The 61532-nt window shown below is 41.5% G+C and overlaps 4 protein-coding genes across 4 annotated transcripts in view; all 4 read right to left on the minus strand.

Annotated features, from left to right (window-relative positions):
• LOC135625678 (mannose/glucose-specific lectin-like) overlaps nt 1–1121 on the minus strand; it is a 3547-nt gene extending 2426 nt beyond the window's left edge. The window contains exons 1-2 of the mRNA XM_065130767.1: nt 882–1121; nt 524–745 (exon numbers count right to left, since the gene is read on the minus strand). Coding sequence (XP_064986839.1) covers nt 524–745; nt 882–1121 — 462 coding nt within the window. The remainder of the gene's footprint in view (nt 1–523; nt 746–881) is intronic.
• Nucleotides 1122–20468: 19347 nt separating this feature from the next.
• Nucleotides 20469–24020, minus strand: LOC135625679 (mannose/glucose-specific lectin-like). The gene is made up of 4 exons (XM_065130768.1): nt 23781–24020; nt 23423–23644; nt 20928–21116; nt 20469–20720 (listed from the first exon to the last, which is right to left on the minus strand). Exons 1-4 carry the CDS (start codon nt 24018–24020, stop codon nt 20469–20471), a joined length of 903 nt encoding a protein of 300 aa, XP_064986840.1.
• A 7903-nt stretch (nt 24021–31923) lies between these two features.
• Nucleotides 31924–49616, minus strand: LOC135625680 (agglutinin-like). The gene is made up of 5 exons (XM_065130769.1): nt 49377–49616; nt 35240–35428; nt 34882–35103; nt 32383–32571; nt 31924–32175 (listed from the first exon to the last, which is right to left on the minus strand). The coding sequence occupies exons 1-5, from the start codon at nt 49614–49616 to the stop codon at nt 31924–31926; spliced, it is 1092 nt and encodes a 363-aa protein (XP_064986841.1).
• Nucleotides 49617–50754: 1138 nt separating this feature from the next.
• Nucleotides 50755–54315, minus strand: LOC135625681 (agglutinin-like). The gene is made up of 4 exons (XM_065130770.1): nt 54076–54315; nt 53718–53939; nt 51214–51402; nt 50755–51006 (listed from the first exon to the last, which is right to left on the minus strand). The coding sequence occupies exons 1-4, from the start codon at nt 54313–54315 to the stop codon at nt 50755–50757; spliced, it is 903 nt and encodes a 300-aa protein (XP_064986842.1).
• Nucleotides 54316–61532: the final 7217 nt, after the last annotated feature.

Consider the following 61532-nt stretch of genomic DNA (forward strand, 5'->3'; position numbering starts at 1 on the left):
TTTATACATGTACATAAGAAGCAATCCAGGTGGCTATTCGGTTGGCCAATCACTCTGGAGTAATAAAATCTTCCTCATTTTAAAAGAAGGGAGTGACCCATTGAATATTTTGTGCTCGTTGATTGGATATCCGAGAATAAATAAGTATTAGACATTCTGAAAAATTATTATTATTTTTTATTTGGACAAAAAAAAGACTTACATTACCCAAATCAAATCATCAGGCATATCACAAGAACGGCTTCCACGATGATATATTGTTCATATTTACTCGAAGAAATGACATAGGAATGCAACCACCGATTGGATTCAACTATCATCATGTCGTCAATTAGCGTACAATAACCAGTGGACCCGTAACATACTTCTTGTTTTATTCAAAGAAACACAACGACGACGACGACGACAATTTCTGCCACTTATTTATCGCCCCAACCAAGCAGATACATTGCAGCAGACTAAGACACAGACACCAAGACGTGACGTGTGTTTAATTTGGTATAGTGCAGTAAACTCCGATTGCCTCGATGGCATCGATGGTAGAACCTTCACGTCCGAAGAAGCCTAGAATCTTACCCTCATCCTCTAGATTTAGGGAGAAATGACTGCCAATCGAATTGCCGGCGCTCACAGAATTGCCCTTGTTGGTCTCAAGGGTAAGTTGTGTTATGAAAACGTCTGTCGTCCACATCGTCTTGAAATGTCCAGAGATGAAAGTGAAGTATTCGTCCTCCTCTAGAGTAATCTATACAAGCAATCAAAGATGTAGTTAGACATAAACCACCAAAAAATAGTTAGGGAATTCGCTAGTATCCTAGGAATAATTAATTGTAACCTTTGATCAATAAATACTAAACGCATGTTTTCAGCTTTGACAGTACCTCATTGTACTGGGGTGCATCACCTCCGACGTGGATGGTCTTCTTCTTGCCGTCGACGGTGAAGGTGAAGTCAAACGCGAATACGGCATCGTTGTAATGAATTTTGACGTTGCTAATGTGATCCGCCTGTCTCATATTCCAGGTTTTGCCGCCGTTGCCACCCCATGGTCCTTGCTGGAGCACGCCCGCCTGCAACCGCACCGGCCGCCAGCAACGAAACCACAGCCAAATTAATACCATATATAGCAACAAAAGATATATATACAGGCAGGCATGCAAGCATGGCCTGCCCCAAATTAACACACAAGAAAATCTATTAAGATGGTAAGAAATGGAATCAAGCATCGCACCATTATCCGACTTGTATGAACTACTTCTGCGGAAGATATTAGCACGTATTGCAGGTACGGATGCGCTTGAAGAAGAAGAGCAACGAGTGGGGGTACTTATAGCCCTGCAGCCCTGAGTTTGGATAAGTATGAGGAGGCAGTGGCCCGTTTGCTTCGATGCCTGCCAACAGATCTCGCGCGTAGGTAAGCAAACAAACGTGAGTTTGGTGCGCGAGAACTGATGGATACACACATTAATGCGCCTTCCCTCCCGCAGTACATCAAGACATATAATCTAAAATGAGATCCTTCCTTCTCCCATGCATGAAACGTGAAACATGTTGTGTAGCAAAGATTACGTCTTCCCCTATATGAAACGTGAAACATGCGGAAACAAGTTACGAGGACTGCGAAGAGAGCCGGTGCATCGTACAGACAACCTTATCTCTTTCCATTGCCTGAGAGGGCGACCTCGAACCTCCACATGCTGCGCATCTCGAGCCTCAAACCTCGACTTCTCCTTGCCGTTTTGCATATGGACATGGCACTTCCGAAAACAATGGAGACTCCGCGTCCCACAGATCGAGATGAGCAGATTATGTCACGCGAGGTAGGATTCGGTAACATGGTTGGATATACTAATTTTACATTACATGAGATATGCATGCATATCCGACCAACTTACTTTCTCACAGTACAGTTTGGATGGGAATTCAACTTCGAAACTTAATCTTCCAAGCTGACCATGTGGCGTCCTTACAATGCGGCGATTAAATATAGACCGAGCAATTTTCTATTTTCTATTTTTTATGAGACTTGTGATATAATAATCTAATGGTTGATATTGACGGTGTATCCTATAAAAGCATAGATGAACCCCTCAAGATATATATAATTTCTTAAAGAATAGATATTAATGTGTTATGTAACCAATAGCGAGCTGGGAAAAGCCTGTGTACGTACACGGGAGGAGCACAAATTCTTCATCTCATTACCGACTCTTTTTCAACATATTCATTTGAAACATCATCATTTGTGGACACATTATGATCATCCTATTCCTACCCCGAAGAGTTATCATATATGATGGGGGAAGAAGTAAACTAATATATGATAGAAGATCATGATCGAGGCACACATGGAATAATATCCCTGCTTTCTTATATTCCCAATCAATTGATGATTTGAGGATCAATCATTGATTTGGGCAACTGATCTGATTAGTGATTTGAGCATTTGATTGAAGGAAATCTCTTTCTCAAAACCTATATAAATATTCAGCACCTCAGTGAAAAAAAATCATCCCTGTCACAATATATTACTCAATTCTACATGGTATCAGAGTTCCTGTTGTCTCGAGTAAGACTTTTCCTTTCTTACTGTCTGGCGACAGCAAGCCCTCTTCTTTGTTGATCTATCGTTGTCGGTTTCCTCCTCTGCTCGGTGATCCATCTCCCAAGTAAAATCTCTCATAGATCTGTCGATTTCACTCTTCTAATTGGTAATTTTTCTATGACTATGACATCTTGCTTGATGACCTGTTATCTTTGTTGTCATTTCTATGACTTCAGGCATCGAAAGCCATGTTGCTTTTAACGAATCCAACGTCTTCGCTCCCTCTCTTCCTTTCTATTGGGAAATCTTAATATAGCATCACATGCATAGTGAAAAACAAAACCAAAAACCTAGATATTCTAAAAAAAAGAAAATCTAGTCATTATGCGAAGATTGATCCTTGAGAAATTGTAAAATCGAAAAATCTACACGTCATGTGTTAGATATAATACATGGGAAGATCGTATATCCCCGTAAAATTTCAGATTCATAGGATAGGATAAATGAGATCAGTTGTCCTCTTCTCTAGCAATGATCTGCATAGCAGATGGGGCGACGATGCTAGTCATAGGTACCCTGCAAGCGAATCAAATGATGACACGTGTGACATGACATGCACCCTTTTTGCTTATTGTTATTATGGTATTTTTTTACTTTATATTGCTTAATGCATAAATATATTTTGATGTTCATGGATCTATGCAATGGGAGTCGGATCGTGATGATATCATGATAATGAGACCGATTCACCTTTAAACACAAACCCTAAATAATCTTGGTTATAGGTTACTCGAGAAGGACATCGAGATAATTGGACATACTGGTGTGTTGTATACCCATCCATATGAAGGAGGTGGCTAGTCTCATAGTTGTTCGTGTGGGAACACTAGGGCTACAGTGCAAGTGCTTATATTTTTACTACTTGATGCATAAATATATTATGATTTCCATCGATCTATGTAATGGGAATCAGATCATGATTAGATCACAATAATGAGATCGATTCACCTTTAAACACAGATCCTAAATAATCCTGATCATAGGTTACTCAGGAAGGATATCGAGATAACCGAACAGATTAGTATGCTGTATACCCATCTATATGATGGAGGCGGCTAATGTCATAGCCGCTCATGTGGGGACACTAGGGCTACATTGTACGTGCTCATTGGAGAATGAGTTTACTAATTGATCCGTTCACAGATTATTGGATGGTTGATGATACTTTATTGTCAAACAGTGATTATGTCATCCAAATAGTGTACTTGGTCCTTAGACTTGAGAAACCAAAGATGTCTTATATGAGTACTTCACTATTTGATACCAAACTTGTATGTTTTGAAGCTCTAAATCTAGCATAATTGGTCATCTGGAGTGGTAGACAATCTTACCAGGGCTATTGATTATCGATAGAGGATCGTCCACTCTTGATATCATGTGAGGAATATACCATATATTCTTGCTTAGAAAAATCCTTGACCAATGTCATTAGGATTGAGAGAGAAAGAGTTCTCTGGAAGAATATGATTAGAGCGAGACTCAAAAAGAAACCGTATAGGCTTGATATCACCATGCCCGGTATACGGTCTCAAGGATATTAAATAAATAAGAGACTATAGGTACACTATAACTAAAGATAGATTGGTACAAATATTGGATTACCCTATATCATCTAGGGACTATGGCATAGTGGCCTAGTACGTCCGCAGTCGATGAATCGATTGAATTATTATAAAGATTATAATTCACTGAGCCAAAAGGAGTTCTAATAAGTATGACTCACGGCCAACTCGATATTGGGCCTATAGGGTCACACACATATGACAATTGTTGCAATGAGTAGAGATTCGGATATGAGATATCCTCTAGAGCCCATATCTTCTTGGATATCCTTTAAGCCCTAAAATTATTGGATCCTATATATGAGATCCAATTGTCGGGATTGAAATCAGCACTAAAACGAGGGGTGAATTAGTTCTTACGATAAAAACATCGATGATTTAGAAAAACTATTTCGATAAAGCCCATATAAAAAATGATATCGAAAGGGTGCTTCACTTAAAATAAATATATTAAGCAATTAAAATAGAGAATAATAGTAATGAAGATAAGAAAGAGAATGCACACCAAATTTATAGTGGTTCGGTTGTCATGACCTACGTCCACTCTCGATTCCTCTTCCGTCGATGCCATCGGCGTATACTAATGATCTTCCTTCTATGGGTGAAGCATAACTACCCTCTTACAACTCTTTCTCCGTTTCATAAGTTTAGGAGACAACCTTTACAATTCACTTACCCTTCTCTTAAACTAAAACCGAAACTTAGAGCTAGTAGAGAATTCTCAAGTAATTACAATAGAGTTTTCATACTTTTAGGTCTTAGTTTTGTGTGAACTGAGCAGGGATGAGTGGGGTATTTATAGGCCCCAGATGTATTTAAATTTAGAGCCAAAATGGTCTCATCCCGAGTTTCTTGGGTCCTAGTGGTACCACCACATGTGTTGGACGGTACCACCGCCTACAGCACTAACACCGAGTGGTACCATCACTCAGTCGAGTGATACCACTACCTGATAGTCTGGGTGACTTTGTCGGGGCGATACCACTGCCCAGTCTATTGGTACCACTGCCCGACACACTGACACCCTGCTAGCCTAGTGGTACCACTACCTGATAGCTTGGAAAAGTGTGTCTTGACTTTTTCAACTCATATGCGGTTCAACCTATCCATGGGTCACTGAATGAGCCTTCCACTTGGTCCAAAATAGTCAAACTTAGGCCCAATGAGCCCCTAATTGAGTTAGCCTGATTCAACTTGAAACTAAATCAATTAGACATAAACTTCTTAGATCTAGATAAATTATTACAATCATGAATCCTATATTGTCTGGCATGTCATTGGTTCCTTCGGTACTTCGTTCGTTGTTTTGGCGCATTGTCCTCTGCTTTGGTGTATTGTCCAATCGGTTTATTGATCCCCAAAACATCTGATCTCCTTGGCATAATATCCGATCCTTCGGCTCGATGCCCGAACTCATAGCACGAAGTCCTTTTGTCAGTACGTCGATCGATCCTTTGACTCGACGTCCAATCTCCTGACATGTTTCTGCTAGTCATAGGTGCCCAACAAGCCAATCACGTGAGTGATGGCACGTGTGACTTGATACAGAATCTTTTTGCTTATTATATTATGGCGTATATCACTTTATAACTATTGCATAAATGCATATATATTGTGATGTCCTTGGATTTGTGCAATGGGAATCGGATCGTGATGAGATCACGATAATGAGATCGATTCACCTTTAAATACATATCCTAAATAATCCCGGTCATAGGTTACTCGAGAGGGACATCGTGATAACCGGATAGACTGGTGTGCTGTATACCCGTCCATATGATGGATGCAGCTGGTCTCATAGCTGCTCGTGTAGGGACACTAGGGATACAGTATAGGTGCTCATTGGAGAATGAGTTCACTGATTGATCCGCTTACGGAATGCTGGATGGTTGATGATGCCTTATTGTCAGACAGCGATTCCATAGTCCTAGTGGTGTATCTGGTCCTTAGACTTGAGACACCAAGGATGTCCTGTATGAGTGCTCCACTCTTTGATACCAGACTTATAGGTTTGACTGTTCTCAGATCTAGTACAGCTGGTCATTGGGAGTGGTAGTCGACCTTACGAGGGCTATTGAGTGTCGACAGAGGATCATCCACTCTCGGCGTCATGAGAGGAATATCCTATGTGTTCTTGCTCAGACAAATCCCTGGCCAGGGTCATTCGGGTTGAGAGAGAAAGAGTTCTCCGGGAGAATCCGATTAGAGCGAGACTCGAGTAGAAACCGTATGGGTCTGACAGCACCATGCTCGATATACGGTCTCTGGGATATTAGATGGATGAGGGACTATAGGTACATGGTAACTGAGGACAGACAGGTCCAATGGATTGGATTCCCCTGTATCGTCTGGGGACTACGGCGTAGTGGCCTAGTACTTCCGTAGTCGATGAGTCGAGTGAATTATTACAGAGATAATAATTCACTAAGTTAGAAGGAGTTCTGACAGGTATGACTCACGGCCAGCTCGATATTGGGCCTAGAGGGTCACACACATATGGTAGGCATTGCGATGAGTAGAGGTTCGGATATGAGATATCCGACGGAGCCCTTGTCTTATTGGATGCAGATCCAATACCCACTAGGGAAAGGACCCATTAGGGTTTTGACACGGGATCTCTATAAATAGGAGGGATTCACAGCCTCATAGGCTAGAGTCTTTGCTTGCCCTTCCTATTCTCCTCTCCCTCTCCACCTCAGAGTAGGCCTGGAGTTTTGAGGAGCGTCGTCGCAACCCTACTGTGTGGATCACCGCTAGAGAGGAGGACGCTTGACCTCCTTCACCCTCTCCTAAGGATCTGCAAGGAAACAGGGATATACGATCTCCCTAGGTAACACAATCTCTATACGCAGTTTTGTGTTTTTGCGGATTTTTTGCGCACCAATCTTCGCACGACGACGAACATCTTTTTTGGGGATCGGGGATTTTTGTTTTCTTGTTCTTCCGCTGCGCATATGATGTCGCCCCCAATGATTTCCCAACAGTGGTATCAGAGCCAGGTTGTTCGTGCGAATGATTGGTTTTGAACTGCGTGTATTGTGTTTAGGAAGAAAATTGACGTCAAAATCGTTGACGCAAAAGCGAGGAAGGGCAGCAACAGTTGCTACCCTCGATCTGCATGCCTGCAGCCACCTGCAGCGGCAGCCGCAGTCGCAGCCAGGCAGCACAGCGCCGGCGCATGCGCAAGCGCTGTGCCTGCAGCAGCCGGCTGGCGGCCTGCTTGCAGCAGGCTTGCGGCCGGCGGGGCTGGCAGCGCGGGCTGAGGCACCGCAGGGCACAGCCGCGGGCTGAGGCACCGCAGGGCAGCGGCGCCTGTGGCCGCTGCTCCCACGGGCAAAAACCCCGCAGGGGCGGCCGCCAGCGAGGCAGCACCGCCTGCGGGCGCTGCCTCGCCGGCAGAACTGCCCGCGGAGGCGGCGACGCCCGCAGGCGAGGGCCGCGCCCCGCCCCTCGCGGCACAGGCCGCCGCCGGCAGGGTGGCGGCGGCGGCAGCAGCGAAAAGGGGAAAGGGCATTAGGGTTTTCTGGGAAAAAGACAGTTTTGCCCCTCGGAATTTGAGAAATTCCAGTTTCTGTCTTTTATCCAAATTACGAAAATACCCTTAGGAATTGAGAAATTCCCTACATGTCCCTGATTTCAGAAAAATATTAATTAATTAAAAGGTTTAGTTGATTATTATTTTTTATTATTATCTAGTAGTCCTACATGATGATGATTATTTATACATGTGATGTATGATGTGTGGACGGATGATCATGGACCGTGTGATGTGTGTACTTGTGATTATTATTATTGAGGTCTGCGAACCTCCATTATATTTCTCGTTTATTGTCGGGCCTGCGTGCCTATGATTAAGTTGTAATCACATGAGGAGGCGCAGCGGGAGCGTGGATGCGACAGCGGGACCCACGAGACGGACGATCGTGATGCATGGAGATGCATCAAGATGTCGACGAAACCGACGAGGACGAGATGGACGATCACAGGGCATGGAGATGCACCGTTGCACACATAGATCTTGATGTGAGTGATTAGGCCTACTAGCTCGGGCCTAATCATATTAGGTTGTGGTCCATGATCATCTGATGTGATTGATTATACACATACTAGATATGTATATATATTTGCATGCGATGTAGATATATATTAAATATGTATATGTGTGACATGTCATATTAGGAGACCAAATTATAGAAACATCTCTCGATAATATTAAGTCGGTAAACGTGAGGCAATTAGATTGACCCACGTGGCCTTCCATCGTTATGAGTAGGAACCGAATCCCGGTGTAGGTTGAGTTGGTCGAGTCCCTCGAGACTCACCTATATCGCGATTCGCTATCTTGCTTACGACATAGAGATGTCACCGGTGACCTGAGGGCATGATATGCTTGGTCGAGTCCCTCGAGGGTATATCATCAAATCAGACTCATCTTGTAACGAAGGTGTTGACTTAACCGAGCATCATGGTTGGTCGAGTCCCTCGAGGCCATGGTGATTCGGAGGCCGAACAGGACGGGAATCACAAGGAGTTGTGATCGGCAAGAGTTGTCTACCTTTTAGGCTTAGTGTGATTGGTCGAGTCCCTCGAGGTTACACTAAGACGCTGATTGGATCCTGATCCCCACTAGAAGTCTGCCGGAGACTTCCGTTTCACGTGCTGAGGGTGTCGCGTGACTCGTTAGTAAAATAGTGGGAGCATATTAAGATAGAAGTCCATATCTTGATAGTTTATTTCTTGCAAAATCTGCATATTATTCATTTTGCTACATCTTTATTTTAGAAAATGTCGCTTTCAAATCCCTTACGTGGCATACTTGATGTCAACCGCCTCACTGGTCCAAATTATACGGATTGGCTCCGTAACTTGAGAATTGTTCTCACAGCGGAGAAAATCGTGTACGTCCTTGATACAGTGATGCCTACGCCCGAAGAAGGGGCAAGCGAGGATGAGATCGCTCGCTACGTGAAGTACATTGATGACTCCACTCTTGCTCAGTGCTATATGTTGGGCTCTATGACTCCAGAGTTACAAAGACAACATGAAAAGATGGATGCCAGATCCATTCTCCTACATGTCCGTAAATTGTTTGAGGAACAGGGAAGGACTCAACGATATGAGATATCCAAGAGCTTTTTCCGCGCTAGGATGACTGAGGGGACACCGGTTCAGAACCATGTCCTAAAGATGATTGAGTGGATAGAGAAACTCACAGGTCTAGGAATGGTCCTAGAGGATAACTTGTGTGTGGACATTGTGCTTCAGTCCCTACCAGATTCCTTTTCACAGTTCATAATGAATTTTAATATGAACAAGCTTGAGGTGACTCTCCCAGAGCTCCTCAATATGTTGAGGGAGGCAGAGAGTACTATTAAGAAAGAGAAGCCAGTTCTCTACACTGGTGAGACCAGAAAGAAAAGGAAAGCAGAAAGGTCCCTTAAGAAGGGAAAGGGCAAGGGCAAACAAGGTAAAGCAAAGTTTGCTAAGAAAGACCCAACAAAGGACAAAGGCCAGTGCTTCCACTGTGGTAAAGATGGGCACTGGAAGAGAAACTGCAAAGAGTACCTTGCAGAAAGGGCGAAATAGAAGCTTGGAGAAGCTTCAGGTATATTCATGATCAATCTCCAATTGGCAGATTTTTGTGATAATGCATTGGTATTGGATACCAATATTGCTTATCACATCTACAATTTATTGTAAATTCTAGCAAAGCCGAGGGGAGATTGACGAGAGGAATATTGCATAAAGGTTTGTTTATGCAAGACACTACTCCACATATCATGAATGTAAGTGTCTAAGAGGAAACGAGATGAGGTGAACAGTGCATACCTATGGCATTGTAGGCTAGGTCACATCCATGAAAGAAGGATTCAAAAGTTGCTAAATGATGGATATCTAGATCCATTCGACTATATGTCTTATGCAACTTGTGAGCCTTGCATTCGTGGAAAATTGACCAACTCTCTATTTAGCGGAACTAGAGAGAGAGCCACTGAGTTGTTGGAACTCATACATAGTGATGTATGTGGACCCATGTCAACTCATGCCATTGGAGGTTACTCCTACTTCATTACATTTACTGATGATTTCTCAAGGTATGGATATGTGTACTTAATGAAGTACAAGTCCGAGGCCTTTGAGAAATTCAGAGAGTATAAGAATGAGGTGGAGAACCAGACTGGAAAGAGTATCAAAACTCTTCGATCAGATCGAGGAGGTGAGTACTTAAGTACAGAGTTTACTCACTTCCTCAAGGACCATGGGATATTATCCCAATGGACACCTCCTTATACACCTCAGCTCAATGGTGTCTCTGAAAGGAGAAATCGTACATTATTAGATATGGTACGGTCCATGATGAGTTTCGCTGACCTACCCATCTCATTCTGGGGATATGCCCTAGAAACCGCAGCTTACCTTCTGAACAGAGTTCCAACTAAGTCGGTAGTGTCTACACCATATGAGATATGGAAAGGGAAGAAGCCTGATCTTAAGGTTGTTAAGATTTGGGGCTGTTCTGCCCATGTTAAAAGACACAACCCCGATAAGTTAGAATCAAGGACAGAGCGATGCAAATTTGTGGGATACCCCAAGGAAACTTGTGGGTATTATTTCTATCATCTCGAGGACCAAAAGGTCTTTGTAGCTAAGAGAGCAGTGTTCCTTGAGAAGGAACACATTCTTGGCGGAGACAGTGGGAGAATGATAGAGTTGAGCGAAGTTAGGGAACCAAGCTCAAGCACCACTCTACAGCCCGAGTCTGTTCAGGTACCTAATACACAAGTATCAACTTTACGCAGGTCTGATAGAGTATCCCATCCTCCTGAGAGATATGTGGGACATATTAGAGCAGAGGATGTAGAGGATATTGATCCTCAGACCTACGAGGAGGCTATTATGAGTATAGACTCCGGGAAGTGGAAAGAAGCCATGAATTCTGAGATGGATTCTATGTACTCCAATAAGGTTTGGAACCTAGTTGATGCACCCGAAGGTATTGTACCCATCGGTTGCAAGTGGATCTTTAAGAAAAAGATCGGAGTAGATGGAAAGGTAGAGACCTATAAAGCAAGGCTAGTGGCTAAGGGGTATCGTCAAAGGCAAGGTGTTGACTACGACGAAACTTTCTCACCCGTAGCAATGCTAAAATCCATCAGAATTCTATTGGCTATTGCAGCACACTATGATTATGAGATCTGGCAGATGGATGTGAAAACCGCATTCCTCAACGGGAACCTGGAGGAGGAGGTGTATATGATGCAACCTGAGGGATTCGTGTCCAAGAACTGCCCAGATAAGGTGTGTAGGTTGCTTAGATCCATTTATGGACTAAAGCAAGCTTCCCGAAGTTGGAACATAAGATTTGATGAGGCAATCAGATCTTATGACTTCGTTAAGAACGAAGATGAGCCTTGTGGATACAGAAAGGTAAGAGGGAGCGTTATTAGCTTTTTGGTGTTATATGTGGATGACATCCTCATCATTGGGAATGACATAGGAATGCTATCCACAGTAAAGGCTTGGTTATCTAGACACTTCTCCATGAAGGACTTAGGAGAAGCATCTTATATCTTGGGGATTAGAATCTATAGAGATAGATCCAAAAGGATGCTTGGCTTGTCCCAGTCCAGGTACATAGAAACTATTGTCAAAAGGTTTGGCATGGAAAATTCCAAGAGAGGTCTCATACCGATGAGACATGGGATATCGCTTTCTACGAGTATGTCCCCAAAGACTCTAGAAGAAAGGGCGAACATGGATATGATACCTTATGCCTCAGCAATAGGGTCTATCATGTATGCCATGCTATGTACTAGGCCTGATATAGCGCATGCTCTGAGTGTCACGAGCAGGTATCAGGCGGATCCAGGCTTGGAGCACTGGAAAGCAGTAAAGTGTATCCTTAAGTACTTGAGAAGGACTAAGGATCTTTTACTAGTATATGGAGGTAATAGCCTTAAGGTTGAAGGCTACACTAACTCAAGTTTTCAGTCTGATGTCGATGATAGCAAGTCGAATTCAGGGTATGTGTACACCTTGAATGGAGGAGCAGTGTGCTGGAAGAGTTCCAAGCAAGATACCACTGCTGACTCGACCACAGAGGCGGAGTACATTGCTGCATCAGATGCAGCAAAGGAGGGAGTCTGGTTGAAGAAGTTCATCACAGATTTGGGAGTCGTGCCGGATAGTGAGGAGCCGATCTCCCTATATTGCGACAACAACGGGGCAATTGCTCAAGCGAAGGAACCTAGGTCTCATCAGAAATCTAAGCATGTTCTGAGGAGGTTCCACCTTATCAGAGAGATCGTGACCCGAGGAGATGTAGCAGTGGAAAGAGTTCCATCCGAAGATAACATTGCAGATCCACTGACAAAGCCGTTGTCTCAGATTGTCTTTGAGCGTCACAGGGGTCTGATGGGGATCAGACACATAGGTGATTGGCTTTAGGTCAAGTGGGAGATTGCTAGTCATAGGTGCCCAGCAAGCCAATCACGTGAGTGATGGCACGTGTGACTTGATACAGAATCTTTTTGCTTATTATATTATGGCGTATATCACTTTATAACTATTGCATAAATGCATATATATTGTGATGTCCTTGGATTTGTGCAATGGGAATCGGATCGTGATGAGATCACGATAATGAGATCGATTCACCTTTAAATACATATCCTAAATAATCCCGGTCATAGGTTACTCGAGAGGGACATCGTGATAACCGGATAGACTGGTGTGCTGTATACCCGTCCATATGATGGATGCAGCTGGTCTCATAGCTGCTCGTGTAGGGACACTAGGGATACAGTACAGGTGCTCATTGGAGAATGAGTTCACTGATTGATCCGCTTACGGAATGCTGGATGGTTGATGATGCCTTATTGTCAGACAGCGATTCCATAGTCCTAGTGGTGTATCTGGTCCTTAGACTTGAGACACCAAGGATGTCCTGTATGAGTGCTCCACTCTTTGATACCAGACTTATAGGTTTGACTGTTCTCAGATCTAGTACAGCTGGTCATTGGGAGTGGTAGTCGACCTTACGAGGGCTATTGAGTGTCGACAGAGGATCATCCACTCTCGGCGTCATGAGAGGAATATCCTATGTGTTCTTGCTCAGACAAATCCCTGGCCAGGGTCATTCGGGTTGAGAGAGAAAGAGTTCTCCGGGAGAATCCGATTAGAGCGAGACTCGAGTAGAAACCGTATGGGTCTGACAGCACCATGCTCGATATACGGTCTCTGGGATATTAGATGGATGAGGGACTATAGGTACATGGTAACTGAGGACAGATAGGTCCAATGGATTGGATTCCCCTGTATCGTGTGGGGACTACGGCGTAGTGGCCTAGTACTTCCGTAGTCGATGAGTCGAGTGAATTATTACAGAGATAATAATTCACTAAGTTAGAAGGAGTTCTGACAGGTATGACTCACGGCCAGCTCGATATTGGGCCTAGTGGGTCACACACATATGGTAGGCATTGCGATGAGTAGAGGTTCGGATATGAGATATCCGACGGAGCCCTTGTCTTATTGGATGCAGATCCAATACCCACTAGGGAAAGGACCCATTAGGGTTTTGACACGGGATCTCTATAAATAGGAGGGATTCACAGCCTCATAGGCTAGAGTCTTTGCTTGCCCTTCCTATTCTCCTCTCCCTCTCCACCTCAGAGTAGGCCTGGAGTTTTGAGGAGCGTCGTCGCAACCCTGCTGTGTGGATCACCGCTAGAGAGGAGGACGCTTGACCTCCTTCACCCTCTCCTAAGGATCTGCAAGGAAACAGGGATATACGATCTCCCTAGGTAACACAATCTCTATACGCAGTTTTGTGTTTTTGCGGATTTTTTGCGCACCAATCTTCGCACGACGACGAACATCTTTTTGGGGAATCGGGGATTTTTGTTTTCTTGTTCTTCCGCTGCGCATATGATGTCGCCCCCAATGATTTCCCAACAGTTTCACTCTGTCCTAACGTTTGATTCCTCCTGCTTTAATCGATTTTCCTTTTCTGATCGAAGTTAGTCCTGCATCACTCAAAATGCAGATTAGATTATAAACTTATCAATTGATTCCATTATCGAAATATGAGATTTAACAAAATTTGAGATATCCACTAGAGCTCATATTTTAATGGATATCCATTATGCCCTTGAATGATTAGATCCTATAGATGAGATCCAATAAGATATTATTTGGTAGAGACTCACTAATCTAAGAGACTTGAGTAATTGGATAGAGATCCAATACCTAATAAAGTCAAAGACCTCTATAAATAGGAGGGAATCAAAGGGCCATAGTGTCACGAACGGTCGTCGCACACCCGCAACAACTCGGTTCAACGAACCATTCGTCGCTCACACCCGCATGTACAGCTGCTTGACAGCATGTTTTCTCATGGTTTTGTGTCATTTTGCTGTAAATATGTAAGTTCGAACCAGCTGCAGCGTTGCAAAAGCGATCGCTCACCGAACCAAGCAAAACAACCCCAAAACAGCCCAAAACGGCTCCGTTTTCGCGTGCCGCGGGAGGTGAGCGGAGTGCTACCTCCGCTCACCAAAATGTCAGCCATCTCAGCACCCAGGAACCCCCCGGGTGGCACATGGCTGGATGGGGCTTCGGTTATATACCGGGCGTTGAACACTCATTCGCAAGTTCGCACGTGACCTTTACGGGAACTTGGTGTTGCGCCTGGGACCAGGTGAGCGGCTGTTTGTGGGCTTGCAGCTGTTCGTTCATCCTTGAAAGCCTTGTTTTCCTCCCTCTCCCTCTTTTCTCTTGTGCACACAAGGTGTTCGACGATTTGCTTGTAAAGCTTCCCTTTTCGCGAGACTTCGGGACTTGTCCGTTGCTCGTTCTTTCGATCTAACTTTCTTTCTCTTTTACAGGTCCTTCGGGACCTGCGAGAGGTTACAAAGTGGCTGATCCTTGCGGAGCAAGATCGCAAGGGCGAAGCGCGACTTAGGCAACGCAAGCTAAGTTCGCGTCTTTGCCGCACGGGTGACCCGCGACTTTGGCAACGCATGCTAGCTTCGAGTCTTTGGCCGCAAGGGTGCCTCACGCCTTAGGCAATTCCAGCTAAGGTCGTGACATTGTGGTATCAGAGCGGGCAAGCTCTTCGATCGAACAGCGAACGAACTTCGCAACTTCGCCATGGCAAAGCATCGTGGCGAATCAAGCAAGACGGGGCAAGCCGGAACCTTGCCCCAAGCAGCCGCAAGTGGACTGCATGTGCACACTCGCTCTCATGCTGTTGAAGCCGCTCACGAGGATCGCGGCAGCGAACAGGATGAGCGAGAAGTTGGCAACTCTCCGCGAGCGGAGGAAGCGCAATCTGGTGCGCTAACGGGGAAAAAGAGTCATAAGGAGAGACTCACGACGGCGGAAACCCGCCTGGATGTTCTGGAAGCGAGCATGGAGGAACTCTACCATGGCCAACAAAGTCTTGTTGGGGTAGAGAGCTCGCAAGAGGAAGCGGAGTCCAGGATCGACAAGGTCGAGGCCCTAGTCGACCGACTGTCTGATGACACCAAGGACTCCGTGCTACACTTACAGGATGTTGTGGCGGAACTCACGGCAAAGGTGGCTATGCTCACAAGAACGCTAAATGCGGGAGGAGGCAACACCCGCGTTGCACCGCCACAAAACTTGAGGGCACCTGAGCCCCATGGATACGGAGGGGCTAGAGATGCCAAAGAGCTCGAGAACTTTTTGTTCGACATGGAGCAATACTTCCGAGCTACGAGGCCCGATTCTGAAGATACCAAAGTTTCTATAGCAACAATGTATCTGAACGGAGATGCGAAACTTTGGTGGCGAACTCGTTGGGAGGAGATCCAACAAGGTCGGTGTCGAGTCGACACATGGGAAGACTTGAAGCGGGAGTTGAGAACTCAGTTCCTACCGGAGAACACAGAGTTCGTCGCAAGAAGGAAGTTGAGACAACTCCGCCAAAGTACCACCATCCGAGACTACGTGAAGCAATTTTCTGCACTAATGCTGGACATACAGGACATGTCCGAGAAGGACAAGTTGTTCAGCTTCCTTGATGGTTTGAAACCATGGGCCCAACAAGAGCTGAATCGAACGAATGTTACCGATGTGGTCGGGGCAATTGCAGCTGCAGAAAGACTCACCGACTTTGTTTCCTCTGAAGACCCGGCGAGAAGGAAACAATCTTCAAGCAATCGCCCTCCAAAACATTCTCGAGGGAAGGAGCTCGGGGGCGAACAAAAGAAGAAGAGCTCACACAAAGGGCCGAACCCTAAAGGCAAGGCCTCAAAACCTGGAGGATGCTTCTTGTGCGGAGGACCGCACATGGTAAGGGAGTGCCCACAGAAACAGGCACTCAATGCTTTGACGGCTTCCATCCACCCTCCCCGATCGGACAAGGGCAAAGCTGTTGCTCTTAGCTCGAGCAGTTCAGAATCCAGCAGCGATGACGAAGAGTCGCAAGGACCCCGAATGGGAGCAATGCGTTTGTTGAACGCTATGCGGGGTCAAGTGGGGGAGAACAACAAGACAAAGCAACAGAAAGCAGGAAGTGGTGAGTTGATGTACGTAGACATCAAGTTGAATGGCCAAATGACCCGTGCAATGGTGGACACGGGCGCTACCCACAACTTCATAGCCGATCGTGAAGCACAACGACTTGGGTTGATCTTGGAGAAGAGCCCAAGCCGAATGAAAGCGGTGAACTCGGAGGCCAGGCGAATCTCCGGGTTGGCGAAGGGTGTTCCTATCAAAATCGGGACTTGGAGCGGAAACACCAACATGATGGCCGTGCCACTGGACGACTTCCAAGTGATTCTTGGAATGGAATTTATGCACGCGGCGAAGTTGGTGCCGATGCCGTTCTTGAACTCCTTATGTATGATGGGAGGCGATGACCCCTGCGTGGTTCCCGTCTCTCGGAGAGGAACCAAGGAGCACCAACATATTTCGGCGTTACAATTGAAGAAAGGGGTGCGAAAGGGCGAACTGACATTCGTGGCTGCTATGAAGCTAGAGCCACTCAACGAAGAGGCCATTCAAGAACCTACTGTGGTGGCGAACGTCCTGAAGGAGTTCAAAGACGTTATGCCACCCGAGTTGCCGAAGACTCTTCCACCACGCAGAGGCGTGGATCACAGTATCGAGCTGGAGCCAGGAGTGAAGCCTCCAGCGAGACCACCCTACCGCATGCCCCCGCCAGAGTTGGCAGAACTCAGAAAGCAGTTAGGTGAACTGTTAAGCGGTGGTCTCATCCGCAGCTCAAAAGCACCTTTCGGAGCTCCAGTTCTCTTCCAGAAGAAACAAGATGGGAGCCTCCGATTATGCGTCGACTACCGAGCCCTCAACAAAGTAACAGTGAAGAACAAGTATCCCATCCCGCTCATTGCGGACTTGTTCGATCAATTGGGCAAGGCGAAGTATTTCTCAAAACTCGACCTTCGGTCGGGATATTGGCAGGTGCGCATTGCTGAAGGCGACGAAGCAAAGACTACTTGTGTGACCAGATACGAAGCAAAGACTACTTGTGTGGTTTTTAGTTAATGAGTTTTTGTGCATCAATACAATGAACACCTTTTGAGATATCTACGATTTTTATTTTCTATTCTTCTGCTATGTATGTGATGTCACCCATAGATTTTCCTACAAACGATGCTCCTTAAATCATAACATGATCTTTCTCTCCACGCTCACCATAAGGCTACACCGTGATCAAGAAGGGGTCGGCCCTTCTTGTTGTCCACATGCCCCAAACAGAGGTTGTCGACTAAGGGGGAGAGGAGAGGGAGGAAGAAGTAAACTTATTTGTGACAGATAGAGGCACACATGAAATAACATCTTTTACCTTATATCCTCAATCAATCTATTATTTGAGAATTAATCACGGTTTTGGGTAACTGATCTGATTGCATGATTTGAGCATTTGATCGAAGGAAATCTCTTCCTCAAAACTTGTATAAATACTCATTACCTCATTGAATAAATTTCACCCCTTTCACAACATATTACTTTATTCTACTTGTATCAGAGTTCTTGTTGTCTCTAGCAAGACTTTTCCTTTCCTGCTGTCTAGCGACAACAATCCATCTTCTCTGTTGATCTGCCGTTGTCGGTTTCCTTCTATGCTCGGCGATCCATCTCATAAGCCAGATCTCTCGTAATATGTCAATTTCACTCTTCTGCTTGGTAATTTTTCCTAGACCACGACATCTTGCTCGGTGACCTGTTGTCTTCATTGTCATTGCTGTGACTTCAGTCGCCGAAGGCTGCACTCCCCTTGATTAATCCAATGTCTCCCCTTCCTCTCTTCCTTTCTACCTGTCGCCAATGCCCCTGTACTCTGCCTTATTCCAATCATCTTCCTCCCTTCCTCGTTGCACCGACAGCCTCCTTCTCTTTCCTACGTTGATGTCTTTCCTTCTCCTCCCTGTGCCGATAGCTTTATCTATAGCATCCATTAACCCTCGCGGCTAGTGTCGTCTCCCCCTTCAATTCGATGTGATCGCCCGCCAACTTCTAGATAGCCTCCTCCACCCTCTTCCCCACCAGTTTGTCTAAACCCCAACTTCTTCCTCTATATATAAAAGCCCGTCTTCCCCATCACATCTCTCCATCTCTTCTTTATCGAGCTCTGCTTTGGATGAACCGATTGTCGTTGTTGCAGATAGCCACCCCAACTATCAGCAACTTCTCTAAGTTGCTACTTCTCTGCGGGTTTGTTCATCGCCTCCTCAGATCTACTGCTACTCCATATCGCAACTCCTCACTACTGTTGCTCCTCCTTCAGTGGCTACAATCCTCTAGTCATGAGTAGACCTCCATTGAGTTCTACAATAGCATCGAGAAGAAGAAAGTTGCATGGTAGGAGGTCGAGCGCTCCAAATTCCTTATTGCTCATGCAATTGGGAGAGACACATCACCATCGCCCACCTCTCCTATGACGTCAAGTTCTCTAATGCTGTCGAGAAGAAGCAGGTTGCCCAGTAGGAGGTCGAGCTCTCCAAATCCCCTATCGCCTCAATCCATCCTTGGAGCAAATTTGAGTGTTTCTCTCATTGCCATATGCTTGGCTTGTCTCGTCAGCGGTGACGAATCCTCAACCATATGCTCTTGTGCCCTCAACCTCTTCGCTCGATATTCGCCAGATTCGTTCATATTTTAAGCACATCTTTATCATCAACGTTCGACGCTCTAATTATTATTTTCTCAGGAAATAATAGTTCTTCTCAGCATACAAGACTTGTATTCATCAATGGTGTGACTCTAATCCCCTTCAAACTATTCAAGGGTGGCAATTATACATCTTAGAGAGCACAATTCTTCAATATCTTTTTGGATATGATATATTAGGCTACATCGATGACTTTCTCAGTTGTTCACCAAAAAAAATCTAAATGCCTAGAGAACCTAGCCCAATAATAAATTATGATCATAAGTTATGGTTACGATAGGATCGTCTTATTCTATAAGCAATTCAAGCCTCAATCACTAGCTTCGTAGCACCACTAATATCTTTGTATAATACTATAGTAGAAGCATTGTCAAAGTTACAAATCACCCTCGTCAATCGCTCTCGCACGCGCATGCTAACTCTCATATCGATTATGATAAAAACAACACAAAAGAGAAGTATTATTATTTATTATATACAAAATATAAAAATTATTATAGATGACTTAGATTTTATAAGTCATCCTCTAAATGATGAAGTTACTATTTATATTCTCAATGGCCTAGGAGACGAATATACGAAACTGACATCAATAATTCATGTATGAGACTCACCGATGTCATTTAAAAAACTGTATAACAAATTGATTGATCATTAATAATATTTAAATGGAGGAAAGAGGATGACATGACCAACTATCATAGCTCAACTCAATCAAAAATCTAAAAAAAAGTACAATAAAAGCAATAATGACATTAACAAAGAATCGAACAAGATGTCTTCTGGATACATGGTAATACGTAGAGCCATCATCTTCTATTACACTATCAATCCTTCAATCATGATGATAACTTTAATCCAAATAGCTAAGTAAATAACTTGTACTAAAACTATTAGCGGCTTTGGCACCTTAACAATCACAATATCGTCAAATAAGAGCCGAGGATTCCATCACGAAAGGCACACCAAGTAATGATAAGATATCAAAGTGGATTCGAAAACATTTCATTATTTATTGAAAGCAACACCGAACACAAGGATAACAACAAGGATAACAACGATGGCAAGAACCATAATAGTAATCGTTGCTTATTTATTACATCATTCCATAGATAGGAACACGAGCCAGTGAATACACTTAGTTGGGCAATGAGCAGTGAATCCCAATAGCGTCAATGGCTGTACCAGCTCGCCCAAAGAAGCCCAGAATCCTACTCCCCTCCTCTAAAGTAAGGGCGAAGGAAGAGCCAGTCTTGTTACCGACACTTATGGATGCACCCTTGTTGGTATCAAGAGTAAGCAACATCACAATTGCATGTCGCTGATAATTGGATAATGCATGAAAGTATCCGGAGATAGAAGTGCAGTACTCGTCCTCCTCAAGGATGATCTGCAAAAAAGGATCAAGGATTTAACGAGAAACAAACAATGGGAAAAAGAAAACTAATATTGCAATGTATTTTCAAGAGAAATTGGTTTGACTACCAAACGTGTTGCTAGAAAACATTCATCTGGTCGAACCAGTTTATATGGTTGGACAAAGACACGAAGTTGATAAGTGTGTATTTATATACACATAGATGTATAGATGATATACCTCCTTGGAAGCGCCGGTGGTGGTTCCACGTTTGTAGGTGTGGGAATTACCGTTAAGAATGTAGGTAATCTCCAACCCCACAATGTTATCTCCGTAATAGATTCGAAGTTTGGTAATGTGGTCGGCTTGTCCCATATCCCACACATTCCCTCCGTTGCCACCCCATGGCCCCACCTTCACCATTCTCCCCTGCGTGCATCAGAATAAACACCACATGTCATCCATCCATCTATGTTGTAGTATACGAGCAAGTGTAGTTGAAGAAGTCAGAAAAGGGATGGAATTTTGAAGACTAACAACGCCACTCACCATATTAGCAGCAACCGAGAATAATGAATGGACGCGCACACTCCCTTGGCGGCAGAAGATGCTATTGCAGGACTTGGTGCTGGGAAGGGCATCGGATGAGGGTATTTATAGCCCACCATTCTAGTTTGGATAAGTTTGAGCTGATGTATACATCAAGGAAGAATTGCACCCCCCACCACCACCGTCCTAAAATCTCACGGAAACGTGAAACATGCATATTCCGTGCTCTTCCTTTTTTTTATTGCTTGCATGCAGTGTAATTAATTGTTTGCTAGGAACGAGATGCGAGGACTTCCGACGGAGTCGGTGAGTAAATATGATAATCTTGAACACGGTGGCCGGATGGTTGAGCCCAACAGCACCACTATCTCCTTCCATTGCCTCAGACGACGAGCTCCATCTACATCTTGTCCTTGTGGATAACCTCCAATTAAAAGGAAACATGGATTTGGTGGTCGGCCGCCTCGTCTCCTTCCTTCAGATGAGAAAGGACGGGTTCCATTGTCCACGGCCTGCCTGCTTAGTGCTTAGAGCCTCTAACTTCTTCGTCTCGTCTCGTACTTGTCATGACAGAAGCATGCCCATTATTGTCACCAAGGTGAGGTGTGGTTAGGAAAATTATCTATCAAGAATAATCAAATAAATTTGATTATTTCTTATTGACACCTCTAATATTGTTTTGAACATACAAATGCTAATCGATAAAGAATTGTTTTTAAATATAATTTTCAGTTATCTAAGGAATATGAATCCTATTATTAAATGGCGAGGAGCCTGATCTCCTGACTTGATAATATTTTGGTTCACTCTAATGTGAACTATATCATTTATTTCTATCATCATCACTAAAGTTTAAGATTTTTTCGAAGAAAAATAATATATAGACTCTAAAATAAAAATCAATCCTAGCATAAACAAGTATTGAAATAAAGTGTTAGATGTCATATCGAGAGTTACGCGCTCATGCGTATAAAATCTAGTATATTTTGAAGATGTTAGTTAGATGACGAACCGAGTAAATATTTTGACTCTTTATAGCAAGTATACCAAATCAAATCTCATCCTCGCCACTTACATTTGCAAAGAAAAAGAAAAAACATTGTGACAATGGCTGTTTGAATGAGAAAGTATTGGTACAAGAGTTATGGGTTTGTATTTGAATACAAGTTACATTAGGCCCTAGAGAACTCAAAATGAGATCCTTTATGCTCACACTACTCGTTCCCCAACTCTTCTTTTCCATAAAATCATGACATGCATTTTGGCTAATGACAGGGTTCATAAACTTGAGAGATCTATTCAACATATAAGTTATATATAAATTGAATGGACAAAATCTTGTCAAGGATGGTTCAAACTAAATTGTGAATTGTGATGGTTCCTTTAATGGAATAGATGGCGATATGTTTTGCATGATTTGCTCGCCATATTATCTTTATTGGTGGTAGGTAAATATAATAAAAAGGCATTACGTCATATGAAGCGTCGTGGTGATCTAGGAGGGTTTGAATGCGATTTCACGAAATGATGATTTTTGGCGTATCATCATAAAATCAAATTTTGAATTCATCGGACAAATTCATTGCAACTTTATTGTACCATGGACACTTCATGGTCACTGACATTAAATATTTGTTACATAATTTCGAAGACTACGAGTTTATACATGTACATAAGAAGCAATCCAGGTGGTTATTCGGTTGGCCAATCACTCTGGAGTAATAAAATCTTCCTCATTTTAAAAGAAGGGAGTGACCCATGGAATATTTTATGCTCGTTGATTGGATATCCGAGAATAAATAAGTATTATTCATTCTGAAAATTTATTATTATTTTTTATTTGGACAAAAAAAAAAAGACTTACATTACCCAAATCAAATCATCAGGCATATCACAAGAACGGCTTCCACAATGATATATTGTTGTTCATATGTACGCGAAATGACATCAGGAATGCAACCACCGATTGGATTCAGCTATCATCATGTCGTCAATTAGCGTACAATAACCAGTGGACCCGTAAAATATTTCTTGTTTTATTCAAAGAAACACAACGACGACGACGACGACAATTTCTGCCACTTATTTATCGCCCCAACCAAGCAGATACATTGCAGCAGACTAAGACACAGACACCAAGACGTGACGTGTGTTTAATTTGGTATAGTGCAGTAAACTCCGATTGCCTCGATGGCATCGATGGTAGAACCTTCACGTCCGAAGAAGCCTAGAATCTTACCCTCATCCTCTAGATTTAGGGAGAAATGACTGCCAATCGAATTGCCGGCGCTCACAGAATTGCCCTTGTTGGTCTCAAGGGTAAGTTGTGTTATGAAAACGTCTGTCGTCCACATCGTCTTGAAATGTCCAGAGATGAAAGTGAAGTATTCGTCCTCCTCTAGAGTAATCTATACAAGCAATCAAAGATGTAGTTAGACATAAACCACCAAAAAATAGTTAGGGAATTCGCTAGTATCCTAGGAATAATTAATTGTAACCTTTGATCAATAAATACTAAACGCATGTTTTCAGCTTTGACAGTACCTCATTGTACTGGGGTGCATCACCTCCGACGTGGATGGTCTTCTTCTTGCCGTCGACGGTGAAGGTGAAGTCAAACGCGAATACGGCATCGTTGTAATGAATTTTGACGTTGCTAATGTGATCCGCCTGTCTCATATTCCAGGTTTTGCCGCCGTTGCCACCCCATGGTCCTTGCTGGAGCACGCCCGCCTGCAACCGCACCGGCCGCCAGCAACGAAACCACCACCAAATTAGTACCATATATAGCAACAAAAGATATATATACAGGCAGGCATGCAAGCATGGCCTGCCCCAAATTAACACACAAGAAAATCTATGAAGATTGCAAGAAATGGAATCAAGCATCGCACCATTATCCGACTTGTATGAACTACTTCTGCGGAAGATATTAGTATGTAATGCAGGTATGAATGCGCTTGAAGAAGAAGAGCAACGAGTGGTGGTACTTATAGCCCTGCAGCCCTGAGTTTGGATAAGTACGAGGAGGCAGTGGCCCTTTTGCTTCGATGCCTGCCAACAGATCTCGCGCGTAGGTAAGCAAACAAACGTGAGTTTGGTGCGCGAGAACTGATGGATACACACGTTAATGCGTCATCCCTCCCGCAGTACATCAAGACGTATAATCCAAAATGAGATCCTTCCTTCTCCCATGCATGAAACGTGAAACATGTTGTGTAGCAAAGATTACGTCTTCTCCTATATGAAACGTGAAACATGCGGAAACAAGTTACGAGGACTGCGAAGAGAGCCGGTGCATCGTACAGACAACCTTATCTCTTTCCATTTCCTGAGAGGGCGACCTCGAACCTCCACATGCTGCGCATCTCGAGCCTCAAACCTCGACTTCTCCTTGCCGTTTGGCATATGGACATGGCACTTCCGAAAACAATTGAGACTCCGCGTCCCACAGATCGAGATGAGCAGATTATGTCATGCGAGGTAGGATTCGGTAACATGGTTGGATATACTAATTTTACATTACATGAGATATGCATGCATATCCGACCAACTTACTTTCTCACAGTACAGTTTGGATGGGAATTCAACTTCGAAACTTAATCTTCCATGCTGATCATGTGGCGTCCTTACAATGCGGCGATTAAATATAGACCGAGCAATTTTCCATTTTCTATTTTTTCTGAGACTTATGATATAATATTTTAATGGTTGATATTGAAGGTGTATCCTATCAAAACATAGATGAACCCTACACATATGTATAATTTATCAAAAAATAGATATTAATGTGTTATGTAACCAATAGCGAGCCGGGAAAAGCTTGTGTACGTACACGGGAGGAGCACAAATTCTTCATCTCATTACCGACTCTTTTTCAACATATTCATTTGAAACATCATCATTTGTGGACACATTATGATCATCCTATTCCTACCCCGAAGAGTTATCATATATGATGGGGGAAGAAGTAAACTAATATATGATAGAAGATCATGATCGAGGCACACATGGAATAATATCCCTGCTTTCTTATATTCCCAATCAATTGATGATTTGAGGATCAATCATTGATTTGGGCAACTGATCTGATTAGTGATTTGAGCATTTGATTGAAGGAAATCTCTTTCTCAAAACCTATATAAATACTCAGCACCTCAGTGAAAAAAAATCATCCCTGTCATAATATATTACTCAATTCTACATGGTATCAAAGTTCCTGTTGTCTCGAGTAAGACTTTTTTGCTTTCTTACTGTCTAGCGACAGCAAGCCCTCTTCTTTGTTGATCTATCGGTGTCGGTTTCCTCCTCTGCTTGGTGATCCATCTCCCAAGTAAAATCTCCAATAGATCTGTCGATTTCACTATTCTAATTGGTAATTTTTCTATGACTATGACATCTTGCTTGGTAACCTGTTATCTTTGTTGTCATTTCTACGACTTCAGGCATCGAAAACCATGTTGCTTTTAACGAATCCGACGTCTTCGCTCCCTCTCTTCCTTTCTATTGGGAAATCTTAATATAGCATCACATGCATAGTGAAAAACAAAACCAAAAACCTAGATATTCTAAAAAAAAGAAAATCTAGTCATTATGCGAAGATTGATGCTTGAGAAATTGCAAAACCGAAAAATCTACACGTCATGTGTTAGATATAATACATGGGGAGATCGTATATCCCTGTAAAATTTCAGATTCATAGGATAGGATAAATGAGATCAGTTGTCCTCTTCTCTAGCAATGATTTGCATAGCAGAAGGGGCGACGATGCTAGTCACAGTTATCCTGCAAGCCAATCAAATGATGACACGTGTGACATGACATGCACCCTTTTTGCTTATTGTTATTATGGTATTTTTTCACTTTATATTGCTTAATGCATAAATATATTTTGATGTTCATGGATCTATGCAATGAGAGTCGGATCGTGATGAGATCATAATAATTAGACCGATTTACCTTTAAACACAAACTCTAAATAATCTTGGTTATATGTTACTCGAGAAGGACATCATGATAATTGGACATACTGGTGTGCTGTATACCCATCCATATGAAGGAGGTGACTAGTCTCATAGCTGCTCGTGTGAGAACACTAGGGCTACAGAGCAAGTGCTTATATTTTTACTACTTGATCCATTAATATATTATGATTTCCATCGATCTATGTAATGGGAATCAGATCATGATTAGATCACGATAATGAGATCGATTCACCTTTAAACACAGATCCTAAATAATCATGATCATAGGTTACTCAGGATAGATATCGAGATAACCGAACAGATTCGTATGCTATATACCCATCTATATGATGGAGGCGACTAATGTCATAGCCGCTCATGTGGGGACACTAGGGCTACATTGTACGTGCTCATTAGAGAATGAGTTTACTGATTGATCCGTTCACAGAATGTTGGATGGTTGATGATACCTTATTGTCAAACAGTGATTCTGTCATCCAAATAGTGTACTTGGTCCTTAGACTTGAGAAATCTAATATGTCCTATATGAGTACTCCACTCTTTGATACCAGACTTGTATGTTTTGAAGCTCTAAATTTAGCATAATTGGTCATCTGGAGTGGTAGACAATCTTACCAGGGCTATTGATTGTCGATAGAGGATCGTCCACTCTTGGTATCATGAGAGGAATATACCATATGTTCTTGCTTAGAAAAATCCTTGGCCAATGTCATTAGGATTGAGAGAGAAAGAGTTCTCCGGAAGAATATGATTAGAGCGAGACTCGAAAAGAAATCGTATGGGCCTGATAGCACCATGCCCGGTATACGGTCTCAAGGATATTAGATAAATAAGAGACTATAGGTACACTATAACTAAGGATAGATTGGTCCAAATATTGGATTACCTTATATCATCTATGGACTATGACATAGTGGCCTAGTACGTCCGCAGTCGATGAGTCGATTGAATTATTATAGAGATAATAATTCACTGAGCCAAAAGGAGTTCTAATAGGTATGACTCACGGCCAACTCGATATTGGGCCTATAGGGTCATACACATATGACAATTGTTGCAATGAGTAGAGATTCGGATATGAGATATCCGCTAGAGCCCCTATCTTATTGGATATCCTTTAAGCCCTAAAATTATTGGATCCTATATATGAGATCCAATTGTTGGGATTGAAATCAGCACTAAGACGAGGGGTGAATTAGTGCTTACGATAAAAACATCGATGATTTAGAAAAACTATTTCGATAAAGCCCATATAAAAAATGATATCGAAAGTGTGCTTCACTTAAAATAAATATATTAAGCAATTAAAATAGAGAACAATAGTAATGAAGAGAAGAAAGAGAGTGCACACCAAATTTATAGTGGTTCGGTTGTCATGACCTACATCCACTCTCGATTCCTCTTCCGTCGATGCCATTGGCATATACTAATGATCTTCCTTCAATGGGTGAAGCATAACTACCCTCTTACAACTCTTTCTCCGTTTCACAAGTTTAGGAGACAACCTTTACAATTCACTTACCCTTCTCTTAAACTAAAATCGAAACTTAGAGCTAGTAGAGAATTCTCAAGTAATTACAATAGAGTTTTCATACCTTTTGGTCTTAGTTTTGTGTGAACTGAGCATGGATGAGTGGAGTATTTATAGGCCCCAAATGTATTTAAATTTAGAGCCAAAATGGTCTCATCCCGAGTTTCTTGGGTCCTGGTGGTACCACCACATGTGTTGGACAGTACCACCGCCTACAGCACTAACACCGGGTGGTACCATCGCTCCGTCTAGCGATACCACCATCTGATAGTCTGGGTGACTTTGTCGGGGCGATACCACTGCCCAATCTAGTGGTAACACTGCCTGACACACTAACACTAGGTGGTACCCTACTAGTCTAGTGGTACCACTACCTGATAGCTTGGAAAAGTGTGTCTTGACTTTTTCAACTCATATGCGGTTCAACCTATCCTTGGGTCACTGAATGAGCCTTCCACTTGGTCCAAAATAGTCAAACTCAGGCCCAATGAGCCCCTAATTGAGTTAGCATGATTCAACTTGAAACTAAATCAATTAGACATAAACTTCTTAGATCTAGATAAATTATTACAATCATGAATCCTATGTTGTCTGGCATGTCATTGGTTCCTTCGGTGCTTCGTTCGTTGTTTTGGCGCATCGTCCTCTGCTTTGGTGTATTGTCCAATCGGTTTATTGATCCCCAAAACATCCGATCTCCTTGGCGTAATATCCGATCCTTCGGCTCGATGCTCGAACTCATAGCACGAAGTCCTTTTGTCAGTACGTCGATCGATCCTTTGACTCGACGTCCAATCTCCTGACTTGTTTCACTCTGGCCCAACGTCTGATTCCTCATGCTTTAATCGATTTGCCTTTTCTGATCGAAGTTAGTCCTGCATCACTCAAAATGCAGATTAGATTATAAACTTATCAATTGATTTCATTATCAAAATTTGAGATTTAAAAAAATTTGAGATATCCACTGGAGCCCATATCTTAATGGATATCCATTATGCCCTTGAATGATTAGATCCTATAGATAAGATCCAATAAGATATTATTGGGTAGAGACCCACTAATCTAAGAGACTTGGGTAATTGGATGGAGATCCAATACCTAATAAAGTAGGATCCATTAGGGTTAAGTTGACAAAAGGCCTCTATAAATAGGAAGGGAATCAAAGGGCCATAGGCTGAGCCTTCTTGGCTATCACCTCCTATTCTCCTCTCCCCTTTTCTCAGCCAACAAGTGTTAAGATTTGGGTAGTGATTCGAGGATTGTCTTAATAGCCCCTACCATGTGGATCACCACTATGGAGGAGGGCGCTTGAACTCCTTCATCCTCTCCTCGAGATATGCAAGATTTTAGGGATATACGATCTCCTTAGGTAACACAACTATCTAATATGTGGTTTTCGGTTAATGAGTTTTTGTGCATCAATACAATGAACACATTTTGAGAAATCTGTGATTTTTGTTTTCTATTCTTCTGCTATGTATGTGATGTCACATATAGATTTTCCTACAAACGATGCTCCTTAAATCATAACATGATCTTTCTCTCCACGCTCACCATAAGGCTACACCGTGATCAAGAAGGGGTTGGCCCTTCTTGTTGTCCACATGCCCCAAACAGAGGTTGTCGACTAAGGGGGAGAGGAGAGGGAGGAAGAAGTAAACTTATTTATGACAGATAGAGGCACACATGAAATAACATCTTTTACCTTATATCCTCAATCAATCTATTATTTGAGAATTAATCACGGTTTTGGGTAACTGATCTGATTGCATGATTTGAGCATTTGATCGAAGGAAATCTCTTCCTCAAAACTTGTATAAATACTCATTACCTCATTGAATAAATTTCACCCCTTTCACAACATATTACTTGATTCTACTTGTATCAGAGTTCTTGTTGTCTCTAGCAAGACTTTTCCTTTCCTGCTGTCTAGCGACAACAATCCATCTTCTCTGTTGATCTGCCGTTGTCGGTTTCCTTCTATGCTCGGCGATCCATCTCATAAGCCAGATCTCTCGTAATATGTCAATTTCACTCTTCTGCTTGGTAATTTTTCCTAGACCACGACATCTTGCTCGGTGACCTGTTGTCTTCATTGTCATTGCTGTGACTTCAGTCGCCGAAGGCTGCACTCCCCTTGATTAATCCAATGTCTCCCCTTCCTCTCTTCCTTTCTACCTGTCGCCAATGCCCCTGTACTCTGCCTTATTCCAATCATCTTCCTCCCTTCCTCGTTGCACCGACAGCCTCCTTCTCTTTCCTACGTTGATGTCTTTCCTTCTCCTCCCTGTGCCGATAGTTTTATCTATAGCATCCATTAACCCTCGCGGCTAGTGTCGTCTCCCCCTTCAATTCGATGTGATCGCCCGCCAACTTCTAGATAGCCTCCTCCACCCTCTTCCCCACCAGTTTGTCTAAACCCCAACTTCTTCCTCTATATATAAAAGCCCGTCTTCCCCATCACATCTCTCCATCTCTTCTTTATCGAGCTCTGCTTTGGATGAACCGATTGTCGTTGTTGCAGATAGCCACCCCAACTATCAGCAACTTCTCTAAGTTGCTACTTCTCTGCGGGTTTGTTCATCGCCTCCTCAGATCTACTGCTACTCCATATCGCAACTCCTCACTACTGTTGCTCCTCCTTCAGTGGCTACAATCCTCTAGTCATGAGTAGACCTCCATTGAGTTCTACAATAACATCGAGAAGAAGCAAGTTGCATGGTAGGAGGTCGAGCGCTCCAAATTCCTTATTGCTCATGCAATTGGGAGAGACACATCACCATCGCCCACCTCTCCTATGACGTCAAGTTCTCTAATGCTGTCGAGAAGAAGCAGGTTGACCAGTAGGAGGTCGAGCTCTCCAAATCCCCTATCGCCTCAATCCATCCTTAGAGCAAATTTGAGTGTTTCTCTCATTGCCATATGCTTGGCTTGTCTCGTCAGCGGTGACGAATCCTCAACCATATGCTCTTGTACCCTCTACCTCTTCGCTCGATATTCACCAGATTGGTTCATATTCTAAGCACATCTTTATCATCTATATTTGACGCTCTAATTATTATTTTCTCAGGAAATAATAGTTCTTCTCAACATAGAAGACTTGTATTCATCAATTGTGCGACTCTAATCTCCTTCAAACTATTCAAGGGTGGCAATTGTACATCTTAGAGAGCACGATTCTCCTATCATCTTTTTGGATATGATATATTAGGTTACATCGATGACTTTCTCAGTTGTTCACCAGAAAAAATCTAAATGCCTAGAGAAACTAGCCCAATAATAAATTATGATCATAAGTTATGGTTACGATAGGATCGTCTTATTCTATAAGCAATTCAAGCCTCAATCACTAGCTTCATAGCACCACTAATATCTTTGTACAATACTATAGTAGAAGCATTATCAAAGTTACAAATCACCCTCTTCAATCGCTCTTGCACGCGCATGCTAACTCTCGTATCGATTGTGAGAAAAACAACACAAGAGAGAAGTATTATTATTGCTTATATACAAAATATAAAAATTATTATAGATGACTTAGCTTTTATAAGTCATCCTCTAAATGATGAAGTTACTATTTATATTCTCAATGGCCTAAGAGACGAATATAAGAAACTGACATCAATAATTCATGTATGAGACTCACCTATGTCATTTAAAGAACTGTATAACAAATTGATTGATCATTAATAATATTTAAAAAGAGGAAAGAGGATGACATGACCAACTATCATAGCTCAATTCAATCAAAAATCTAAAAAAAAAAACAATCAAAGCAATAATGACATTAACAAAGAATCGAACAAGATGTCTTCTGGATACATGATAATACGTAGAGCCATCATCTTCTATTACACTATCAATTCTTCAATCATGGTGATAACTTTAACCCAAATAGCTAAGTAAATAACTTGTACTAAAACTATTAGCGGCTTTGGCACCTTAACAATCACAATATCGTCAAATAAGAGCCGTGGATTCCATCACGAAAGGCACACCAAGTAATGATAAGATATCAAAGTGGATTCGAGAACATTTCATTATTTATTGAAAGCAACACCGAACAACAAGGATAACAACGATGATGACAATCATGGCAAGAACCATAATAGTAATCGTTGCTTATTTATTACATCATTCCATAGATAGGAACACGAGCCAGTGCATACACTTAGTTAGGCAATGAGCAGTGAATCCCAATAGCGTCAATGGCTGTACCAGCTCGCCCAAAGAAGCCCAGAATCCTACTCCCCTCCTCTAAAGTAAGGGCGAAAGAAGAGCCAGTCTTGTTACCGACACTTATGGATGCACCCTTGTTAGTATCAAGAGTAAGCAACATCACAATTGCATGTCGCTGATAATTGGATAATGCATGAAAGTATCCGGAGATAGAAGTGAAGTACTCGTCCTCCTCAAGGATGATCTGCAAAAAAGGATCAAGGATTTAACGAGAAACAAACAATGGGAAAAAGAAAACTAATATTGCAATGTATTTTCAAGAGAAATTGGTTTGACTACCAAACGTGTTGCTAGAAAACATTCATCTGGTCGAACCAGTTTATATGGTTGGACAAAGACACGAAGTTGATAAGTGTGTATTTATATACACATAGATGTATAGATGATATACCTCCTTGGAAGCGCCGGTGGTGGTTCCACGTTTGTAGGTGTGGGAATTACCGTTAAGAATGTAGGTAATCTCCAACCCCACAATGTTATCTCCGTAATAGATTCGAAGTTTGGTAATGTGGTCGGCTTGTCCCATATCCCACACATTCCCTCCGTTGCCACCCCATGGCCCCACCTTCACCATTCTCCCCTGCGTGCATCAGAATAAACACCACATGTCATCCATCCATCTATGTTGTAGTATACGAGCAAGAGTAGTTGAAGAAGTCAGAAAAGGGATGGAATTTTGAAGACTAACAACGCCACTCACCATATTAGCAGCAACTGAGAATAATGAATGGACGCGCACACTCCCTTGGCGGCAGAAGATGCTATTGCAGGACTTGGTGCTGGGAAGGGCATCGGATGAGGGTATTTATAGCCCACCATTCTAGTTTGGATAAGTATGAGCTGATGTATACATCAAGGAAGAATTGCACCCCCCACCACCACCGTCCTAAAATCTCACGGAAACGTGAAACATGCATATTCCGTGCTCTTCCTTTTTTTTATTGCTTGCATGCAGTGTAATTAATTGTTTGCTAGGAACGAGATGCGAGGACTTCCGACGGAGTCGGTGAGTAAATATGATAATCTTGAACACGGTGGCCGGATGGTTGAGCCCAACAGCACCACTATCTCCTTCCATTGCCTCAGACGACGAGCTCCATCTGCATCTTGTCCTTGTGGATAACCTCCAATTATAAGGAAACATGGGTTTGGTGGTCGGCCGCCTCGTCTCCTTCCTTCAGATGAGAAAGGACGGGCTCCATTGTCCACGGCCTGCCTGCTTAGTGCTTAGAGCCTCTAACTTCTTCGTCTCGTCTCGTACTTGTCATGACAGACGCATGCCCATTATTGTCACCAAGGTGAGGTGTGGTTAGGAAAATTATCTATCAAGAATAATCAAATAAATTTGATTATTTCTTATTGACACCTCTAATATTGTTTTGAACATACAAATGCTAATCGATAAAGAATTGTTTTTAAATATAATTTTCAGTTACCTAAGGAATATGAATCATATTATTAAATGGCGAGGAGCCTGATCTCCTGACTTGATAATATGTTGGTTCACTCTAATGTGAACTTTATCATTTATTTCTATCATCATCACTAAAGTTTAAGATTTTTTCGAAGAAAAATAATTATAGACTCTAAAATAAAAATCAATCCTAGCAGAAGCAAGTATTGAAATAAAGAATTAGATATCATATCCAGGTAAAGAGAGTTACGCGCTCATGCATATAAAATCTAGTATATTTTGAAGATGTTAGATGACGAATCGAGTAAATATTTTGACTCTTTATAGCAAATATACCAAATCAAATCTCATCCTCGCCACTTACATTTGCAAAGAAAAAGAAAAAACATTGTGACAATGGCTGTATGAATGAGAAAGTATTGTTACAAGAGTTATGGGTTTTGTATTTGAATACAAGTTACATTAGCTTGTAGTGGCCCTAGAGAACTCAAAATGAGATCCTTTATGCTCACACGATTCGTTCCCCAACTTTTCTTTTCCATAAAATCATGACATGCATTTTGGCTAAGGACAGGGTTCGTAAACTTGAGAGATCTATTCAACATATAAGTTATATATAAATTGAATGGACAAAATCTTGTCAAGGATGGTTCAAACTAAATTGTGATGGTTCGTTTAATGGAATAGATGGCGGTTTAGGATATGTTTTGCATGATTTGCTCGCCATATTATCTTTATTGGTGGTAGGTAAATATAATAAAAAGGCATTACGTCATATGAAGCGTAGTGGTGATCCAGGAGGGTAGGGTTTGAAAGCGGCTTCACGAAATGATGATATTTGGCGTATCGTCATAAAATCGAATTTTGAATTCATCGTACAAATTCAATGCAACTTCATCGTACCATGGATACTTCACAGTCCGGTCACTGACATTAAATATTTGTTACATAATTTCGAGGACTACAAGTTTATACATGTAATCAGGTGGCTATTCGGTTGGCCAATCACTCTGGAGTAATAAAATCTTCCTCATTTTAAAAGAAGGGAGTGACCCATGGAATATTTTGTGCTCGTTGATTGGATATCCGAGAATAAATAAGTATTAGACATTCTGAAAAATTATTATTATTTTTTATTTGGACAAAAAAAAGACTTACATTACCCAAATCAAATCATCAGGCATATCACAAGAACGGCTTCCACGATGATATATTGTTCATATTTACGCGAAATGACATAGGAATGCAACCACCGATTGGATTCAACTATCATCATGTCGTCAATTAGCGTACAATAACCTGTGGACCCGTAACATATTTCTTGTTTTATTCAAAGAAACACAACGACGACGACGACGACAATTTCTGCCACTTATTTATCGCCCCAACCAAGCAGATACATTGCAGCAGCCTAAGACACAGACACCATGGCGTGACGTGTGTTTAATTTGGTATAGTGCAGTAAACTCCGATTGCCTCGATGGCATCGATGGTAGAACCTTCACGTCCGAAGAAGCCTAGAATCTTACCCTCATCCTCTAGATTTAGGGAGAAATGACTGCCAATCGAATTGCCGGCGCTCACAGAATTGCCCTTGTTGGTCTCAAGGGTAAGTTGTGTTATGAAAACGTCTGTCGTCCACATCGTCTTGAAATGTCCAGAGATGAAAGTGAAGTATTCGTCCTCCTCTAGAGTAATCTATACAAGCAATCAAAGATGTAGTTAGACATAAACCACCAAAAAATAGTTAGGGAATTCGCTAGTATCCTAGGAATAATTAATTGTAACCTTTGATCAATAAATACTAAATGCATGTTTTCAGCTTTGACAGTACCTCTTTGTACTGGGGTGCATCACCTCCGACGTGGATGGTCTTCTTCTTGCCGTCGACGGTGAAGGTGAAGTCAAACGCGAATACGGCATCGTTGTAATGAATTTTGACGTTGCTAATGTGATCCGCCTGTCTCATATTCCAGGTTTTGCCGCCGTTGCCACCCCATGGTCCTTGCTGGAGCACGCCCGCCTGCAACCGCACCGGCCGCCAGCAACGAAACCACCACCAAATTAGTACCATATATAGCAACAAAAGATATATATACAGGCAGGCATGCAAGCATGGCCTGCCCCAAATTAACACACAAGAAAATCTATGAAGATTGCAAGAAATGGAATCAAGCATCGCACCATTATCCGACTTGTATGAACTACTTCTGCGGAAGATATTAGTATGTAATGCAGGTATGAATGCGCTTGAAGAAGAAGAGCAACGAGTGGGGGTACTTATAGCCCTGCAGCCCTGAGTTTGGATAAGTATGAGGAGGCAGTGGCCCTTTTGCTTCGATGCCTGCCAACAGATCTCGCGCGTAGGTAAGCAAACAAACGTGAGTTTGGTGCGCGAGAACTGATGGATACACACGTTAATGCGTCATCCCTCCCGCAGTACATCAAGACGTATAATCCAAAATGAGATCCTTCCTTCTCCCATGCATGAAACGTGAAACATGTTGTGTAGCAAAGATTACGTCTTCTCCTATATGAAACGTGAAACATGCGGAAACAAGTTACGAGGACTGCGAAGAGAGCCGGTGCATCGTACAGACAACCTTATCTCTTTCCATTGCCTGAGAGGGCGACCTCGAACCTCCACATGCTGCGCATCTCGAGCCTCAAACCTCGACTTCTCCTTGCCGTTTTGCATATGGACATGGCACTTCCGAAAACAATTGAGACTCCGCGTCCCACAGATCGAGATGAGCAGATTATGTCATGCGAGGTAGGATTCGGTAACATGGTTGGATATACTAATTTTACATTAGATGAGATATGCATGCATATCCGACCAACTTACTTTCTCACAGTACAGTTTGGATGGGAATTCAACTGCGAAACTTAATCTTCCAAGCTGACCATGTGGCGTCCTTACAAAGCGGCGATTAAATATAGACCGAGCAATTTTCTATTTTTTCTGAGACTCGTGATATAATAATTTAATGGTTGATATTGAAGGTGTATCCTATCAAAACATAGATGAACCACTAAAGATATGTATAATTTATTAAAAAATAGATATTAATGTGTTATGTAACCAATAGCGAGCTGGGAAAAGCTTGTGAACGCTACATGGGAGGAGCACAAATTCTTCATCTCATTAACGACTCTTTTCCAACATATTCATTTGAAACATCACATTATCATCATCCTATTCCTATCCCGAAGAATTATCATATATGATGGGGAAGAAGTAAACTTATATCTGATAGAAGATATGAGAGAGGTACACGTGGAATAACATCCTTGCTTCCTTATATCCTCAATCGATCTATGATTTGAGGATAAATCATGAATTTGCGTAACTGATCTGATTACGTGATTTGAGCATTTGATCGACGGAAATCTCTTCCTCAATCACCTCAATGAATAAAATTCATCCCTTTCACAATATATTACTCTATTCTACGTGGTATCAAAGTACCTGTTGTCTCGAGCAAAACATTGACCTTCCTCATCGTCCGACGACTGTAATCCCTCTTCTCTACTGTTTTGCCACTACCAATTTTTTCTTCTGCTCGGCGATCCATCTCCTAAGCCTGATCTCTCACAATCTGTCGATTTCACTATTCTGTTTGACAATTCTTCTCAGACCGCAAAACTTGCTCGGTGACTTATTATATTTACTGTCATTGCTGCGACTTCAGTCGCCGAAGGCCACGCTCCCCTTGAACGATCCAACGTCTCCCCTCTATCACTTCCATTCGACCCGTCGCCAGCGACCCTATACTCTTCCTCAGATCTATTGCTGCTCCTCATCATAACTCCTCACTACCGCTGTGTTGGAGATGGAGGAGCAAGGAGAAACAGAATACTACGATACGAGTAAAAAGAATCCTTTCGACTCAAGAAAACTGATGTAGTATTAAAAACAGGAGAATTGATAAGACACTTACATTTCTCTGCTTGCTATCTCAATCTCTCAATCTATATCTAAATGCCTTGTTACATGAACTACGGTCCTATTTATAGGACCTAATGACAACCACCCTAACTACTAGATCACGAGGTGGTTAATGAAACCACCATATAACTACTAGATCATGATTCAAGTGGTTATTGAAATCATCATGTAACCACTAGATCATGATAATAATCTAGATAGATAACTAGAATCAAATCTCAACACTCCCCCTTGATTCATAGATGCATGGAAGTGATTTGGTGAGGATATCCGCAACTTGTTCATCCGTTCCACAATACTTCATTGTGATGGCTCCACTTGCTTGAAGTACTCTTTAAAGCTCCTGCACAATCACTATCAGTGAAACCAAATAATTTGCATTTAAATTTTGTTTTGAACATCCATTTTAACCCAATCACTTTCTTTCTCCCAAGTTTCATTCTTCTCAGTTGACTTGATTTCCTCCTTCATTGCTTTTCTCCATTCCTCTTTTTTAACTGCTTCCTCAAAAGTTGTCGGACCTGAAATAAACAAAGCAAATATTGAGTTATAAATTTCTGTCAGTGATTTGAAATTTCTTGGAGGGGTTTCATCTGAGGAATCTGAATTTGAACTGCTATTGGGTGGCTGACGATGAATTTGTTGGAGCAGGATCTGTCACTTGATTCTGCGAAGTGTCTAGTTCTGCTGGAATCTGCATTTGTGTTTCACCTTTATTGGTCTCCCAATTCCAACTTGCCCTTTCATCAAACATAATATTTCTGTTAATAATAACTTTGCCACTAACAGGGTTATATAATCGATATGCTTTAGATTGTAAAGAATAACCAATTAAAATGTATTTCTCTGATTTTTCATCAAGCTTGTGATGATTTTGTGAATTCACCAAAGCATAAGCAATACAACCAAGAATAACACTTGGTTTCATACCATACCAAGCCTCAAAAGGAGTTCGATTCATAACAGCCTTTGTTGGTGAAATATTCAACAAATAAACTGCTGTTGCAACTGCTTCTACCCAAAACTGATTTGGAAGATGTTTTCCTTTAAGCAAACTTCTTGCCATTTCAACGACAGTCCGATTCTTTCGCTCAGCTACACCATTTTGCTCCGGTGTATATGGTGCTGTCAATTCTCTGTGGATACCATTTTCTTCACAAAAAGAACTAAACTCATTAGATAAAAATTCACCACCTCTATCTGTCTGAAGTGTCTTTATATATCTACCACTTTGTCTTTCTACAAGTGCCTTATGTTAGGATCGAGAGCACTAAGAGGGGGGGGTGAATTAGTGCAGCAGAAATCTTACAGCAATTTAAAACCGAAAGGTGCGTTCGTTCGATAAAATCTATTATGATGCAAAAGCCGATTCACAGTTTGTATTTAATCGCAGTTTGCGACTAAGCGCAGATTGCGTCCAAGTTCAGTTTACGTCTAAACTCAGTTTTACGTCTAAACACAGTTTTACGTCTAAACGCAGTTTTACGTCTAAACGCAGTTTTGCGTCTGAACGCAGTTTTACGTCTGAACTCAGTTTTACGTCTAAACGTAGTTTTACGTCTAAACACAGTTTTACGTCTAAACGCAGTTTTGCGTCTGAACGCAGTATTACGTCTAAACGCAGTTTTACGTCTAAACGCAGTTTTTCGTCTAAACGCAGTTTTACGTCTGAACGCAGTTTTACGTCTAAACACAGTTTTGCGTCTGAACGCAGTTTTACGTCTGAACGCAGTTTTACGTCTGAACGCAGTTTTACGTCTAAACGCAGTTTTGCGTCTAAACGTAGTTTTACGTCTAAATGCAGATACTGAACTTTGAAAAGCGTTTTATGAATGCGCAGAAAGCAGTTTGCAGTTATAAATGGAATCAATACGTTAACGTAAACTGCAATGTAAAGATCGTACGAAAACATCGATTTACGTCTTAGTGCAGATTCGGAAAGATCTGAACTTAGAGAATCGTTCGTAAAAGCGCAGAGGGCAATAGCTATGTAGGAGGTTTGCAGTAATGGTAAAGTGCTCAAAATAAACGCAAACCAGAGATTTAGAGTGGTTCGGTCAGCCTTGACCTACTCCACTTTTGGCTTCCTCCACTGATAAGGTTGCCGACGTCAACTGGAGGCCTTCCTTCAATAGGCGAAGGCCAACTGCCCTTTTATAGTTTCTCTCCTTTTGACAGGCTCAGGAGACAACCCTTACAGATCTTTTCTCTCCTCTCTTTACAACTCAAGACTTGAAGAACAGAAGAGAAGAGAACTTTTGGACTTTACACAAGTTTGAGCTCTTATAATCACTGAAATGATCAAGAATTCGGTGTGGATCTGTATCTTTTCTGTGCTGAATGGGTGGGGTATTTATAGGCCCCAACCCAGTTCAATTTTGGAGCTTAAAACGATCAAATCCCGGAATTCCGGGATCAGGCGGTTGCACCTCTTGACTGGAGAGGTGGCACCGCCTGGTAGAGCTCGAAGACTGAGCTCAGGCGATTGCACCTCTCTGCCAGAGCTCGAAGATTGAGCTCGGTGGTTGCACCGCCTGGCAGAGCTCGAAGTCTGAGCTCGGTGGTTGCACCACCTGGCAAAGCTCGAAACTGAGCTCAGGCTGATGCACCTCTTTGCCAGAGCTCGAAGACTGAGCTCGGTGGTTGCACCGCCTGGCAGAGCTCGGTGGTTGCACCGCTTGGCAGAGCTCGAAGTCTGAGCTCGGTGGTTGTTCCGCCTGGCAGAGCTCGAAACTTGAGCTCTGGCGGTGCTACCTCTTGACAGAGGAGGTTGCACCGCCCAATCTCGCTTGGAGACTGAGCCCTGGGCGGTTGCACCTCTTGGCTGGGGCGGTTACACCGCCCAGTCTCGCTGGGAGACTTAGCCTGGGCGGTGCTACCTCCAACCCTGGCGGTGGCACCTCTTTCACTATTCCAGCTCACTTGGTTTGGCTCCAAACTTGGTCCAAACCAGTCCGAACTTGGGCCTAATTGGCCCCTACTTGGGTTATAGGATTAACACCTAATCCTAACCCTAATTAACGTGCTAACTATGAATTTAAAGACATTTTCTAAGCTATTACAAAGTCCGCAAGTCAAGACTTCTTCTGGCGAGCTTCCGGCGGTCTTCCGATGAACTCTCGGAAACCATTCTGCGGACTCCCGGCAAGCTCCTAGACTTCACGATTTGATCTTAGCAAGTTCCAACGAGCTTCGTCGGCAAGCTCCGATCTTTCTCGGCGAGCTCCGTGAACTTCCAACGAACCTTCCGGTGAGCTTCCGAAAAACCCTTCGGCAAGCTCCCAACTCATTCTCGGCTATTTCCAGTAGCATTCCCGACGAACCTTCGGACTTCCGTCGAACTCTCGAACTCGCAACAAATCCTTCGCGCTTGACTCCGACACTTTGTTTCGCTTTATGTCTTCATTGTTATCATAGTTAATCCTGCACAACAAAACAAAACTTCGATCGAGACAATTAATCCTAAGCAATTAACCAAGTTGTCCGACATGTCATTGGTCCCTCGACGCTTCGTCCGATTCTTCGACGCATCGTCCTCTTCTGCAGCCTATTGCCCAATCGGCCAGTCGACTCCGCAACTCCGATATCCTTGGCACAATACCCGCTCTTCTTGGCCCGATGCCCGAGTCCACGGCCCGAAGCCTTCTGTCGATACGTTGACCGATCCACCGGCCCGACGTCCAATCTTCTGACATGTTCCTTCGGCACAACATGATTTTCCTGCTTTAATTGTCTCATCCTGCGTCACTCAAAACGCAGATTAAATCATAAATATATATCAAGTAGTTTCATCATCAAAATACGAGATTCAACAATGTCCCCCTTTTTGATGATGACAACCACTTGATGACGGAGTTAAACTTAACTCCCGGAGTTTAAACAAACTCCCCCTATCAATATGCCATATTGATAGAACCTTGAATTCAAACTGAATTCAAGTCTTTGCAATATTCATCATGAATGCTTGCAACACGTCAACATGAACATATGCATAAACTTATGCATCACATGTCATGTCATCAACATACTTCTCCCCCTTTGTCATCAACAAAAAGGAGAAGTATCACAATTAATCGTTTGTGTGTGATATTGGTTCAACTCATTGCATGAAAATCATAATATCAAGTTTTATTATCATGCAATCTTGGAGCTAGAAGATTTAGCAAGTGTTACATCATGCTTAGAACATTCATGCTATTAAGTTTTAGATATGCAAGTTTTATAGCATATAAGATAGCACTTTTTGGTAATGTTCAAGATAGCAAGTTCTACATCATGCAAGCTAGCAAATTAGAGATGTTCAAGAAGGCAACTCTTGCTTCTTGAAAATTTTGTTCACTTTGCTAGATGCGCAAGTTAGCATTTTTGCCTCTTGAGATAGGCAAGATAGCACATTTGCTTCTTTTAAGATAGCAACTTTTTGCTTCTCTTTAGACCAACAAGCTAGCAATTTTTACGATATACAAGTTTCACAATATATAAGCTAGCAAAAATTTCGAAAGCAAATGCAAGATAGCTTTCTTGTGTAAGCTCATGATTCTTGCTTCCTATTGCAATGTGTAAATTGCAAGTTTTGCTTCTTGAGATATTCAAGATAGTGATGTTCAAGAAGACAATTTTTCTTCTTGAAATAAGCAAGTTAGCAATCTTTGCTACTTAAGATAGGCAAGCTAGCAATCAAGTTTTTGCATCTTCTTGACTTGTACAAGCTAGCTATCTCCCCCTTTGTCATTGTAAAAAAGAAAGAGAGAATACAGTTTTGTAGTTCTCTTTTCCTTTTAGAACGATTTCAAAATCATGACAAATGATGAATAATCAAGTTATGAATGTCAAGACAATTTTTCATCATGAATATTTTATCATTGCATGCATCATTATCATAAGTTGACGTATTACATGCATGATATCATATCACCATTCATAATTACATTAATGTTTCATATCATGATGGTATCAATTTTGTCAAATTATATCCTACCATGCATGATCAAAACTTCTCCCCATTTTATCATTGAAAACAAGAAGAAAGTAGGGGGAAGAGCATAAAAGTGTTAAATATTTCAATCATTTCAAGGCATTTACATCATAGATCAAGTCATGATTCGTGATTCATCATAAAGCAAGTTAGTTTTCAATCATCACATAAGGCATTCAAGGAATTTTTGAAACATAGTAGAATGATTAATTTAAGCATACAATGTTTCAATCCAATTGCAAGATCAAGATTATGATTTAGATAAAACTTATTCAAATTAAATCATTAACTTGAAGTTCATAATCAAGTCATTAAAATTAATTTCGAGATTCATAAAATATCATGAAATCATTAATCTCGATCAAATGGGAAAAGCATTTTTTAAGAGATTCTTTTTCATCTAAGCATGCCTTAGTCTTTATATGCCAAATTAAGATAAGCATAAGGCAAAGAAATCTTGTATTATGAGATATATGGTATCAAGGCTCATGATTCATTTGAAAAGATATAGTACAAAGAGCAACTTGAAACATTCTTATCAAAGATCACATTTTAAAATATTCCAAGTTTCAAGATATCAATATGACACTTCATTGAAATGCATTTCATTTGAAGAAACCCTTTTTGATAAATGTAGGGAGCATAATGAACGATCTTGATTTATAAAGAGCTTCATGTTATAATTATCAAGATCATTATTATGATTATTCTCTTTAGCAAAGAATCACAAAAGCACTTTATTTTTGCATAAGAAATCTCATTGTATTATGATTTATAAATTCTTTTTCTGCACATGAATCATAGGAGATATGAATGTGAAACAAATCTTTGCAAGCAAAAACACTATCATTCATATTTCAAGATGGAATTTATAAGCAGGAATCATTTCATCAAATCTATTTTAGAAAAATATTTTTTATAAGTGTATGAGAAAATCTGATTGTTAGGATATCAATTGTTAAGTGAATCCGAAAATGAAATTAACATTTTCATATATTCAGACATGATTTTTGCTATAGATCTTGAAATTAAATCAAGAAGATCAAACAAGCTCATGATCATGGATAACTTAAAATCTCATGCATAAAATTGTTAATAACCATTTAATATTACATCTTTATGCATTACTTTAAATCAAACGTGATTTCATTCAACAATGTTAATCAAACATGATACACATTATTACTTCTTAACCATGATCAAAATCATTTTATTTGTTTATCATGCAATATTATCATTTTTTAAATTATCAGCATGATCATAATTTTTGTATTTTTATTTTTAAACATGTAATTTTCAAGAAAATTAATTCTAAACTAAAAAAGAAAATATATCATGAAAGCATCAAGTAATTTCAAAATAAATTAGGGGGATTTCGATTACCTCATCATTGTAGGCTGTTAAGGCGTAGTTTGCCGCCTTGCTTTTGTTGACTTTCTCTTCTTCGGAGGAGCTCGATTCATCCCAATTTTTGTTCTTCTTCTTGCGTTTAAAGCAAGTAGTTCGATTCTTTTTGCTTTTTAATTTTCGTTTCATTTGTAGTTTAAGTTCACCATCACTTGAGCTTATGCTCGAGTGGTCTTCAAATGTTCTATGTCCCAAATCCTTCCTGTTCTTTGGAAGGTTATTGTGTTCAACATGTTCATCATGTGCATTGTGCACCATTTCATATGTCATCAATGAACCAATTAGTTCTTCAAGTGGTAAGTTGTTTAGATTTTTAACTTCTTGTATTGCAGTTACTTTTGAATCCCACTTTTTAGAAAGAGAACGCAAAATTTTGTTTACGAGTTCAAAATCCGAAAAACATTTTCCAAGAGCTCTTAAACTATTGACGACATCCGTGAAACGGGTGTACATGTCGCCTATAGTCTCGCTTGGTTGCATTTGAAAAAGCTCGAAATCATGCAATAAAAAGTTAACTTTCGAGTCTTTGACTCTACTAGTTCCCTCGTGCGTGATTTCAAGTGTTCGCCAAATGTCAAAAGCCGTTTCGCACGTGGAAATCCGATTGAACTCATTTTTGTCCAAAGCGCAAAATAAGGCATTCATAGCCTTTGCGTTTAAAGAAAAATACTTCTTTTCCAAATCCGACCATTCGTTCATCGGTTTAGAGGGAAGTTGAAAACCGTTTTCAACGATATTCCATAAATCCAGATTTGGAGAAATCAAGAAAACTCTCATTCGAGTTTTCCAATAAGTGTAGTCCAATCCGTTAAAGAACGGTGGACGAAAGACCGACAAGCCCTCTTGAAGAGCCATTTCTCTCGGGTGTAAATCCGAAATGAGAAATAACCCGCTCTGATACCAATTGTTAGGATCGAGAGCACTAAGAGGGGGGGGTGAATTAGTGCAGCAGAAATCTTACAGCAATTTAAAACCGAAAGGTGCGTTCGTTCGATAAAATCTATTATGATGCAAAAGCCGATTCACAGTTTGTATTTAATCGCAGTTTGTGACTAAGCGCAGATTGCGTCCAAGTTCAGTTTACGTCTAAACTCAGTTTTACGTCTAAACACAGTTTTACGTCTAAACGCAGTTTTACGTCTAAACGCAGTTTTACGTCTAAACACAGTTTTGCGTCTGAACGCAGTTTTACGTCTAAACTCAGTTTTACGTCTAAACGCAGTTTTACGTCTAAACGCAGTTTTACGTCTAAACGCAGTTTTGCGTCTGAATGCAGTATTACGTCTAAACGCAGTTCTACGTCTAAACGCAGTTTTACGTCTAAACGCAGTTTTGCGTCTGAACGCAGTTTTACGTCTAAACGCAGTTTTACGTCTAAACGTAGTTTTGCGTCTAAACGTAGTTTTACGTCTAAACGCAGATACTGAACTTTGAAAAGCGTTTTATGAATGCGCAGAAAGCAGTTTGCAGTTATAAATGGAATCAATACGTTAACGTAAACTACAATGTAAAGATCGTACGAAAACACCGATTTACGTCTTAATGCAGATTCTGAAAGATCTGAACTTAGAGAATCGTTCGTAAAAGCGCAGAGGGCAGTAGCTATGTAGGAGGTTTGCAGTAATGGTAAAGTGCTCAAAATAAACGCAAACCAGAGATTTAGAGTGGTTCGGTCAGCCTTGACCTACTCCACTTTTGGCTTCCTCCACTGATGAGGTTGCCGACGTCAACTAGAGGCCTTCCTTCAATAGGCGAAGGCCAACTGCCCTTTTACAGTTTCTCTCCTTTTGACAGGCTCAGGAGACAACCCTTACAGATCCTTTCTCTCCTCTCTTTACAACTCAAGACTTGAAGAACAGAAGAGAAGAGAACTTTTGGACTTTACACAAGTTTGAGCTCTTAGAATCACTGAAAAGATCAAGAATTCGGTGTGGATCTGTATCTTTTCTGTGCTGAATGGGTGGGGTATTTATAGGCCCCAACCCAGTTCAATTTTGGAGCTCAAAACGATCAAATCCCGGAATTCCGGGATCAGGCAGTTGCACCTCTTGACTGGAGAGGTGGCACCGCTTGGCAGAGCTCGAAGACTAAGCTCAGGCGATTGCACCTCTCTGCCAGAGCTCGAAGACTGAGCTCGGTGGTTGCACCGCTTGGCAGAGCTCGAAGACTGAGCTCGGTGGTTGCACCGCCTGGCAGAGCTCGAAGTCTGAGCTCGGTGGTTGCATCACCTGGCAGAGCTCGAAACTGAGCTCAGGCTGATGCACCTCTCTGCCAGAACTCGAAGATTGAGCTCGGTGGTTGCACCGCCTGGCAGAGCTCGAAGACTGAGCTCGGTGGTTGCACCGCCTGGCAGAGCTCGAAGTCTGAGCTCGGTGGTTGCTCCGCCTGGCAGAGCTCGAAACTTGAGCTCTGGCGGTGCTACCTCTTGACAGAGGAGGTTGCACCGCCCAGTCTCGCTTGGAGACTGAGCCCTGGGCGGTTGCACCTCTTGGCTGGGGCGGTTGCACCGCCCAGTCTCGCTGGGAGACTTAGCCTGGGCGGTGCTACCTCCAACCCTGGCGTTGGCACCTCTTTCACTATTCCAGCTCACTTGGTTTGGCTCCAAACTTGGTCCAAACCAGTCCGAACTTGGGCCTAATTGGCCCCTACTTGGGTTATAGGATTAACACCTAATCCTAACCCTAATTAACGTGCTACCTATGAATTTAAAGACATTTTCTAAGCTATTACAAAGTCCGCAAGTCAAGACTTCTTCTGGCGAGCTTCCGGCAAACTTCCGGCGGTCTTCTGATGAACTCTCGGAAACCATTCTGCGGACTCCCGGCAAGCTCCTAGACTTCACGATTTGATCTTAGCGAGTTCCAACGAGCTTCGTCGGCAAGCTCCGATCTTTTTCGGCGAGCTCCGTGAACTTCCAACGAACCTTCCGGTGAGCTTCCGAAAAACCCTTCGGCAAGCTCCCAACTCATTCTCGGCTAGTTCCGGTAGCATTCCCGACGAACCTTCGGACTTCCGTCGAACTCTCGAACTCGCAACAAATCCTTCGCGCTTGACTCCGACACTTTATTTCGCTTTATGTCTTCATTGTTATCATAGTTAATCCTGCACAACAAAACAAAACTTCGATCGAGACAATTAATCCTAAGCAATTAACCAAGTTGTCCGACATGTCATTGGTCCCTCGACGCTTCGTCCGATTCTTTGGCGCATCGTCCTCTTCTGCAGCCTATTGCCCAATCGGCCAGTCGACTCCGCAACTCCGATATCCTTGGCACAATACCCGCTCTTCTTGGCCCGATGCCCGAGTCCACGGCCCGAAGCCTTCTGTCGATACGTTGACCGATCCACCGGCCCGACGTCCAATCTTCTGACATGTTCCTTCGGCACAACATGATTTTCCTGCTTTGATTGTCTCATCCTGATCGAAGCATCCTGCGTCACTCAAAACGCAGATTAAATCATAAACATATATCAAGTAGTTTCATCATCAAAATACGAGATTCAACACCTTGAATTTTCGAAAATTATCAAATGTTTCAGATTTCAATTTCAAAAAATATACCCAACTCATGCGACTATAATCATCCGTCAACAATAAAAAATATTGACTTCCACCAAATGATTTTGTATTCATAGGTCCACATAAGTCAGCATGAACTAATTCAAGACAATTAGATGCTCTCCATGCTTTTCCAATAGGAAATGATTTTCTACTTTGTTTGCCATAAATACAACCTTCACATACATCAAGTGTATTAATCTTAGGCAATCCAAAAACCATTCCTTTTTGACTTAACAACCTTAAACCTTTAATGTTAAGGTGTCCATATCTTAAATGCCATAAACTAGACTCATTCTTTTGAGTTGTGATAAGCACATGTCTTTCAATATTTGACACATCAAGTGGAAACATCTTGTTTTGTGTCATGCAAACATTTACTATAATCAAACCAGATTTCTTATCTCTAATAGTGCATGAACCATCATCAAATATTACTGAATACCCATCATTTACTAATTGTCCAACACTCAACAAATTATGTGATAAAGTAGGAACAAAGAAAACATTATCAAGGTATTTTACCTTCCTTTGATTTGTCTTCACCTCAATTGTTCCTTTCCCTTCCACTTGGATTTGCTTATTATCTCCAAGTCTAACATTCAACTTGTGAGTCTCATCAATATCTCTAAATATTGATTTTATGCCTGACATATGATTAGAACATCCACTATCCAAAAACCAAATATCATTTGAGATGTTATGAATTTGTGAATGAGTCATAAACAACTTACTATTTTCTTCATTTTTCTCCACATAGCTTGCTTGCTTTTCTCTTTTCCAGCAATCTGCCTTCATGTGACCAAACTTTTTACAATAGTGACATTGAATTCCACTTTTGTAATTTTGATCATAATTTGATTGCCCTTGTTCATCAAAGTGTCCTCTTCCTCTTCCATTTCCTCTACCACGAAATCCTCCTCTGCCACGTCCTCTTCCTGTTGATTTTTTGTCTTCTTTTGAGGTAGAAGACTCCCCCTTAACCAGAAATGCTTTTTCTTCACTTTTTTCAAGTGACCTGTTCAACCTTACTTCATGTGCTTCCAAGGAACCCATTAGTTCATCAAATGAATAAGTAGATAAATCTTTTGATTCCTCAATTGCGGCAACAACATGATCAAATTTCGGAGTTAAACTTCTCAAAACTTTTGCAACAATTATATGATCAGGAAGATGTTCACCATAAGATTTCATTTGACTAACAATTTCAGTCACTCGAGAAAGAAAATCTTGCACCGATTCATTGCTTTTCATGAACAAAATTTCAAACTCACGACGGAAGGTTTGAAGTTTTACTGTAATCACCCTTGATGAGCCTTGAAATTCATTTTGAAGTATCAACCAGGCTTGCTTTGAGGTTGTCGCTGTTGCAATTCTTGAGAAGATCGTCTCATGTACAGCTTGTTGAATGAAGAACAATGCCTTTGAGTCCTTCTTTCTATTCTCCCTCAGCCTGATTTCGTCATCTGGATATGCATATCCATTCTCTATTAAGTCCCAAAGGTCTTGAGACTTGAATAGAGTCTTCATCTTGATACTCCAAAATTCATAACTTTTGCCCGAGAAGATTGGGATAAGGGGTTGAGACACGGAATTGCCGTTAAAAGCCATAATGCCCAGTTCAGATTGAAACTAGGCTCTGATACTACAAATGTTGGAGATGGAGGAGCAAGGAGAAACAGAATACTACGATACGAGTAAGAAGAATCATTTCGACTCAAGAAAACTGATGTAGTATTAAAAACAGGAGAATTGATAAGACACTTACAAGATACCAAATACACACAGATTCTCTATCTTTCTCTGCTTGCTATCTCAATCTCTCAATCTATATCTCGATGCCTTGCTACATGAACTACGGTCCTATTTATAGGACCTAATGACAACCACCCTAACTACTAGATCACGAGGTGGTTAATGAAACCACCTTATAACTACTAGATTATGATTCAAGTGGTTATTGAAATCATCATGTAACCACTAGATCATGATAATAATCTAGATAGATAACTAGAATCAAATCTCAACACGCTGCTCCTCCTCCTTCGGCAGCTACAATCCTCTGGTCATTACTAGACCTCCATTGAGTTCTTCAATAACGTCGAGAAGAAGCAGGTTGCACGGTAGGAGGCTGAGCGCTCCAAATTCCTTATTGCTCGTGCCAGTAGGAGAGACACGTCGCCATCATCCAACTCTCCTAGGACGTCATGTTCGCCAACGTTGTCGAGAAGAAGCAGGTTGCACAGTAGGAGGTCGAGCGCTCCAAATCCCCCGTCGCCTCGATTCATCCTTAGGGCAGATTTGAGTGTTTCCATCATCGTCATATGCTTGGCTTGTCACATCAGCAGCGACGAATCCGCAACCATATGCTCCTGTGCCCGCGACCTCCTCGCTCGATATTCGCTAAATTAGTTCATATTCTAAGCATGTCTTTTTCATCTACATATGACGCTCCAATTATTCTTTCCTCGAGAAACAATAGTTCTCCTCAACATACAATACTTATATTCATCAATGCTGCAACTCTAATCCACTTCAAACTATTCAAAAGCGGCAATTATACATCTCGGCAAGCACAATTCTCTGATCTTCTTTTTTGATATGAACTATTAGGTTACATCGACGGCTCTCTCAAATATTCATCAGAAAAAATCTAAATACCTAGAGAACCCATCCCAATAACAGATCCTGATTAGTGGCTACGAAAAGAACGTCTTATTCTATAAGCAATTCAAGCCTCAATCACTAGCTTCAAAGTACCATTAATATCTTTGTATAATACTACGTTAGAAGCATTGTCAAAGTTACACATTCTCAATGGCATAGGAGACGAATATAAGAAACCGACATCAATAATTCATGTATGAGACTCACCGATGTCATTTAAAGAACTGTATGATAAGTCGATTGATCATTAATAATATTTGAAAAGAGAAAAGAGGATGACATGACCAACTATCATAGCTCAATTCAATCAAAAATCTAAAAGAAAAAGCAATCAAAGCAATAATGACATCAACAAAGGATCGAACAAGATGTCTTCTGGATACATGGTAATACGTAGAGCCATCATCTTCTATTACACTATCAATCCTTCAATCATGGTGATAACTTTAATCCCAATAGCTTTGTAAATAACTTGTACTAAAACTCTTAGCAGCTTTGGCACCTTAACGATCACAATCAATAGAAGGTCACCTGCTAGCTCTTTGACAAAATTGGGCATACATAGGAAGTGATTATCGTCAAATAAGAGCCGTGGATTCCATCACGAAAGGCACACCAAGTAATGATAAGATATCAAAGTGGATTCGAGAACATTTCATTATTTATTGAAAGCAACACCGAATGACAAGGATAACAACGATGATGACAATCATGGCAAGAACCATAATAGTAATCGTTGCTTATTTATTACATCATTCCATAGATAGGAACACGAGCCAGTGAATACACTTAGTTAGGCAATGAGCAGTGAATCCCAATAGCGTCAATGGCTGTACCAGCTCGCCCAAAGAAGCCCAGAATCCTACTCCCCTCCTCTAAAGTAAGGGCGAAGGAAGAGCCAGTCTTGTTACCAACACTTATGGATGCACCCTTGTTGGTATCAAGAGTAAGCAACATCACAATTGCATGTCGCTGATAATTGGATAATGCATGAAAGTATCCGGAGATAGAAGTGAAGTACTCGTCCTCCTCAAGGATGATCTGCAAAAAAGGATCAAGGATTTAACGAGAAACAAACAATGGGAAAAAGAAAACTAATATTGCAATGTATTTTCAAGAGAAATTGGTTTGACTACCAAACGTGTTGCTAGAAAACATTCATCTGGTCGAACCAGTTTATATGGTTGGACAAAGACACGAAGTTGATAAGTGTGTATTTATATACACATAGATGTATAGATGATATACCTCCTTGGAAGCGCCGGTGGTGGTTCCACGTTTGTAGGTGTGGGAATTACCGTTAAGAATGTAGGTAATCTCCAACCCCACAATGTTATCTCCGTAATAGATTCGAAGTTTGGTAATGTGGTCGGCTTGTCCCATATCCCACACATTCCCTCCGTTGCCACCCCATGGCCCCACCTTCACCATTCTCCCCTGCGTGCATCAGAATAAACACCACATGTCATCCATCCATCTATGTTGTAGTATACGAGCAAGTGTAGTTGAAGAAGTCAGAAAAGGGATGGAATTTTGAAGACTAACAACGCCACTCACCATATTAGCAGCAACCGAGAATAATGAATGGACGCGCACACTCCCTTGGCGGCAGAAGATGCTATTGCAGGACTTGGTGCTGGGAAGGGCATCGGATGAGGGTATTTATAGCCCACCATTCTAGTTTGGATAAGTATGAGCTGATGTATACATCAAGGAAGAATTGCACCCCTCACCACCACCGTCCAAAAATCTCACGGAAACGTGAAACATGCATATTCCGTGCTCTTCCTTTTTTTTATTGCTTGCATGCAGTGTAATTAATTGTTTGCTAGGAACGAGATGCGAGGACTTCCGACGGAGTCGGTGAGTAAATATGATAATCTTGAACACGGTGGCCGGATGGTTGAGCCCAACAGCACCACTATCTCCTTCCATTGCCTCAGACGACGAGCTCCATCTGCATCTTGTCCTTGTGGATAACCTCCAATTATAAGGAAACATGGATTTGGTGGTCGGCCGCCTCGTCTCCTTCCTTCAGATGAGAAAGGACGGGCTCCATTGTCCACGGCCTGCCTGCTTAGTGCTTAGAGCCTCTAACTTCTTCGTCTCGACTCGTACTTGTCATGACAGAAGCATGCCCATTATTGTCACCAAGGTGAGGTGTGGTTAGGAAAATTATCTATCAAGAATAATCAAATAAATTTGATTATTTCTTATTGACACCTCTAATATTGTTTTGAACATACAAATGCTAATCGATAAAGAATTGTTTTTAAATATAATTTTCAGTTACCTAAGGAATATGAATCCTATTATTAAATGGCGAGGAGCCTGATCTCCTGACTTGATAATATGTTGGTTCACTCTAATGTGAACTTTATCATTTATTTCTATCATCATCACTAAAGTTTAAGATTTTTTCGAAGAAAAATAATTATAGACTCTAAAATAAAAATCAATCCTAGCAGAAGCAAGTATTGAAATAAAGTATTAGATGTCATATCCAGGTAAAGAGAGTTACGCGCTCATGCGTATAAAATCTAGTATATTTTGAAGATGTTAGATGACGAACCGAGTAAATATTTTGACTCTTTATAGCAAATATACCAAATCAAATCTCATCCTCACCACTTACATTTGCAAAGAAAAAGAAAAAACATTGTGACAATGGCTGTATGGATGAGAAAGTATTGTTACAAGAGTTATGGGTTTTGTATTTGAATACAGGTTACATTAGCTTGTAGTGGCCCTAGAGAACTCAAAATGAGATCCTTTATGCTCACACCACTCGTTCCCCAACTTTTCTTTTCCATAAAATCATGACATGCATTTTGGCTAATGACAGGGTTCATAAACTTGAGAGATCTATTCAACATATAAGTTACATATAAATTGAATGGACAAAATCTTGTCGAGGATGGTTCAAACTAAATTGTGAATTGTGATGGTTCGTTTAATGAAATAGATGGCGATATGTTTTGCATGATTTGCTCGCCATATTATCTTTATTGGTGGTAGGTAAATATAATAAAAAGGCATTACGTCATATGAAGCGTCGTGGTGATCTAGGAGGGTTTGAATGCGATTTCACGAAATCATGATTTTTGGCGTATCATCATAAAATCAAATTTTGAATTCATCGGACAAATTCAATGCAACTTTATTGTACCATGGACACTTCACGGTCACTGACATTAAATATTTGTTACATAATTTCGAAGACTACGAGTTTATACATGTACATAAGAAGCAATCCAGGTGGCTATTCGGTTGGCCAATCACTCTGGAGTAATAAAATCTTCCTCATTTTAAAAGAAGGGAGTGACCCATGGAATATTTTGTGCTCGTTGATTGGATATCCGAGAATAAATAAGTATTAGACATTCTGAAAAATTATTATTATTTTTTATTTGGACAAAAAAAAGACTTACATTACCCAAATCAAATCATCAGGCATATCACAAGAACGGCTTCCACGATGATATATTGTTCATATTTACTCGAAGAAATGACATAGGAATGCAACCACCGATTGGATTCAACTATCATCATGTCGTCAATTAGCGTACAATAACCAGTGGACCCGTAACATATTTCTTGTTTTATTCAAAGAAACACAACGACGACGACGACGACAATTTCTGCCACTTATTTATCGCCCCAACCAAGCATATACATTGCAGCAGCCTAAGACACAGACACCATTGCGTGACGTGTGTTTAATTTGGTATAGTGCAGTAAACTCCGATTGCCTCGATGGCATCGATGGTAGAACCTTCACGTCCGAAGAAGCCTAGAATCTTACCCTCATCCTCTAGATTTAGGGAGAAATGACTGCCAATCGAATTGCCGGCGCTCACAGAATTGCCCTTGTTGGTCTCAAGGGTAAGTTGTGTTATGAAAACGTCTGTCGTCCACATCGTCTTGAAATATCCAGAGATGAAAGTGAAGTATTCGTCCTCCTCTAGAGTAATCTATACAAGCAATCAAAGATGTAGTTAGACATAAACCACCAAAAAATAGTTAGGGAATTCGCTAGTATCCTAGGAATAATTAATTGTAACCTTTGATCAATAAATACTAAATGCATGTTTTCAGCTTTGACAGTACCTCTTTGTACTGGGGTGCATCACCTCCGACGTGGATGGTCTTCTTCTTGCCGTCGACGGTGAAGGTGAAGTCAAACGCGAATACGGCATCGTTGTAATGAATTTTGACGTTGCTAATGTGATCCGCCTGTCTCATATTCCAGGTTTTGCCGCCGTTGCCACCCCATGGTCCTTGCTGGAGCACGCCCGCCTGCAACCGCACCGGCCGCCAGCAACGAAACCACCACCAAATTAGTACCATATATAGCAACAAAAGATATATATACAGGCAGGCATGCAAGCATGGCCTACCCCAAATTAACACACAAGAAAATCTATGAAGATTGCAAGAAATGGAATCAAGCATCGCACCATTATCCGACTTGTATGAACTACTTCTGCGGAAGATATTAGTATGTAATGCAGGTATGAATGCGCTTGAAGAAGAAGAGCAACGAGTGGGGGTACTTATAGCCCTGCAGCCCTGAGTTTGGATAAGTATGAGGAGGCAGTGGCCCATTTGCTTCGATGCCTGCCAACAGATCTCGCGCGTAGGTAAGCAAACAAACGTGAGTTTGGTGCGCGAGAACTGATGGATACACACGTTAATGCGTCATCCCTCCCGCAGTACATCAAGACATATAATCCAAAATGAGATCCTTCCTTCTCCCATGCATGAAACGTGAAACATGTTGTGTAGCAAAGATTACGTCTTCTCCTATATGAAACGTGAAACATGCGGAAACAAGTTACGAGGACTGCGAAGAGAGCCGGTGCATCGTACAGACAACCTTATCTCTTTCCATTGCCTGAGAGGGCGACCTCGAACCTCCACATGCTGCGCATCTCGAGCCTCAAACCTCGACTTCTCCTTGCCGTTTTGCATATGGACATGGCACTTCCGAAAACAATTGAGACTCCGCGTCCCACAGATCGAGATGAGCAGATTATGTCATGCGAGGTAGGATTCGGTAACATGGTTGGATATACTAATTTTACATTACATGAGATATGCATGCATATCCGACCAACTTACTTTCTCACAGTACAGTTTGGATGGGAATTCAACTTCGAAACTTAATCTTCCAAGCTGATCATGTGGCGTCCTTACAATGCGGCGATTAAATATAGACCGAGCAATTTTCTATTTTCTATTTTTTCTGAGACTTATGATATAATATTTTAATGGTTGATATTGAAGGTGTATCCTATCAAAACATAGATGAACCCCTACACATATGTATAATTTATTAAAAAATAGATATTAATGTGTTATGTAACCAATAGCGAGCCGGGAAAAGCTTGTGTACGTACACGGGAGGAGCACAAATTCTTCATCTCATTAACGACTCTTTTCCAACATATTCATTTGAAACATCACATTATCATCATCCTATTCCTATCCCGAAGAATTATCATATATGATGGGGAAGAAGTAAACTTATATCTGATAGAAGATATGAGAGAGGTACACGTGGAATAACATCCTTGCTTCCTTATATCCTCAATCGATCTATGATTTGAGGATAAATCATGAATTTGCGTAACTGATCTGATTACGTGATTTGAGCATTTGATCGACGGAAATCTCTTCCTCAATCACCTCAATGAATAAAATTCATCCCTTTCACAATATATTACTCTATTCTACGTGGTATCAGAGTACCTATTGTCTCGAGCAAAACATTGACCTTCCTCATCGTCTGGCGACTGGAATCCCTCTTCTCTACTGTTTTGCCACTACCGATTTTCTCTTCTGCTCGGCGATCCATCTCCTAAGCCCGATCTCTCACAATCTGTCGATTTCACTATTCTATTTTGATGGGGATATAAACAGGAATAACCTTTGTATAGGAACAAATACTAGAAGACCAAAATACGCAGCAAAATAAAATGGAAACACAATCAAACAGAACACCAAGATATTTGTGGAAAACCCCTTCAATGTGAAGGGTAAAAACCACGGGGCAAACTAGAGATAATCCACTATGAGAATAATGAATATACAAATCTCAATCTCTTGCCTAAAACCCTAGCAACAACCACAAGAGAATAACTGGGATACAAGGATCACGTCACTGCCCACAATATCTAAAACCTCCCCAAGTAATCACAGCAAGAGTCTACTGTAGATTTGATCTAACCTGAGATGAGAACACTGCTAGATGATTGTGAACAATCTCTCTGCATTGTCCTTGTCTTCTTCCCTTTCTTTCTCTTCCTTTTCTGCCTTGTTCTCCTTCTTCTCTTTGGAATCTCATGGCTATAAAGATCTACCTCGTTGCTGTCTTTTTTATAGCTTTAATCTGTCTCTAAAACGCAGCCACCACACCCCCCTAATCTTAATTAGGGTTAGGTTAAGAGGGGGTGTGGGCTGTAGGCTGATAAAGCCCACATGGGCTGAATATGGGCCATCAGCCCAACAACCTCCCCCTTCAGCCCATAAGAGAGGCTGTCCCATGACTCCTCAATGTGAAGCCATTCCGACCAACTGTCGGCATATCTCCTGTCTTTCTTTTGGTAAGGTCTTCGTCAACATGTCTGCTCCGTTGTCATCCGTATGAATTTTCTGAAGCTGCAACTGCTTCTCTTCAAATACATTTCGAATCCAGTGGTATCTGACATCTATATGCTTTGACTTGGAATGAAACATTGGGTTCTTACACAAATGGATGGCACTCTAGCTGTCACAATGCACCACATAATTTTCCTGTTTCAGCCCCAATTCTTGTAAGAATTCTTTCATCCATAACATTTCTTTGCATGCCTCTGTAGCAGCAATATATTCTGCTTCTGTGGTGGAGAGAGCAATACACCTTTGTAACCTGGATTGCCATGACACAGCTCCCCCTGCAAAAGTAAGTACATAACCTGAAGTAGACTTCCTCGTATCTATATCTCTTGCCATATCTGTATTTGTGTAACCTGTTAACACAGGTGGTCCACCTCCAAAGCTTAAACAAACCTTAGAGCTCCCTCTGAGATATCTAAAAATCCACTTCACTGTTGCCAAGTGCTCTTTGCCTGGATTTGCAAGAAATCTGCTAGTAACACCCACTGCATATGCGATGTCCGGCCTCGTATATACCATTGCATACATTAAACTTCCAACTGCTGAAGCATAAGGAACCTTTTGCATTTTCTCCTTCTCCTCATCACTTGACGGACTCTGTTCTGAGCACAATTTGAAGTGACCTGCAAGAGGAGAACCAACTGGCTTAGCATTGCTCATACTGAATCTTTCCAATACCTTCTCGATGTATTTCTCCTGTGACAACCAAATCTTCTTGTTTTTCCTGTCACGAGAAATCTGCATCCCTAGTATTTGCTTTGCTGGCCCCATGTCCTTCATTGCAAAAGACTCACTCAGTTCCTTCTTCAACCTATCAATTTTAGACATATCTTTCCCAAGAATAAGCATGTCATCAACATAAAGTAAGAGAATAATAAAATCCTCACCAAACCATTTGATGTACACACAATGATCTGAAGCCGTTCTTTTGTATCCATTTTCTGTCATAAATAAATCAAACTTTCTGTACCATTGTCTTGGAGCTTGCTTTAGCCCATACAAGCTCTTCTTCAACTTGCAGACAAAATTATCTTTACCTTTGACTTTGAAGCCTTCTGGTTGCTCCATATAAATTTCCTCCTCCAAATCACCATGAAGGAAAGCTGTCTTCACATCTAACTGCTCAACCTCCAAGTCTTGGCTAGCAGCAATACCAAGAGCAACACGAATAGAAGACATTTTAACAACAGGAGAAAATATCTCTTCAAAGTCAATACCTTTCTTTTGACCAAAGCCTTTCACAACCAATCTAGCTTTGTACTTTGGTTGAGAACAATATTCTTGAGTCTTCAACCTAAAAACCCACTTGTTCTTCAAGGTCTTCATTCCATTTGGTAGCAGCACCAAATCATAAGTGTGGTTCTTTTGAAGAGCATCCATCTCTTCCTGCATAGCAATTAACCACTTCTCTTTCTGCTCACTCTCAACTGCTTCCTAGTAACTCTCTGGTTCACCTGCATCAGTAAGCATCACATACTCATCTGTAGAGTATCTTCTGGAAGGTTGACGTTGTCTAGAAGATCTTCTCAATTGAGGTTCTGCGGGAACTTGCTCTCCTACTTCTTCTTGCTCAACATGTCCTGCAGGTAAATCAACATCAGGCTCTACACTATTTTCCTGCACATCTCCCCCATCACCCTGATATACTGGAGGAATAACTGGGTCACAATATGCTAATCCTTCTGCAGAAGTCTTGGCTGGTGCCTTCTTCTTCAAGTCCTCAAAGGTTTGATCCTCAAAGAAGACCACATCTCTGCTCCTGAAAACCTTCTGCTTTTCTGGATCCCAAAGCCTGTAACCAAACTGATCATGTGAGTAACCAAGAAAAATACATTCTTTAGACTTACCATCCAGCTTGGACCTCTCATTATCTGGAACATGTGCAAATGCACGACAACCAAATACTCTTAAATGCCTATAGGAAACATCTTTCTCTGACCATACATGCTCTGCAACATCACCATCTAGGGTTGTACATTGTGATAAGTTGATCACATCAACTGCAGTCCTTAAAGCCTCATCCCAAAACCTTTTGGGTAGCTTAGCCTGTGAAAGCATACATCTGATCTTTTCCATGATGGTGCGGTTCATCCTCTCTGCAATTGCATTATGCTGAGGTATACCAGGAACTGTCATCTCATGTTGGATCCCATGTGACCTGCAATAGTCATTAAACAATCCCGTATACTCACCACCATTATCTGATCTTATGCATTTCAATTTCCTTTCTGTCTCCCTTTCAACCCTGGCATGAAACTCTTTGAAGACATTAATAACCTGATCTTTGGTCTTCAAAGCATAAGCCCAAACTTTCCTGGAAAAATCATCTATAAAAGTGACAAAATAAAGTGCACCACTTATACCAAGAACATCAACAGATCCACCAGGAGTTTTTGTCCTCAAAGGACCACATACATCTGTATAAACACGGTCTAAGGCATGCATTTTTCTAGACAAAGCAGCACTAGCAAATGAAACTCTATGTTGTTTACCAGCCAAACAATTAATACAAGGGTTCAGATGTATACCTCTAAGATCTGGTAATACCTCTCTCTTGGAAAGAGCTTGCAGCCCCTTCTCGCTCATGTGTCCCAATCGCCTATGCCACAACTCCATACTGAAGTCTTTCTCTGTAGCATTTAACTGCTCACCGTAAGCTTTAGCCTGCAACCTGTACAAAGTATGACATTTCTTTCCACTAGCTATAACAAGAGAACCCTTACTAAGCTTCCATTGCCCTCTGTGAAATCTGCTTTCATACTCTTCATCATCTAGTCTTCCAACTGAAATTAAATTCAGCCTCAAGTCAACCATATGCCTCACATCCTTAAGTACCAACTTGCAGCCAAGGTTGGTCTTTAAATGGATATCACCCATGCCAATGATGTCTGCTGTGCCATAGTTGCCCATCTTGAGAGCACCAAAGTTTCCAAACCTATATGTAGCAAAAAACTCCCTCCGAGGTGTAGCATGATAAGAAGCACCTGTGTCAATCACCCACTCAAGATCCTGACACACACAAGAAAAAATATCATCAGAAGGAGACAAAATCAAATAATCACCACCCTGCACTGTAGCTGTAGTATTATCCTTTGACTCTGTAAACTCCACTTTTTTTCCCTTTTTCTTGTTCTTCTTAGGTTGCTTACATCGGTTCTTGTAATGTCCTTTCTCACCACAGTTATAGCAAACAATATCTTTTCTTGATCTTGACTTGCTCTTACCCATACGTGAACTGCTTCTAGACTTTGACCTTCCTTTGTTCTCTGAGATAAGTGCCCGTGAATCATTCTGAGATGTTGCCGAACTCTTTCTTCTCAACTCCTCATTCAACAAACTGCTTGTTACTTGACTCATAGTGACAATACCATCTGGCGCAGAATTACTAAGGGAAACCACCAGTGTCTCCCAACTTTCTGGTAATGAACTGAGAAGTAACAATGCCCGTAACTCATCATCAAGAGACATTTTCATAGAGGATAACTGGTTAGTAATACTCTGCATTTCATTCAAATGCTCAGCAATAGAAGCACCCTCTCTATATTTTAGGTTCACAAGTTTTCTGATAAAAAAAGCTTTGTTGCCAGCTGTTTTTCTTTCATAGAGACTTTCCAATTTTTTCCAAAGAGAATATGCAGAAATTTCAGTAGAAACATGGTGAAAGACACTATCATCAAGCCACTGTCTAATAAACCCAATTGTTTTTCGATCTAACCTCTTCCACTCATCATCTGTCATAGTTGTAGGTTTTGCACTATCCCCCTGCAAAGGTCCATACAAATCTTTGCAATACAAGAGATCTTCCATTCTTGGTTTCCATATCATCCAATTATTTCCATTCAAACTAATCATGTGAAAATCATTACTGGCCTCCATGTTCAAATACAAAAATTAAATCACTAAAACCCTGCTCTGATACCAGTTGATGGGGATATAAACAGGAATAACCTTTGTATATGAACAAATACTAGAAGACCAAAATACGCAGCGGAATAAAATGGAAACACAATCAAACAGAACACCAAGATATACGTGGAAAACCCCTTCAATGTGAAGGGTAAAAACTGCTAGTCATAGGTGCCCAGCAAGCCAATCACGTGAGTGATGGCACGTGTGACTTGATACAGAATCTTTTTGCTTATTATATTTTGGCATATATCACTTTATAACTATTGCATAAATGCATATATATTGTGATGTCCTTGGATTTGTGCAATGGGAATCGGATCGTGATGAGATCACGATAATGAGATCGATTCACCTTTAAACACATATCCTAAATAATCCCGGTCATAGGTTACTCGAGAGGGACATCGTGATAACCGGATAGACTGGTGTGCTGTATACCCGTCCATATGATGGATGCAGCTGGTCTCATAGCTGCTCGTGTAGGGACACTAGGGATACAGTACAGGTGCTCATTGGAGAATGAGTTCACTGATTGATCCGCTTACGGAATGCTGGATGGTTGATGATGCCTTATTGTCAGACAGCGATTCCATAGTCCTAGTGGTGTATCTGGTCCTTAGACTTGAGACACCAAGGATGTCCTGTATGAGTGCTCCACTCTTTGATACCAGACTTATAGGTTTGACTGTTCTCAGATCTAGTACAGCTGGTCATTGGGAGTGGTAGTCGACCTTACGAGGGCTATTGAGTGTCGACAGAGGATCATCCACTCTCGGCGTCATGAGAGGAATATCCTATGTGTTCTTGCTCAGACAAATCCCTGGCCAGGGTCATTCGGGTTGAGAGAGAAAGAGTTCTCCGGGAGAATCCGATTAGAGCGAGACTCGAGTAGAAACCGTATGGGTCTGACAGCACCATGCTCGATATACGGTCTCTGGGATATTAGATGGATGAGGGACTATAGGTACATGGTAACTGAGGACAGACAGGTCCAATGG

Source organism: Musa acuminata, chromosome BXJ2-10 (genome assembly GCF_036884655.1).
Source record: "Musa acuminata AAA Group cultivar baxijiao chromosome BXJ2-10, Cavendish_Baxijiao_AAA, whole genome shotgun sequence".
In the NCBI taxonomy this organism is placed as follows: Eukaryota; Viridiplantae; Streptophyta; class Magnoliopsida; order Zingiberales; family Musaceae; genus Musa; species Musa acuminata.

Bases quoted from the DNA above. Each gene is read 5' to 3' on its own strand.
- LOC135625679 (XM_065130768.1), bottom strand. From the start codon at position 24,020: ATGGTACTAATTTGGTGGTGGTTTCGTTGCTGGCGGCCGGTGCGGTTG. The intron at 23,645-23,780 runs GTACTGTCAAAG...TTGCTTGTATAG, and splicing joins ATGCACCCCAGTACAATGAG to ATTACTCTAGAGGAGGACGA. The intron at 20,721-20,927 runs GTATATCATCTA...CCTTTTTTGCAG, and splicing joins CCACCGGCGCTTCCAAGGAG to ATCATCCTTGAGGAGGACGA.
- LOC135625680 (XM_065130769.1), bottom strand. From the start codon at position 49,616: ATGATGGAAACACTCAAATCTGCCCTAAGGATGAATCGAGGCGACGGG. The intron at 35,104-35,239 runs GTACTGTCAAAG...TTGCTTGTATAG, and splicing joins ATGCACCCCAGTACAAAGAG to ATTACTCTAGAGGAGGACGA. The intron at 32,176-32,382 runs GTATATCATCTA...CCTTTTTTGCAG, and splicing joins CCACCGGCGCTTCCAAGGAG to ATCATCCTTGAGGAGGACGA.
- LOC135625681 (XM_065130770.1), bottom strand. From the start codon at position 54,315: ATGGTACTAATTTGGTGGTGGTTTCGTTGCTGGCGGCCGGTGCGGTTG. The intron at 53,940-54,075 runs GTACTGTCAAAG...TTGCTTGTATAG, and splicing joins ATGCACCCCAGTACAAAGAG to ATTACTCTAGAGGAGGACGA. The intron at 51,007-51,213 runs GTATATCATCTA...CCTTTTTTGCAG, and splicing joins CCACCGGCGCTTCCAAGGAG to ATCATCCTTGAGGAGGACGA.